The sequence below is a fragment of the Psammomys obesus genome, unplaced genomic scaffold (assembly GCF_907164565.1).
Source record: "Psammomys obesus unplaced genomic scaffold, mPsaObe1.curated_primary_1811, whole genome shotgun sequence".
In the NCBI taxonomy this organism is placed as follows: domain Eukaryota; kingdom Metazoa; phylum Chordata; class Mammalia; order Rodentia; family Muridae; genus Psammomys; species Psammomys obesus.
This window is the reverse complement of record NW_026596256.1, coordinates 8,336,692-8,408,780: the sequence shown is the minus strand read 5'-3', so window position 1 is coordinate 8,408,780 and position 72,089 is coordinate 8,336,692. Positions and strand designations below refer to the sequence as shown.

Below are 72,089 nucleotides of genomic sequence, written 5' to 3'. Positions count from 1 at the left end.
CCACCGTCTTGCAATTGCCACGTGGCGTGGCGTAGGGAAAAAAATCAGTACCTCTTATTTGTAATGAATTGTTTATCATCCTATCTCCTTTTAGACTAAGAAGACAAGTCTTATTTTTCATTTGTATTGATTTTAGATATGAAGTTGTTAAAATCTGGTTTTGACTTCTAAAATTATGGTTATGCTTTGTGACTTTTTAGGACTTTCACTCCTAAAAAGAGTACTTTATTTTGATAGTGAAAAAAAACAGATTTCTTCTTTTAAAAATATGTTTAAAGTTATGAAACATTTTAAAGTTTATCAGGTATTTTATAATAATGTCTTTATGGAATATATATATTTCAAGGTTGTATTTTTGTGGCATTCTGTATGTGTGATTCAACCCTGGTTTGTGAACATCTATTCAGATTAATAGGCTGATTTGAAGTGCACCTGGCTGCCTGTGTTTCTGCCAGTTCATGAAAAAACAACAACAACAAAAAACAAACAGATTAATGCTGTTTCTTTCTGACCGACAGGTTTAGTATGGACAGAATAGTTCGAGTACGGTTTTAAAATTGTTCTATACTGTTCTATTATGTGGTTGATTCTAAAACTTATCTGATTACAATGATAGAACTTGGTTATGGGAAACTGTAACTGCTCCACAGTGCTGTACCATGGGAAGCGGCAACACCATCAGCGACATCTGATGGATGTGTTTTAGATTGCCGGCCACAGCCTGTAACAACATGTGGCTGGCCACCACGATGATTCAGAGATAAAGAGGGTGGAGCCGTGGTTTTACCATCATCTTTATTGAGGGCTGCCAGCTGTGTTTAGTTCCCTGTTTAGTGCTAAGTGGTTCTTCTGTCCTCTAAGCTTTTTGCTGTTCAGTTTTAATGTAATATGGTAGGATCAGCAAGATTTGCCAGGCCCTCTATGAACTGTATCTGATTGAAAGCTTTGCTTTGATTTTTAGAAATATAAAGTTCAGAAATATAAAGTTATGCTCATGACTACAGTTGGTTATAAGTTTGAGCTTTACCTAGTCTCTTATTTATTTATATTTTCAATGTTAAGCCTAGGATGGGTGACTACAAAGTTTGCTGATGTAGCTCTACTTGAAATACATATGGTCCTAAAATACTTATCTAAGGAATATGCCAGAATTAGAGATTATAACATTCTGTTTTACAGGATGCAGTTTAGAGCAGATGACTAAAGATAAACAAAGAGTAACTCAGATACGCTGGCTATCAAGCTTATCAGAGATCTGATGAATGTGGCATCTAATGTATGTAGGTTTTATTATGACAGAGAGTCCCAAAATCCTGGCAGTAGCTCCCCAAGGTCTCCAAGACGATTTGGGCACAATGACAGAAGGCTTCAAGTCTGGATTGTGGTATGCTGACCACTGGAGAAGGCTTCCCCAACTGGTCCACCTCTAGTGCCCATCCTAAACTGTGGGTAAAACTATGGACACCTGGAGAGTCATTGTTTTATGCTGCTGAAGATAAGGTGAAGCCAGTGTCTTACGTTCTTTTTTACACAGAAACAGTCTCTCGTCTTCTGTGCCTGATGGCTAGACTGCCTCTGCTCATGGTGCCATGAAACCACAGGGGCCAAGGACAACTGCCTAGATGGTAGACTGTCTACTCATTTCTGTTATTTTGATTGGTACATAGATTCATTTAGTTTATAATTTATCCTCAGGTCTCTGATCACATTGATGGATAAGCTAACCTAATGGTAGCTTTGAAGCTAAAGAGCAGACATTTAGATTCACTGTTAGTTCATTAGTCAATTCTTTAGCTAGTTAAAACTACTGGATACTGGATCTTTTATTTAGAAAGGCAAACAGGTTTGCCTTACTCACAGGCTTCATGTTAACTACCTATGTCTTATGATGAATAACTGGATAGAAAGATATAAAGTTTATATAAGGCCTGTGGAAATAAAAGTTGAGGATATAAAGAAATTGTTTGAGGGTCTAGGAAGATATTTCAAAGTTGGTAAATGAAAGTTACAAAGGAAAGCCTCTCTAAAAAGGTGTTTCAAAGTTGGTAAATGCAAGGAAGATTGGAGGGTCTAAATAGGTATTTTAAGGTGGTAAATGCAAGTTGTAAAGTCTTGGGATTCTTTACTTTCTCCAATTACTAGACAATTTTTAACTTCTGTCTCTAGTCTGAATTTGTCTCAGCAGATTTTCACCTGGCTGACAGACTCCATCCAGGGATCAGCTATGTATTGTGAGTTGATATCTGGAGTTTCTGAATGCTGAAGTAAACCAGTCCAGCCAATATGATGGCTCCCTGTCTCTTCAAGTGAATCGCTAATTAGATGGTGCCCTGTTGCCTAGCTTTTGACTAGCCTTTCAGCCTTCCTGGATCCCCAATGTCTCCACCCCAATCTCAGTTTGAAGAAGCTACAGAAGAAGAGAAACATGTCAGCCTTTATCCTACCTAACAGGCTAAAATTCTAAGTCAAAAGGGGCTCCCTGGCCTAAGGAATAGGTTCCTATATTGTCAATTGACATACCAGAATATTGATCCTTAGTTCTGTTTCTTCTAGTCATGCTTTGTACCCCTTGAATGACTTTTGCCTAGAAAAAAAAAAAAAGTCTCAATACCAGTCCTTGGACCCATCTCAAAGATTTGAGATTGTATCCTATTCGAGGGGGGAAATGAAAGGACCTGGCCTGACCCCCTCTCCCCAAAAGTCATCCTTCCCAGGAATTAGGCCATAGGTCACCAGTTCCAGGATAAGAAAACTATAAAATTCCCTGCCCAAGGAATAACCTGGAGGTAACCACAGAAGGGGAAGGTATCTTATCTCAGCATGGGGCATCTGTGCTGGGCAGCCCACCAACCTAACATTCCTGAGGTCTATAGATAGCTCACACAATGTTAGTTATGTTAGTTTGCCAATCACTTTGGAAAAAGCTTGCCTTTCCTGAATAGCATTCAGTCATGTAACTGCTAAGCTGGGAATTCCAGGTTCTTACTCAAACCCCAAATAAAAATCCTGCCATGTAGCTGCTCAGGGCTCTCCTCTCTGATCCACTTCATTGGTGACAATGGAGAGACCAAGCTTAAGCCTGAATAAAGCTCTTAGCTCTTGTATACATGGTTCGGCTCCTGGTGGACTCTAGGGACCTTAAGATCTGGGCACAACAATAATAGATGGTCAAAACGAGGTACTCACAATAGGTAGTCATCACAAGGCAGTTGGAGGTTATTATAACCTTTTGAAAGAAAGGTAGGGTTGCAGGATGGTTATAAACAACTTTTAGAAATGAAGACAAGATTGCCATTTCTGGAACAGGCAGTATAGAATCATTTGTAGTTAAGGTTTCAGGTTGGGCATAGCCCAATCCTTTAAAAACAGAGGTTTAATCATATACCTAGTTTGGCTTTACTGTAAGATAGTGTTCAAGCCTAAGATGAAGGCAGGCTGATTCAGCAGTTGGTGTCCAGAGGAAACTGTGGACTAGAAATTGCTTCCATGTGGCCTGATTGTATAAACTGAGGACATGATATAATAGCCAAAAGTTAACTTGTAAGCCCCACTTGCCCAAGGACAAGATAACTTCCTGGAATGCGAGGAGCTATAGTTCTTGGAAATAATAAGCCAAATGTTTTCACTTCTTTAAACAGTTTTGTTTGAACCAACTGCCCCAGATGTACTTGATCATGTGTAGGCAGAAAATACATTGGGATGTATGCTTGCTCCAGATTGTACCTGATAGGATATGTGGTTGAATTACAGGTTTTGCCCTTTTTATCCTCTGCAAAACATGACTTGGGGCCATTCCCTGGAAACCCAGGGTTGGACCTTGCCAGAGTCCATCTTCCTGACCAGTATGTAATTAAAATTTTCTTCAAATTTGGCTTAAATTGGTGGAACTGGTATTTCTCTTGAAAATCTCAATGGCCATTATTAACAATGGCCATTCCAAGGTATGGTTGAGGGGGAAGATATGAGAGAGAGAGAGAGAGAGAGAGAGAGAGAGAGAGAGAGAGAGAACAGCCAGGGGCATCTGGAAAAGTCCAGAGCAAGAAGAAAGCAGATTGAATGTGGCAGGAAACTGGACTTGACCATGAGAGGAGGAGGTGGCTGCAGAGTGAGATATGGAGACAAAGAGAATATGGGCAGAGACCAAAAGAGAGAGGCAAAGGAGAGGGGGCTAAGAGAGGAAAACAGAAAGACAGATGGATGGACAGATGGACAGATGGATGGACAGACAGACAGATAGAACCAAAATAGTACAGTTATATGGAAATGAGAAGCTGGGAGAGCAAAGTGCATGAGCTGAAGTTTAGGGTTGGCTATAGAACTGAGAAAAGCCACAGCTAATTTTGATACTGAGAGATCCTGGAGGCCATCATGCTCTTTGGTACGCTCAGAGGCACCACAAATAGCCATTTGTGCCTTCTGACAGTGATGAGGAAATGGCTCCTTTGGTAGAGGAGAACTGGCACTAGAATTTGGGGGAATGGAGTTTCCTTTGGACCTGACACTGATAAAGAGTTTAAAAAGATGGATTATCTCAAAGTGAGGGAAAGTTTCAGAAAGTCACAAAGGTCAAGGATGATAGGGCATAGGAAAAGATAGGAAAAGAAGGGAGACACAGAACAGAAGGTAGACACAGCTCTTGCCCTGTGGCTTCTGCAGGAAGGAAGAAGAGCAAGGGCTCCTTTAAAAAGAGGAGGTGGAAAGAGACTGGGATCCTACACTCAGGGCAAGCCTGCAGCACTTACAAGCCTCAAAATGAATTGCACCACTTGGTGAGACATTGATTGTCCACTGTCAGCAGTGGAGAAGAATCCCATTGCCTTGCACTGTTTGAGTTGGTTGGCAGCACCCAGGAAGCATATTGAGAGAGAACTTCTTGTTTACTTCTTGTTTCTGATAGCTGAGCAAGTAAAGTTCAAACCACAATAAAGAATAAAGAACACTAAGGAAATGATTGGGAATGATTCATCAAGAAGATAGAGATGTTTTAAGCATGCACACCAAGTTTGGTTTCCAAATCATAAAGTAAACTCTACTAGACATAAAAGGCCTGATGGCTCCTGACACAACAGCAGCAGGTCTTTTAGTTCCCTGCTCCTGTCTTGAGATATGCTATCCAAGCTAACTCAACAAACTTCAGAGTCAGCCAGGTATGATAGCGTATGCTTGTAATCCTAGCACTTGTAGGGTAAAGGCAGGTAGACCAGAACTTCAAGGCCATCTCAACCACATAGTGATATGTGGGCAATATGAAACCCTTTTTCAACAACACTCCTTATTCCCACCCATCTGAGAAAGACAGAGAGGAGGGAAGAGGAGGAGAAGAGAGGAAAAGAAAAGAAAGGGGAAGAGGGAAGAGGGAAAGAAGGTAGGAAGTTAGTTTAGAATTATGCCACAGATCAAATGGACCTAAAAGACATTTACAGGGTATCTCATCAAGCAGAAACATAATATTATTCTTTTCAGTATCCCATTGAACCTTCCCTAAATCAAACCACATTATAGGCCATAAAGCAAGTTTTAGAAAATACAAAAGAATTGAAATAACTTCTTATCATATGATAGTGAAATGAAACTAAACAGCCAAGAGAAACTGAACAACTATCTGGAGATTGAACTTTATGCTCTTGAATGGCCAGGAAGTCATTAAAGAAGTTGTGGAGGAAATTTTTAAGTTCCTAGAATTAAACAAAAATGAAAACATGCCCTTGAGATACAGATCAGACAGTTCCAAGAAGAAACTTTTAAAAAATAAGCTCTCCAATAACCTCACAAAGCAGGTGAGGATTTTGAAAAGGAAAAAAAAAGAAAGAAAAAAAACAAAACAAAAAAAACAGCCAAAGTCTAAAACATAGGAAGCAAAAAGAATAAAGCTTGAGGCAGAAATGAATGAAGGAATGAAGTAGTCACTAAAACATCAATATATTGATTCATCCAAACAAACACAGATAAATAAAATGATCAAACTCTTATCCAAAATAACAACAAGAAAGAGAGAAAATCCTCATTAATAAAATTAAATGCAAGAGGCGAGGTCATAGCAGATTCTACAGAAATCATTATGGAATAGATAGATAACTTATATACCAAAATACTGGAAACTCTATGGGTAATGGATGAATTTCTAGACACATAAGTAAGATCACCCACCACTATTAAATGAAAAGGGGATAAGTAACTTAAACAGATTTGGAGCAAGCAATGAGAGTGAAGCAATAATAAATGAAAAGTCCAGGGCTGGATGAACTCACTGCTGAACTGTACCAAATTATTTACAAAGACCTAACACCACTGCTCCTCATACTGTTCCTCAAAATGGGAAGGGAAGGCATATTACAAGGTTTGTTCCACAGATCCAGGAGTATCCTGATACCAAAACTAGCAATAAAACAAGAAAGCCAACTATAGACCAATCTCCACAATGAACAAAGCTGAAAAAAAAAATCTTAAAATGTTAGCAAATTTATTCAACAAAACATCAAGAAGTACACGCATCATATTCAAGCTGGTCATCTCAGAGATGCGAAATTAGTCCAACATAGTCAAGTCAATAAATACAATACAACACATAATAAATTTAGGTAAAGAAATCATACAATTTTTTCAATAGATGTAAAAAAGACTATTGATGAAGTTCAACATTCCTTCCTGATAAAAAGCCCTAAAGAAACTAAATAAAGAAAAAAATGGTTTCAACATCATAAAGGTGACATACAACAAACCAATAGTCAACATTACACTAAGGGAAAAAAGGAAGGCATTTCCTATAAAATTAGGAATAAGAAAGGGGGCCCACTCTCACCACTCTTATTCAACATAGTGCTTGAAGTGTTAGAGTAGTAACTCAAGGGAATGAAAGAAACAGGAGTCAAAGGAATAAGGGAAGCAACCAGACCATCTGTTTGCAGAAGCATTATGCCCATATTTCTAATAACCCCATCAGGAAACTGTAAGTCTGGAAAACATTTTCAGCAAGGGAGACAATATCAAATATATATATGCAAAAAAAAGTAGCTTTTTATGTATCAGCAATGAACTTGATGATAAAGAAATCATGATGGGGAAATTTCATTCATAATAGCTTCATGAGAAATAAAGAAAAAAAAAAACTAGGAATAATCAAAACCAAGGAGGTGAAATAAAGAAACCATAGAAGACACTAGAGGGTAAGACCCCTCTCAGGCTCATGGTTGACAGTATTATAAAAATGATTGTATTGCTAAAAAAGATTTAATATAAACCTCATAAAATTCTAATTACATTCTTCTTTCTCTCTCTCTCTTTCTCTCTCTCTCTCATACACACACACAAATCCTGAAATTCATACAGAAGCACAAAAGACCCAGAAGACCCAAAGCAGAGGAATGCTGGGAGTATTACAATACCTCATATCAGAGTATACTCTGGGGCCATAGTAACGAAAACAGCATAATGCTGACACAAAAACAGACATTTAGTCCAATGGAATAAAAATAAAAGACCCAAAATAAGCTCACAAAGCTATGGTCATCTAGTTCTTGACAAAGGTGTCAAAACATACAAAGGGGAAAAGATAGTCCATTTGACAAGTGGAGCTGGAAAACTGATGTCTACCTGTAGGAGAATCAAAATAGATGTTTATCTCTCATCTAGTAAAAAAAAAAAAATCAATTAAGAATAGATCTAAGACACCAACCTTTGAACTCGCTAAGGAAAACACTTCAATATAGAGAGATAGATGAGGGCACTCTGAAAAAGATTCCAGTTGTATAGAGAGCGCCACCAAGAATTGATAGATGAGAACACAATATGGAAAAAAATGTTCACTAACTGTTCATCGGACAAGAGATTAATCTCTAGTGGAAAGGTCAAATATTGGAAAAACATATCATCTAATCAATAAATGGGCTGAGAAATGAAATACACATTTCTCCAAAGAAAAAAATGCAAATAGCCAATAACATTTGAAAACTTGTTCAACATCCTTTGACACCAGAGAAATGCAAATTAAGCCAATTTTGGGATTCTGTCTCATCCCAGTAAGAATGGCCACCATCAAGACAACCAATGACAGGAAATGCTGAAGAGGATAAAGGAAAAGGGACATTATTACACTGCTAGTAGGGGGTGCAGATGTTATAAAAGTTAGTGGGAGGTTCCTTGAAAAACATCAATAATAAATAAATAAATAAATAAATAAATAAATAAATAAATAAATAAATAAATAATGAACAAGCGCCATATGACCCAACCATACCATTCCTATGTATATAGCCAGGAGTCAACATGCCCCAAAGACACATCCTTGAACATCCTGTTTTGTTGCTGGGGACAAATTATTCAAAAAAGTTAAGAAATGAAATCAGTTTAGATATCCATCAACAGGTGTAGGTGTAGGTGTAGGTGTATGTGTGTGTGTGTGTGTGTGTGTGTGTGTGTGTGTGTGTGTGTGTATGTGCAATATGAATGCAGAATGGAGAAAATGAGAGGAGAAAAGAATGTGAAATAAGGTGAAGAAGAAAGAGCAATATAATAGATATGACATGAATGCAGAAGAAAGGTGTGCTGGGAGTTTTCTCAACACTATTTTTTGTCAACTCTTTGTTCATTTGTTGTTTTGTTGTTTTGTTTTTGTCAACTCTGGCAAAAGCAAGAGTCATTTTAGAAAGGGGAACTTTAAAAGAGAAAAATCCTCTCCCCCCCCCCCCCAGTTGGCCTAGGGTAAGACTTTGATGCATATTCTTGATTGTGACCAGTATGGGAAAGCCCAGCTCACTGTGGGCAGTGCCATCCCCAGACTAGTTGTCCTGATTCCGTGAAAAAAAAAAAAAAAAAAAAAAAACTGAGCAAGCACTAAGCAGCACTCCTCCGCAGCTTTTGCATCGGCTGCTGCTCTAAGATCCAGCCCTGTTTGAGTTCCTGTCCTAACTTCCTCCTATGACATAGTATGGAAGTACAAGACGAAATAAACCCTTTTCCAGGTTGCTTTTAGTCATGGTGCTTTAGCACGGCAATAGAAAAGTAACTAAGACAGGAGGACTCTCTAGAGAGGGTTACAGGAAGTGAGAGGGTACTGGGGAATGGGGATAAATATAAACAAAATACAATTTCATTCATGTATAAAATGTCATATAAGGCCTATTATTTTGTATTAAAAACAGAAGGAATGGGTGTCAGAAATCTGCTCCATGGATGGAACCTTTACAGACCTCAGGGCTTCTGTGCAAAGTACCGGCAGCCCACACCCACACAGCAATGTTGTTGTTGTGCATGTACTTAGGCACAACATACTGAGCATTTACGAAGTACTTTGCATACTTGACCCTTTTTAAGAGGGTCATAACAGTTGTATAAAGTGCTTTTATCCCTAGTGTAATGATGGAGAGGCTTAAGGAGTAAGGGATTAAACTTACCTGATCACCCAAACTACAGTGTTTCCTCAGACTAGTCCACTTCCTTTTGTATGCCATTAAGATGCAAAGGCTTGCCGCCAGTCAAACTGCATTGCCCTCAAAGTCAGATATTTGCTGTGAAAGGATGGGAGTCTCAGATTCTGAAGGGCAGCGGCGCATAGTGGAAGTTCTGTGGCTTCCATAAACTGGTGTTCCCATCGCCATTCTCAAATTTCTTTCATAGAAAAATTCTGTGCCATGTAAAGGAAGCATAGTTCTCTCCATTTCAGCTGAGGAGAAGAGATCAGAGAGGAAAGCCATTTGCCCAAAGCCACACACCTAGCATGCATGCATAACAAAAGCCCTCGGCTCTTGGCTCAATGCAGAATTTTCTGTATTATGAGAGCTGTCTCAGCAAGGGTGAGTAGGACATCTCTATCACACACACCAATAACTTCACAGTGCTGACCTCTGGTTCTGAGTACAATGCTGCCCTGTTCAATTTAACTTACGCGACACTTACAGAACACTTACTGCGGGTTTACAAAGGAGACCCAGTTGTTTTAACTTTATAGGGAAATCCTCAAACATTTAGACAATTGAGGAACAAGGCAGGGAGACCTCATTTCCATTTCCACTCAGGGTGCCAATGTTAACCTCTGGTGTGTTTGTGTTTATAAACTAAGAGAGCATGATCGGCAGAAGTGAGAACATTTCAGCTTAAAGATTTCAACCCCTCTTCTAATCACACAGACAGTCATCTATAGACTCATCATACCTGTGCCTGCCAGCTCAGCTGCAGCTCTTAATTATCCGGATGATGCTGTGTAGGCCAGTTACATGTCTTTGAAGGCCACCGTCAGTCTAATTTCGGTTAAAGCCATCTTGGTCTATGTAGTGAGTTATTATATAGCCAGCCAGAGCTACATACTGAGACCTTGATTTTTTGGGTTTTTGTTTTTGTTTTTTAAAAAGGTTGCTTTTTATCAAACAAAAATAATAGATTCTTTATTATTTTTTCCTTTATTTTTATCAAATTCCTAGAAAGCTATTGTTCATAAATGCAAGCATTCTTCTTATTTATAAAACCTAACTTGCAAGCAGCCATATTTTGTCAGTCCTTGAACATACCAAGGGAAGGTAGATGGAGTCTCCATGACCATATGCTCTTCTCTGAGCAAACCAACGTCCTTGTCTCAGTTGGCTGACTGCAGCCGAGGCCTGGAGCTAATACTCCATGTCTAATAAGAAGTTAGTATGATATGGAAAGGATAGGAGCTCTACAAGGACCAAACATATCTGGGCATAGGGTCTTTTCTGAGACTGACACTCAACCAAGGACCATCTATGGATATAACCTAGAACTTCTGCTCGGATGTGGCCCGTGGTAGCTCAGTAACCAAGTAGTTTTCCAAAGTAAGGGGAACACGGACTATTTCTAACAGGATCTCAAGGGCAGGCTGTTTGACCCCCCCCGCCCCCCGGGGAGGAGCAGTCTGTTAGGCCACAGAGGAGGACTTTGCAGCCAGCCCTGAAGATACCTGATAAAACAGGGTCAGATAAAAGGGGAGGAGGTCCTCCCCTATCAGTGGACTTGGAAAGGGGCAGGGAGGAGACCAGGGAGGGAGTGTGGGGTTGGGGAGGGAATGAGGGAGCGGGATACAGCTGGGACACAGAGTTAACAAAATGTAACTAAAAAGAAAAAAATAATAAAAAAAATAATAAAAAGAAAAAAAGAAACGGCCCAACGCCCAGATACACTATCATGCAGGCCCTGGGACTGGCCACAGAGGCAACAATGGTGCCAGATGTAAGTAAGCCCTCGGCGATTTTCTTGCCCAGTGAGCTAGTTGGCTGCACTAGTTTCTACCTTTTGTTTCCTTATGACCTGAGTTCTCACCTGTGACTACGAATATCTTCCAAATACCTCCAACTCCACGGAAGTGATGGTAGAGGTCTTGATGTAGACAGAAACTCCAGGGTGTGACGTGCATTCATACTATTTATAATCAATATTCACTATTCGGGGTTAGGAAGAAATTACTGAGTTTCTTAAATTATCAGATCAAAGTTTTGGTTGGTGCTCTCAGTCTATCGGTGCTACTGTAAGAAAACCCCTGCTGGGAGTGATAGCACACACCTTTAAGCCCAGCACTCAGGAAGCAGAGGCAGATGGATCTCTATGAGTTCAAGTCCAGCCTGGTCTACACAGCAGCTTCCTTTGGTGGCCTTTTTATCAATATGAAATACAACCTGAAGAGGGTAAGGATGGCTACTGGTGCAATAGAGCAAATGAGGCCTGTCACTATGCACCTCTCCATCAGTCATGGCTGCCTGGAGCATGGAGTGAGCATTGCAAGAAAACAGGTAACTTGGTCAAAAAAAAAAAAAAAAAAAAAAAAAAAAAAAAAAAAAAAAGAGTGCCACGTTTAATCTGTAACCCTGTCCAGGGGTTTGGGAGTGGGAAGAGAACTAGGCGTGTGGCATGTTGCTGAACCCAGGCCTAGAAATGAGCTCCAGATATAGTCAACCTCAAAGGTCATAAGTGGAAAGGCTTGCAGGCCTCAAGAAGGTACAGTAACAGATGTAGCCCATGGCAGCTCAGCATCCAAGTGGGTGCCCTTTCTAGGGGAACAGAGACTGTCTCTGACACGAACTCAGTGGCTGGCTCTTTGATCACCTTCCCCTGAGGATGGGTAGGCAGCCTTACCAGTCCACAGAAGAAGACAATGCAGGCAGTCCTGATGAGACCTGGTTAGGCTAGGGTCAGATGGAAGGGGAGGAGGACCTCCCCTAGCAGAGGACTTGGGGAGGGGCATGGGAGAAGAAGAGGGAGGGGGGAGGGCAGGATTGGGAGGGGACAAAGGAGGGAGCTACAGCTGGAATACAAAGTGAATCAACTGTAATAAATTTTTTTTAAAAAGAAGGTGCAGTGAACAATCAGAGCAGGCATTTATGTGGTTACCAGAGGCCATGGATAGGGGCTTATTTTGGCATCAAGTAATAAAAAACCCAAGTGAACTGGTTTAGATAATATGGGAATGTGTCATTTTACCTTAAAAATCTTTGAGGGACAGAGTGGGCCGTATGTGTAACAGTAAAGGCTCTAGCTCTATTCCTCAGCCCTCTCTTGGATTCCTTTCCTCCCTGTGGATGGCAGATCACAGCCATCTTCACTTCCTGGAAACATTTGCCTTAAGAACCCAGCTTAAATCACCATCTAGGTTTTCCAGGACTGGTCCAGAGATGAGCATACCATCTCTGAGTAGTAGATACTCATCTCAATGAGTAGTCCAATTTAGCCTACTCAGACTTCAAAGAATGCTTTTTTTCATGGTTGAAGGAAAGTTTCCTCCCCTTCTGCCTGTAATCAAGGAAGCTACCTTCTCCCAGGCACTGCTGATAGCATCTTGGACAGGAAGGAAGCACAGGGAGAGAAAAGTGGTGAGCAGAGCCACACCCACAAGTAGAACCAGCACTTCTGGTTCGATGACTTTGAAAGTCCAGCACAGGTCTCACAGCACTGTGATCAAGAGGTGGACAGGGCTGAGTTTCTTCTGGAGGCTCCCCTTTCCTTCCCTCTCCTCTACTCCCCTCCCTTCCCTTCCATTCCCTTCCCTTTCCTGGGTTCTGAAGTAGCCCATAGCCTTTTCCTCTCAGTTCAAAGCTGGCAACGTCTCACCATTACTCATAGCTCCTTCTACACTTAGAAAAGGGTCTCTGCTTTCCAAGACCTGTGTAAGGAGAGTGGGCCCACCCCAGGAGTGAGTGGTTTACCTCAAATCTTTTCATGGATCATACCTGCAGTTTGCTTCTGTTGCATGGTAAGGTACTCCCAGGTTTCTGTGATTAGGATTTAGCCTGGGAGAGTTTATTATTCAGCCTGCTATACAGCTCAAACACTTGTTCAGGCCCAGACAAGAAGACTTTGTGCTTCTATATTTCCAAACAGTTGACAGAAGCCAAAAAAAAAAAAAGTCAAGAAAAAATAATCCCCAGAATAAAAAAAAAAATAAATTAAGTGGGTTCAGCATTGCATTCCATTTGATGGATAGTGCACAATGAGCTATTCAAAAGACTCCACAGGTTGACTTCAGCCCAGTGAAGGCATAGAAAATCCCATAACTGTGCAAGTTCTGTGAAGACACTGGAAAGCCTGCAGTGTGACAAGAAGGTCACAGGTGATACTATCTTTTTATAACCCCAACCACGGGAATGAACTTATTTAGCAAAAGAAAACTGCCTGGGGATGAACACAGGATTTGGCTTTTCTCACTTAGCTTGGCTATTCAAGGGAGAGAGAAAGGCAAGGTGAGGCCATCAAATGCAATGAGCAGAAATGAGGTTTGCCAGTGACATTTTTCTAGCCAGCAATGCAGGAGTAGGGAAAATGAACACAAGTATTCAGCAGACCTGGGTAACAGCCCCTACTTGGATATCAACCATTGTTAAAACCTCAGTCAAAGGCAATAGGTCTAGGTTAGGAACCATCTTTCTCCCTTCTTTCCTTCCTTCCTTTTTTCCTTTCTTTTTTATGGATGTCGATACATCTCTGTGTAGCCTTGGCTGTCCTAGAACTTGCTGTGTAGACTAGGCTGTCCTTGAACTCACAGAGATCCACCTGCCTCTGCCTCACCAGTGCTGGGATTAAAGACGTGCACCAATGCAACTGGGAAGGAACCATGTTTCTTAATCTGTTTTTGTGAGATTCTAAATGTATTCACTTGCTCTTTATGTTTAAAATGCTTTCAAGAAAAAGTTACTAACGCTCCTACCCATGCCAACACAGGCATGGTAGACCTCTTACCACACTCCCAAGAGACAAAGGTCTGGTGAGCATTGTATCCTTTTTTCTTCACCTTGCTGTGCACAAGCATTTGTTCCTATAGAAAGAGCTAGAATACTGCATTCTTACAGAAACTTGCCTATATTGCACTCAACACTACAACTTACTGTTTGTTCCATGAAAATAATTATAGCTATCTTCTAGAACAATTCATATAGATCTAATTTACCTTAGCTGAAATTAAATTTATAATTATGGCAAATTATGCTTACATCAAAATAAATACTACTGATGGATATTCAATCATGTGTCAGTTTCATTTTGCCTCTACAAAGTCATGAGGACTCAACCCTACACAAAGAATTACAGGCAACTAAGGAATGTTGAGAGTGAGAAAATAGTCTTCCCCATGAAAGGACACACTATACCAATAGTTATCCAAAACCAATGGTCAGCCCTGAAGACATATCCATACAAGTAACATCATACAAACTTATTAGGTTATATTTATGTGTTTAGGAACACATACACGAATATATATAACAATAGTTAAAGGAAAAAGAGGTCATGGATTTGAAAGACAGCAATGGGGTACAAGGGAGGGTTTGGAAGGTGGAAAGGGAAGGGAGGAAATCATTACACACTTCCTTCACTACAACACATCCTGCTGTGCTCTGAGTCCCAAAAAACATCAATAACTGAATCTGAGCTACAATGTCTGAGGGGGCTTTTTTTTTTTTAACCGAACTGCGTGGGTTGGGTATGTTGTTAGTCCAACTTTTCCACTCAAGGAAAGCATTATTTAATTTTGCATTTCTAAATGTTAGTAAGGTCATTTATCTAACTTGTTAATGAATCTCGATTGGTATCTAAGGAATGGGACAAATCCTATCTTCATGAAAGAAAAAAAAAAAATGGAGGAGTTGAAATGACCAGCAAAACCTCTGTAGCTGGTACCAGCGTCTGAGAAAAGATCATACTTTGGCCATTAAATAATTACACCTTAGCTGTACATTAAGAAAGAACATTCAGAGCCTTCCAGGGATTGCTAAATTACAAATAATTAACACTACCACAGAAGCAGGAGAGATGCCTATCTCATGCAGCATGAGGATGATTGACATCTAGGCATTCCTCATCTGAAACAGTGACAAATGATGGTGACCATTGAAGTCTGGGTTAAGGGGCACTGTAGCTGATGATGGCTCAAGAGGAAAGAGAGATACTGACTAGTATCTTATGTCATGGGCACAAGAGCACAGAGGAACCATATCCCAGATATAATCTGACATTTCTCCCAAACTCGAAGTAGAAAAGTTTGAGGCGAGGCCCTAAGGTGTTGGGAAAATTTGATATGAGTAGGGGAAGTCCCTTCATATTTCTCAGGAAGGGACAAAGGGCCTTCTTTCTCTTCCTCCTTCCATTCCTCTCCAGTCCTCCCTTCTTTGACTCTGTTTCATCTTATCCAAGAGTCAACTGAATGAAATCAGTGTGGGGAAGAGGGAGAAGACAGAGGCCTCTTTCTACATCCTCTTTCCACTAGGAAAGGCCAGACTACACAGCTGAAAAGTGAGATGTTAGTGAAAGCTCAAGTTAGCAAAAAGAGAATTTTAGCAAAAAAGACAGGCCAACGGACTCTGATTCAGTTTGGCCAATTAGCGTTTAAGCCAGAAAAATAAAAATAAATACAGGAAGCTTAGGAGGCCTGCATCGGTGCTCCAGCCAGGAATGGCATCCATCTCTGCCCCTCTTTTCTCCAGTAACAGTCCCTCCTTTATCAGGACATGGCCTGACCCCTAGTGGTAGCACTGCCTTAGGTGGTACCAGATGAGACGTCTTCGATGTAATGGTTTGTCAGAACATTTGGTGACTGATGTGTGTGTGTACACTATTACAGCAAAGAATGTGTCTCTACTTTCAGGTCAGCTCTAGAAATATCAACTTCAGAGAAAAGTAAACACAAAGGACATAAGCAAGCCTTTGTCATGTGACAGGACAGCAAGGCTTTTTCCCGGAATCAGCATTCTCCTCTGACCATAAACTCAGGTTCCAAAGCCTTGACCTCTGTATAAAAAAAGGAGATGATGATTTAAGAGATGGCTTAGCAGTTAAGAGAGCTTCCTGCTCTTTCAGGAGATTAGAGTTCAGTTCCCAGCACCCACATTGGGTGGCTCCAAACTGCCTGTAACTCCAGCTTCAAGTGATCCAGCACCCTCTTCTGACCTCCTTGGGTTCACACACACATTGTATGCACACAGAAAGGCATACAAGTGTGCACATAAATAAAAAAAGTCAAGCAATTCAGTCAATATAGTGTCACTGCATTCAAGGAAGTATCTACACACTCACAATTCAAAGCCCTCATTGCTCCAGTTTTCAGAACATGGGATAAACTTTGAAACCAGAATGTGTTCACACAGAGCTGTAAGATTTGTGAGTTTGTGGCTGGGGTCATGTAAATAAGCCAGGCAGTTAGAAAACACGGCTGTCAATATTTTGGTCCTTACCTTATTTCACAAAGCATTACACAAGAGATGGGAAGGCATTGAAAGCAAATGGTTCTGACTGAGCCACACCTAAGTCTACTCCAGAGTCTCGATATTCCACCCTACCCAGTCAGAGGTGACTCAGGAACTGGGTGGACAGAGCTCCTGAGGAAGGACAACTGAAATGAGCCAGCACTGGGATTTCCAGCTTCCCCATTCCATACACATGCCCAAAACTGACCCTAAGACCCAGATTGATTTCAAAAGCAGGGTGACTCCTAGCTTTTAAAAGGGGACAATATGAACAAAGATCTAATCAAAGGAAACATGCAGGTGGAAATCATCCATTTTTAAGGATGTATGTCAGAAATGCAGATATAGGGATCAGAGTGGCTATAAAGGGTTAAATAGACTGCAGGAGAATTACAAGGAGGCCTAAATGTGCAAGCAGAAACCTCTTAGAAACCCAAAGGACATCTCTGCAGGAGCTGGATAATGAACCTGTTAGAGATCTACTACAAGCGCATTGAAGACTCTGAGTTAACTGTAGAGCTGTGGTGTGAAGGGCCAGGCTAGGTCTGGCAGATGGTTGTTGGTAGGTAACGAGGCAGCAATTCCAGTTGGCCACATCAAGCAAAGCGATGCCGCCAAACTGAAACCCTTGAGACAGTTGGGAGTTCTCTGTCTGTTGGTACCTTACTGTACATACTGGGTCAAGAGATGGCCAGTGTTGGGTGTCTTTAATGGGTTCAGTTGGAGCCATGGTACCCTTTCTTCAGTCTGATGTATTCAATAAGTTCAAGGACGTTGTTTTTCTTATATGGCTTTAATACACTGGTGTGCTTATATTGTCCCGATTCACTTTGATTAAGTATACAGGGTGGCACCTTTTTTTTTTTTTTTTTTTTTTTTTTTTTTACTTTTAGGAAGAAATCTCTTCAGTGTTTGGCATGTGGGAGGTGCTGAGCAGATGACATTGCTTATGTGCCCAACAAGATACAGAGTCATCCCGCCTCTGTGTTTGCACTCAAAATAGAGTCAAAAACTGCTTGTAAAATGGAATCTTTCAGGTCAAGTCAAAGCCTGAAAAAACTCTTTCATACATTGTGTGTGTGTGTAAAGATCTTATACATAATTTGTCACAGGGAATTGTGGCCCAATAAAATAATAAAGCAATATTTTACATTGACTCCAATAAAACAGTAAACATGCATGAGTCCATATGGATATAAATAAATAATTGAATAAATGACTCAGAGTTAAGACGACAGACTAGGGACTTTCTCCATGTGACCCAATTGAGGAAAAAAAAATGGTGTAAGAAAGAACAGATTTTATTCCAAAGAGAGGAAGTGTTGGGCTTTGAAATTTCACAAAAATACTGAAAGAACACCTGAAAAAAATAACAAGAAAAGAATGGCAACACATTGAAAGGAAGCAAGCTGAGCACAGCTCCAGCCACTATCTCCTGGGCAAAGCCTCGTGTACAATGAAGGCAGGTGACCCTGCTATAAACAGCCTGGCAGTCCTAACCTCCAGATGAGCCCAGGGCCCTCCCAAGCCTCAGAGCCAAATGCAGGTTTCGATGACACAGTGATCCTTTGCTGAATAGGGCCAACAGTAGAGAGAAACTACATTGTCACTCCATATTACTCGAGGCCAGCAGCTGAGCAGCATCTTGAGAGGGAAGCTATAATTTAAAACTGAGCTCCTCTGGCTCTTGCGTAAAGTGACCATGAGTCTGGGAGCCTGATATAACCCCAAGGTGAAAGATATTCCTAGGAGGCAGTTATGGAGACCAGGGAGGCTGGGTGCAAGTTACAAGGAGGTTCAACTCCATCATTGAAGTACACAGAGAAGTACACAGGAAAGGCAGTCCTACCTTCGGTGCCTGGGAACAGATGCATTCGGTGAGAATAACTCTAGGATCTGATCTGGATGCCTTGACAGGAGACCAGTGTTCGGGTCAACCTCTGGAGCCCTTCACTGCTGTAGAGTCTAAGAACTGTGAAGCTGCACTGGGCATCACAGCTATCTCCCTCCAGCAGAGTGATTAAGACTAAAAGTACAGCACCAGTCCTCCAGCTTTCCAGACGTCAGCGCTGCCGTTGTGTCCTATATCCCTGCATACCTGTCCCCGATAGAGGATGCCATCTGGAGATTCTCTGCACAGCCCACACATCACAATGCTAAGTGTGGCCATCAGAAGACCCTGTATACAGATGAAAGCTTGTAGGGTGAAGACAGCTCAGGTGGTAGCGAACACTTGCCAGAAACAGTCCAGGGTGGAGAACAAGCAACTGGAAGGACCAGAGTCCCGGGATCAAATAACCCTCCCCCACCCCCTGGCAGTCTCCAGTTCTTGAAGTCCCAGAAGGAAACTGCTCCAAAACTTCATCCTTTTTCTTGTTTCCCTTTTCCCCTGTTTTAGTATCTTCTCATTTTACTATCCCTTTGTAATGCTTTTATTATGTTTTAAAATCACCCATTTATTTCTATTTTTAGTTCATCCCCATTCATACATTCACCTAATTTTGCTAACATATTTTCAGTATTTCCCATGATAAAAGCCCTGAGGTTTGGCAAGTCATGAGTCATTCCTAGAAGTACAATTATGGAGGCTTTGATGGATCCTTAGAGAGTGAGGCGTTGCACAATGTTAGCGGTGACTCGCTCACATTCATAAAACAAGCTAGGCCTATCATCTGATACCCCATGGGAAACTAAGACACAGTATGACGGTACCTGACTTGGGGGGTGATTCAGCCAGACAGCTGCTCAGGACACTCACCTATGAAGCTAAACTGTCACAGAGGCACTAAAACTTCCAAGGAGAAGTTTTACAGAGAGTGGGGTGGGACAAACAGAACTTTCTATAGACTTCCTTAGGACTGTAAAGTTTCTGGATGGGCTGCAAATGCTACTCACCTCCGAATATTTCTGAAACACAGAAAAGTACAGCTCAGATGTAAACCACCCCTGTGGCAGTGTGGATAGGGCTTTCCCATGAGTGTCTGGTTGGACTTATACATAAACGGTTCTGAAGCTTCCTTTTAAGTAAGGAAGGCGTGGGGCTACCCCTCCCAACCCACCCTCAGACTGGGGGTTGCAGAGGTGATCCTGCACATGCTTCTTAGGAAGGAGGGGTCATGACCCTCAGGCCTCTTGCTGTACTGCAGTGACTGAAGATGTGGGACTAAGGAAACCTTTTTCTCTTTCCCTTCCATACTGAGCTCAACCCCTTCTCCAAACAAACCAAAACTAAACTTTAAAACCTATAGGTCTGAAGGATGGACAGATTATTAACATGCCTAAGGCACACTAGCTCAACCCAGTTCCAAGAGGGCAGTGTGCTGGGGTCAACCGGTTAAGGCTTTCTAAGGATTCTAGACTTAAATCTTGCCTGGGGCACTTCTAAGTTTTGTAGCTTTGTACTGAATCTTGACAGCTTCATAGTCCCCAGATTCCTCTGCTGTATAAATAAGACCATTTTAATCATCAGATTTTTTAGCTGTCAATGACCTGGCCTGTGGCGGGGTCTGCATTCCTTCCATAGCATACAGTATTTGAGGAGACAGACTTCACTCCTCAAATCTGCAGTACGACGTCCCTCCCACAGCTCCACTTTCTGTGAAGAGGAAGAGATGCCAGAGTGTTCTCTATTAAATTCTCTCCAAGATGCGTTCTCATGCTGTCAGTCATGAGTATGTTGTGTTGAAACATAGATTAACATGTTTGTATCTTTCTACAACATTAGCATTTATTGATTAATGATAAATTCACAAGGTACACAGGGTGTTTCACTGGTAGCAGTCATACCTCTGACAAAGGCAAATGCAGAGCCTTTTATTTTGGTCTTACTTGCTAACATCAACTTAGTCTCCTAGAAGAACTGCTGCTGCAAATCAGCTGCAGGTCAGAGTTGAGCTGCAGGAGCAAGGAAACTGTGGTGGAGCCCACAGAAGCCAAGGGCAGGACTGTGTAGGAACTTAATACAGAGCACAGGCTCATCTCAACAATCATAAAAAAGACCCCTCCCCCTGAGACAGGTCCTGGCCCCACCGTCCCACTGCCCACCTCCCTCAATGTAGACTTGTCTTGGCTCAGCCTCCTCTTGAACAAGGGTCAATGACATACCAGTGCCAAGGACATACCCCAGTACTGAGGACATACCCCAGTACTGAGAACATACCCCAGTACTGAGAATATACCCCAGTACTGAGAACATACCTCCTTGTTCACTTTCAAGTCTGGACTCTACATTTATTCCCTCACTTGAACAGTGAGTCTGTATCTAATCTAGAATATAGCTGAGGCTTGCTCAAGGGTCTCAGTTTTTAAGATAGACAATTGGATGGATGGCTAGACAGTCAGACAGATTTCCCCTTCTACCTCACTCCAGGTTTTCCTCACATCTACCCCAGCTGCTCTGGCTTCTCCCATCCCATTTCTCCACCTGACATTTGGCTCCCACCCACAACACCCCTAGGAGTGTGTTCCAAAATCAAGCCACACAACCCCTCCAATCCCAGGCCACTGGAAAGCTCCAGTCCCCCAAGAAACAGTGTATATACCCTGCTTTCTTCTCAGTTCTTGCTGCTTCTCACCCCAGCAGAGGCAGCCATCCGTCTGGAATTTTCCCTCCCAACAAATCTCTTGTGTTGAGTTTGTTGTGCAGTGTGACCTTGTAGTATTCCTTGGCTCTGGATTACCAGGATACCTTCCCCAGGAGAGCTGTGACACTTGCTTTGGGGAAGCCTTTCCCTAGAGTGGAGTTGTTACCATTGTACTGGGAAAAACTCCCACCTGCTGGAGCAGAGCTGTGACACTTACAAACCCCCCTCCCAGCCCAAATAGAATATGCCTAAAAGGCTGTCAAATTCTCTCTACCCCACAAGACAGAGCTGAGACGACAGATGTGGGCTCCCAATGTCCTGCAGAGTGTTTATATGGCTGGTAAAGGAAAACTCACCAATTAGCCAGTGTTGAATGGAGAGAACAGGCACTGCATGGTCTAGAAACTGTAAAAACTGGGTTGGGGGTCCTGTAGACCAATATAAGTCACAAAACCAGTGACGACCTCAGTGTCAGCACAAGACACACTGGGACACCAAGCACTCAGCACAAAGAAGATTTATTACCTCAGAGGAACAAGCAGGCTGCCTCTGGACAGGGAAGAGACATTAGTGGCTAGTGTGGGCAATACCATTTTGTGGATCCAAAGATGGGAAGCAGGATCTACATAGCAGGATTCAATTGACCAGGAGAGTTTCCTCAGCTGGTGCACTTTGGGAAAGGAGAGTTCAGATGCATCCTAGGAAGAAGAAAAGCCTATTCAGGTGCATTTTGGGAAAAAGATGGGTCTAAGCAGGTGCATTCTAAAAAGGCAAGAAGGCATACTCAGGTGCTTTTTATGAAGGCAGGACGATGTACTCAGGTTCATTCTAGAAAGGAGGAACAGCATGCCATCATTTTAGTGGCCTGGCACTGTTTAAGGACAGGGAAGAATAGGCCCAGGACCAATATTGGGTGTCTGACTTTGAACTATTGCTTAAATGGCATCTCTTCCACTATGCCTGTTCCTAAGAACAGGCTTTGTGTCTGTTCTTCACCGAGTGACTTGCAATGTGTCTAACAATAAACACTGACAGAAAGAAAGAAAGAAAGAAAGAAAGAAAGAAAGAAAGAAAGAAAGACACAATTATAAAACACTGGACAGCAATGCACTTTTGTGAGATGCTCTCATCTCTGCCTCTACATCACAGCATCTCTAGGGCAAGATGAAAGTAAGATGGAGCTGGGTCCAATCTTTTCATTCTATACACTATAGCTCTTCATCTTTGATCCCACATAGGCCTTTCTGTGCTTGCACATTGAAGAGAGAGCCCTCCTCCTGCTATTGATTCAGACAGAATGCCAATAGACTGATGAAGATGGAAGAGACCCAGGAAAGGCCAGTAGAAGACAAGTAATCAAAGAATACTTGCTGACACTATAAAGTCTTCTAAGTCAAGATGATTATGTAAATCATTCTTGGCAAAAGTCAAGAGAAAGCCAAGACTGAACGCAGCAACTCTTAGCCTCCCGCTCAGCCGGTTTCTCTTTCTCCATCTGTTGCCTCTCTACTCAAACTGAGAGATCCATAATTCTTTTTGAAAAATGAAAAGCTGTGTCTTCATGTGTGTTCTTCAATGTCAGTCTACCTCTGTGTGTGTTCATATGGCGTGTCTCTCCCACGATGCTGCAAGGACTGTATAAGTTAGTCCACGTGAAAGGACCATACACTTGAGCACTGATAAGGTAGAATCAGGTGAAAGAAAATAAGAAATACAAGCAGAAGGCACTTGTTTTCTGTCACACTGATGCCATCATTAGACTCCCAAGCTGAAATCAACCTTCCCTTCTTCTCTCAAAAGTCCAGTAGACCTTTGTAAGCATCACTATTTGTAACGTTAACCTGGTATCTCTGGCATGCAGAGGCCAAAGCTGTGACTGTTTGCTCAGCATTCACAAGACTCTGAGTTCCACACTCAACACTCCAAACATAACATTTTAACAAAACATAAAACAAAAATAAATTTTAAAATAAATAAAAATGAAGTAAATAACCAAAAGCTGTGTTTCTTCCAAAATTTAAAAAGTGACCCCAGATGGACCTGCCACTCCTTAGACCTTGACCCTAGGGGAGGAGGCTGTGATATCTCCCAGGTCCCATCACGTCCAGCACACAGGGTGCATGCCGTGAACAGTTGCTAAATCCAGCAGAGTTGCATTATTTAACAGCACATAAACCTGATGTGTTCAGCACGTTACAAACAACGTGTTCCTGTCACCGGGAGTTTCACTACTCCAAAGACAAGAATTATTTTCACAGCTAATAAGATGCATATGCCCAGAATAGGAACAGTGCCCTGACACAGAGAGATGCTGTGATGTACAAATGATCAGTGCTCAAACAAAGGGTCCCTGTTCCTGACTCCCAAGCTAGTAGTCAATGTAACTCTTTCATTTTGGGGACGATACTGGTGCCCCTATGATAAACCTGAAAGGCTGGACAAGATTAGCCTTAAATAACATCGCACTTTCAAGTAATGTAAATGTACTTTTCTTTTTCTTGGGCTGTTGGGGAGACATGAAAGCCATGACTTGGGTCAGCCTTCCAACATACACAACCAACCAATGTTGAGAGGTATAAGGCAGACAAAACCCATGACTACTTCCCATTATTTATCCCCCTAATAATCTCCTAATCACTATGCTGGTTCAGATATATAAGTGGCTCAGAAAGAACTAGCCTTGACGTAATGGCCTCTTTTGACCACCTGCGAGCAGTAGACCCTTATGGTCTCATTAGATTCTCACAATGGTATCAAATGAAAACTGACAAATGACTTATGTAGACAAGAAAAAAGACCTAACTAGATGCTGCTAGCACTGACTCTAAGGCTCCCTTGACCACCCTGTTGTCTGTCTTTGAGTTACAAGATGGGAGTTCTAGACTCAGACATCACAGTCACATTTAAAGGAAGGATGTGCATAGGAGACATGCCGCTGTGTGTTTCCCTATCGCCTCCTGTTCTAACTGGACAGCATGCAGAGAGTGACAGGTTTGGAGCACTTAGCCCTAGGTGGCCTGTCTTTACTGAATTCCTCCTCTCCAGGTTCAAGAAGGGAAGGCAGAGAGTGTTTGAAAGCCAGAAGTTACAGGTTGCTCCAAGGAAACAGCATCTTCTAGACACAACAGGACTGACACACACATGAACTGGCACACTCTGGCAACATACACAGGACCTACACAGGTTTAAGCCAGAGCAGGTCCCAGCACTGAGTGGAGGAAGGTAGACTTAAGCTCCCATCCCTAACCAAGAACCTATTTGCAATTGATACCTGCTAGAAAAAGGAAAGTCAGTTTTCTCCAGTGGAGTGACACTGGAAATACTAACCACACTCAAGGGCTGGTCACATGACCAGGAGTGGTTGGCCAACACAAAATGGACTCTGGTTTTCCTGTGTGCTTTTTGTTTTGTTTTGGTATTACTTGTCTTATTGATTTTCTTTCTTTTCTTTTTTTTTTTTGTCTGTTTGTTTATTTATTCTATTTGTTTGATTTTTGCTTTTTGTTTGGGGTGGGAGTTTTTTGAAGACAGAAAACAAACATGAAGTTGGGTGGGCAGGGAGGTTGGGAGGATCTGGGAAGAGTTGGAAAGGGAAAAGAGTGATCAAGATATATTGTATAAAACAATTTAAATAAAGTTTGTGAGCCAGCATGTTGGTTATGTTGGTGTTAGGAACCAAATCTGGAAGCTCTACAAGAATGGCAAGCACCGTTAACCTTCGCTCTGTAGCATAGGCTGGCCTCAAATTGGAGATCTTCCTGCCTCAACTTCCTCAGTTTTTAGATAACGAGAGTGTGCCCCATATCTGGCTTCTCACCACCCTGTATTCACAGAAGGGGAGATGCTTCCCAATGAGGACACTCTTGTATAAGTGATTTGTTCACAGCTGGCAAACACACAGGTTCAGCTGTCCTTTCTCCTCAGCTTGACCCATAAGGCCAATTTCTCCTGTGGCCAGGGATTTCCAGTCAGTCGTTGTCTCTAGGGCACCCTGGAGCTGGCATAGCTCATCAATCATTTCGAAGCAGGGAAGTTCCCTTTGACTCATGTCAAGCCACAGAGGCTGGGAGAGGACCCTCTCCTGGGCAGGTGAGCTGTCTGACACTGTATCACAACGATTCCTCCTACATACATGTCCACAATGAAAATGTTTAGTTTTCCAACCCTTCCAGTAGGATGTGAATATCTCCTACTGTCACTGAGTGATATCTTCCAGAGCAGATCCTAAGATAAGCTTGTTTGCTATGGAGAAAAACCTATTTTCCTCATTTGTCAAGTTTTCTGTTTATATTAAAGAATTTTGCTAGATAGCAATTATCAATTTTTTTGGTGGCAGAAGTCCTTTAAACTCTTAAAAATTATTGAGGTTCCTGTAGGGCATGGTGAGACATACTTGGAATCCCAGTTTTCCAGGAGTCTGAAGTAGGAAGATTATAAGTTTGGTACTAATCTGGGCTATATGGTAGGTTTGGGGCCAGCCAGTGCTGTATCATGAAACCCTGTCTCAAAAATAAAATTGAAGGCTCCAAAGGTGTTTTCTTTATCTGAATTATGTTGATGGCTGTTTGTCAGAGACTGATTCATTTTCTGATACTTATGTACTGATTCACTTAAAAAAATAACAATAAGTCATTAGTTATTAATATAAGTGATATAGCTATCAAATTATAAACTATATTCTCCAAATGTTTGAAAGGGTATGGCGTGTATATATATATATATATATATATATATATATATATATATATATATATACCTATCTGGTTTAATCAGTTAATTTTATGGCATGTTATTTTGGTTGAAGTAGATGAAGGAAACAGCCTCAGAAACACAAACTGGAGAGTAGTGTTTTAATACTGACAGGTCATTGGCTAGTTTACTCACATACTACACCCAGACTCAACTATTGATAGTTTCTTAAGTGCTACTTGAACTATATTGGTGAATTTTTAATACTTTGTCACATTAAAATCCTCTGCCTTTCAGCATGAATGGCTATCCATAACAACATGCAATAAATTATCTAGGTTGGAATTTAAACCAAACCAGCTTAAGCAGACCTTCCAAATATTAGCACACTTCCTTATGGAGTTACCCTGCAACTACATTCTTTAATTGCATCACCAATATAGTCAGGAAAGTATGTATTGGAAAGCTGTCCAGCCTATAAGGTGGATATAAGCTTGCCAAAATTCTACCTTTTGCTCGTTAGTATAAATGTTGTCATTAGTAAAAAATGTCAGTTGGTTCCCCTGATGTGACAATCATTTCATTAAATAAAACATCTACCAGTTGCTTACATCTGAATAGCCATAGTTTCCCAGTCATTATGTAGTAAAATGGTGTTCTGAAGGGTAAGTCACTTTCAGCTCAAGACTGAAGCAAGCTGGGCTCTCGTCCCCTGAACCACTGCTGTGCTGTGGAAAGCAGAACGAACCAGCCTGGCAAGGATGCTCATGACACATCTGGTCTTTGCTCTTTCCTGGCTACCTGGTTGTACAGAGCATGTGAGGACAATGCAGGTTGGTGTCTGCTTTGCTTCATGTTGGGCTCAGCTAGTTTTTAAGTAACAACAATAAAAAAAAAAAAAGGCAAAAGACATTTCAGAATTATTGTGGAAATTGCTTTGATCTTGCTGACCCCTGAAAGAGCTCCGGGACCTCCAGTTGGAGACTGCACAGACCCTTTTTAGCACCCTGTCTGCCAATTGGTTTTTAAAGAGCAAGTGGGGACTAGAGGATGCACATGCGCCATCCTCCTGACCTCAAGAAGAAGAATTTCTTGTTCCTTCTTCTAATAGTGCAGGTTGGGAGTCACTCCTGGTCACTAGAAGTACTTCAAATCCACTCAGTTCTAACCATTTACAAAATCTTGCTCAAAGCTTTTAAAATACCACTAAAAAGGGCAGGCCCTGGAATAAGATGAAACTTTACAGGCTGATCTCTGCCCCCTCCCTTCTCTCCTCCCAGTCTCACCCTTACACCCCTGTTCCCCACAACCATCCTCCCCTTCTTCTCAGAGAAGAGGAGGGCCCCATGGGTACCAACCCACCCAGGCACATCAAGTCACAGCAGGGATAAGCTCATCCTCTTCCACTGAGGACAGACAAGGCAGCCCAGCTAGGGGAAAGGAACCCAAAGGCAACAGGGTCAGAGACAGCCCCCACTGTAATTGTTAGGGGACCCACATGCTGACTAAGCTCCACATCTGCTACATATGTGTAGGGGGTTATAGGTCCAGCCCGTGCATGTTCTTTGGTTGGTGGTTCAGGCTCTGTGAGCCCTTATGGGCTCCCATTAGTTTACTCTGTAGGTCTTTCTTGGCTAACACTATAAATGATACTCTGCTGTGCTTGCAGTCAGGAGCCCGGTATAACTGTCTTATGTAAGGCTTCATCCAGCAGCTCTGGGGGTTTTATGGAAGAATGTGAGGAAGGACTAAGGGAGCCAGAGGGGTCACCTGCCCAATCTTAAGCACACACTTTTCCCTAGCAGTCTGACATCGCTGGTTGAAGCCTGTTACCAAAACAGTAGATAGTTGCCATAGAGATGGTTAATGACAGGTGACAGAAACAACGCTTCTGGAGTAGTGGAAAGGTCTGCCCCAAAGCAGACATGACAGTGTCCTCCACCTACGTGTCAGAAGTTACTTTTGACTGCCATGGCAGGCAGTCACAGAAAACTGTAAATCAAAATGCATTCCCCTCCTTAGAATTCTAAAGGCAAATCGCATTTTCAATTCTAAGATACATAAGCCGCCTATAATTCTCTAGACAGGAGTCTCCCAGGCTTGAGGAGTTCAAGGTCCACCAAATATTCATTATATTTTTATGAAACCCATGATCTGGTGTTTGTGCATAATTTCATGGCTATTTAATTTCCTCACTACTTACCAAAAAGTCACAGTAAAAAGTCTTCCTATCGCTATTTCTTGAGGAAATATCTTTGGGCCAAGACACAGTCCTTCCATTACTACTTGACAGAGTAAACATTGTTTGCTGGATTTTTGTACCACAATTGTAGGCCAGGGTGCAAGTGGAAAAGCAAGAATTAGAAACTGGTGCAAGAACACGGGGGACAAGCACGACCAGCAGGTTATTTTGGTATCGTGAAAAGCACCAGCCAGAGTGAGGCGTCACACTGCCCGGTTGTCTGGCCGCACTCCTTCTGGAATCCATACTCAGCATTCCCAAGTTCCCAGCCCGGAACAGAGTCTGATACACAGAGACTGGAAACACAGCACATGGCATCCAGGCGCAACTGAATTTCCTGCATCCTGCCCTCATTCATGTAGATGGCCCAGGGGTCAGGCAGAAGGCAAGGCTGAAATAGCAGACTGGTAAGACAGGGGATCAGCTGAGCAGCTCGGGACCACAGCTCAAGGATGAATGCTGACACTCTAGACAAAAGCTGACATAAAGGGGATTTGTGGGCTGGATTTGACATGTGGAGATCCAGTTTATCGCCAGTGGTTCAAAGGCTTTCTGGAAACAATACACATAAGAACTACACTTATTTAATTAAATGCCAGATATATTTACGCACCTTGTAAAACACTTTTTTCTCACTTGACATGGTACTCATATTTAATGGATGAAAGTATCCTCATCTTTTCATTTATAAGAGAAATAAGATCCAAAAAAAAATCTTAAATACCTATCCAATATTACATTCCTGCAAGTGGTACTTGCTAAATGAAGCAAGAACTCTTGGGAGTGATCTCCATTGTTAACAATGCTTCGAGGTGTCCTGTCCTTTAGGTTCATCAAAACCTTTCCGGGAAAAAGATGACCATGTCCATCAAGTATCCTGCTGCCGTCTTTCTAAATCACGCTAAGCATGCTTAGAGGTATTTTTTGTTCACCATTTTAACCTTTTAAACATATGCTATGTTGTGCGACTATGCCTGGGGAGACATGAACAAATGCCTATTCACACTGGACAGGTGAATGACAACAGACCAATGAAATAATATCACTCAAGTTTAGCTTTAGTGAACCAGTGAGTTTTAGAGTTACTTACACAAGTATGGGTGAGGGGTCACTTATAAGAACAGGGATGACTCAGGCAGCTGCCTCATCACAACCTACCCCAGCATGGAAGATGACTCACCAAAGCTGCCTCCCTGGAACGGCCTCGGGCCTCCTGCGTTGCTTGCAGGTGGTTCCACAGGTCTGAGAGCATCCCTTTCCAAGCAGTTATTAATGGTTGCATAGCACTGGGGAGGAGCCCTGTGACTATTGTCTCAGCTTCCTGAGTCTTTTACATGTCATTTACTTTCTAAGTCTTACAAGTGTTCTTTCTCCTTCTAAGAGGAAGTATTTCCATCTGCAGGAAATCAACACACACAATGCACTCTAATACCTTCAACTAATCATCTCCAGAAATGTGTCTGCCATCTTTGTTCTTAAAGCTATTAACAAGACCTTACTGAGCATTCTCTGTAATGGACACCTTAAATTGAGCATACTTGAGGATCTACCTAGCCCCAAATGAATACAGTGCATATATACAGTATGAATCTGTATAGCCTTCTCAAATTAAATCTCTGCTTGCTTTGGCTGGCAGTTTGGGGTGGGAGGGTATAATATTTTTAGAATGACTTTAAAGGACTCCTTACATGCTATGGACAATAAACCTTCCTCCACTCACTATCTTCTAGTTGTGCTAATGGTACTGTACTCACTAGCAGAAGACCCCTCTGTGTTTGGTTTTGTTCTCAGATATGCCTAATGTCCTTGTTTTATTAATACTATTATTATCATTATTATTATTATTATTATTATTATTATTATTATTATCCATGCCCACACTAAACAGATTGATTTGGTCATCTTACAACAAAAGTTCTAATAAATCACAAACTCACACTCAGTATGAGTTGACACATGATCCTGGATATCCAGCTTTGGAAGAAAACAAACTATTCAGTTGACTGAATGTCTGCTATTGGCCCAGTTCACAGGTAAAGACTGCTGTCTCTGATGGCTGCAGGCTCTCCTTCTCATGCCCTGCGGACGCAAATCAATGGCTTCGCTGGCTGACCTCACTTGCTTAGCACTTAGGGACATTTAAGTTGGTTTCACACCTCTTCTTTTCCAGCATGCACTGTCATTCCAGACAAAGGAAAGTGTCTACTAGAAAATCCAGAGACTCTCATGAAGCATGTACTGTCAAATGAAGCACAGAAAATTCACCTCTGGGCTTCATCCAAATAGTATTTCAGGCCGTGTTCAGGGTTTGAACGCTGCTTCAACCAAAGTGTCTTGATTTTGCTTTTATTGCTGCTGGGATAAAACGTCCTGACAAAAGCAACTGAAGGGACAAGGGCTTGTGTTAGGTCCCAGCTCAGGATGCAGAGTCCATCATGGAGAGGGAGACATAGCAGAAGGCAGGAGGGGCCTGGGGACGAGCAGAAGGCTGGCTAGTCCCATGCACCCACACCCAGGAAGCTGGGCACAAACAGGGAGTCGGAGTGCCCTAGTAACCCTCAAAGCCCACCGTAATGCCCACTTCCTGAAGCAATGCTTCACCTCCTAAAGGTTCCACAATCTTCCGGAAGAGCTCCACCAGGTGGGGACTAGTGTTCAAATGTATGAGCCCAGGGGGACATTTCACATCCAAACCACAGCACCCACCATTTGGAAGCATGTGCTCTTCTCTTTGCCTTCTAAACATAACACAATGTGAGGGACAAAGCTATGCTGATAGGACACTTGAACTTGAAGCCAACAGGCAGATCTACGTTGTAATACTTGTCAACCTCAAACAAGCAAAACAAATATCCTCCTCCTCACCAACCAAAGATTCTAAACAACAATAAAATCACCAAAAATAATGTCTAAATCCCCGAAAGACACAGAAAGAGAGAAAAAAACAGACGGGGGGGGGAGAGAGAGAGAGAGAGAGAGAATCAGATGAAATAATTCACTGATGACTCATTTTTGCCTAACCTCAGAGTGTCAGCCCAGTTTCACCCTCAGACCACTTCTTTATGCAATCAGGTATTGGTTTGAATTATTTTATTTGATATATTAAAACTAGGTCTTGGAATTGAATTCTGTAAGCGATGGAAAGAGCTTAAAGGAGCATTTAACCAAGAACTCTATTTTATAGAGACCAAAACTGGAAGCCAGAGAACATAAATGATTTGTCCAAGGTCACGAAATGGCAGATAAAACAAACAAACAAACAAACAAACAAAAAACACCGTTACCCTTTATATTCTGATATGCATGTAGTTACTACATACAAATTCTTCATGCAGACCATGGTCTAAGAGAACTACAGTAAGTTAATCTCAGCTACAGACACCATTCGGAAGATGAAGAACGACTTCCAAAAGATAGAAGACAAGATGGACCTGCTGGCCATCAACATGGTACTTATCACCAACTTCAGCGCCGCACTATAGGACTGACAAGAACGCATCACCAAGCTCGCAGGCGTGTGCGCACTGCTGCGGAAACTGCACTTCGTTTTTGAGCTGCCCTCACCAAGTGTGTGGAGCTGGGTGCCTATGGGCAAATACCAGGGTCGTGCCAGCGCCGTGCTACAACACCGCCAGCACCTGCCCACCTTCCACACCATCCAGGATGACTTCCAGATCATCACAGCTCACGTGGCCCCTCGGCTGCGGCAGCACTTCAGGGAAGGCTCCTCGGGTACCCCGAGCGCGGGGAGCTGCTGCTGGCCCTGGGTGAGCCGGCCAAGGATCTGTGCGAGGAGTTCCCGGGAAATGGTAGAGGAGGCTTAGGGTTGGCTAGAGGAAGAACTGAGCAGCCTGGAGACTGAGCTGGCATTCTCCTCTCCCGCGCCAGACCTGTTAGAGTTCACTGTCCTCGGAGGCGATGGCTTTAGGGGTCGCCTCTGCCAGGTGGAGCTGTTGGCCGCTCCGGGCCCTGCCGGTGCAGAGAAGCATTCACGCAGAAGTTGGGCGGTCGCTGTTTTGCACTGGTGGAGATAGTGGCCCTGGAGCAGCCGAGCCAGCATCTCAGGGTCTGCAGACAGCCTTCCAGAGCTGCCTGACAGATGTTCGTCAGGCCCTGGCCACACCTCGCCTGGCTAGGGAGGAGGGCCCCAGCTTCTCTGAGTTGCTGGCAAACGTGGCCAGCTCCATCCTAAGCCACATTAAGACCTCTCAGTGGTCATTTCACAGCCAAGGAGGTGTCCTTCTCCAATAAGCCATACTTCAGGGGCGAGTTCTGCAGCCAGGGGTCCGTGAGGGCCTCACTGTGGGGTTCATCTGCTCCATGTACCAGACAGCCCAGAGCTTCCCAGAGAAAATGAAGGTGCCACACTACCTGCCCTGCTCCTGCTGCTCTCTTGCCTCTGCCTGGATCCTCACACTCACTGATGGACAGTTTCCGTGCAGGATCAGTCTCCACTTACACCTGCGAGTACACTGTCTGCAGAAGCCAGAGAGACAGCAAGGCGGCTGCTGACTCACTCTGTGAAGGTAGAGGGCCTAGTCATATCCCGCAGATGCTACGCAAGAGTGTGGAGACACCGGACTGGCTCAGTGCTCTGGAGCGCCGGAATGTGCGTGCTGTCATGAAGCGTGTTGTGGAGAGCACAACTACTGATGTACAGTGGACCTCCTATATGCAGAGGGTGTCTAAAAGGCCCAGCAGCTGGAGCAGCGACTCCAGCAAAAGGACCTTCTCTGTATACAGCAGCTCCCGGCCGCAGGACTGCTATCCAACTAGCCACACTCCCAGAGCTCCAATGGACACCAACTTCTTGAGCAATATTCAGAAGCTGTTCTCCAAACCAAGTCCTGCGGAATTCAGTAAGTTGTCGGTGCCGGTTAGTGTCATTAAGATCGGCCTGAAGACGCTCCTGGAGTGTGTGTGGCTGCGCTTTGGGCTACCCCGGGTGAAGGTGGCCTGCCACTTCCGCAGCTCTAACTGTGGGCTCTGTGGCTGACGAGGAGCTAGCGCACCTGCTACTAGATGAAGTAGGTTTATGGACTCTTCTAATAAGCTTGTGTGGCCTTCTCAAAAAAAAAAAAAAAAAAAAAAAAAAAAGATAAAATACGTAAATATGTATAGAAAGATCATTAGGAAGTATCACTTGTCTCTGAGAATGATGGCCACTGACATGAACCACAAAGATTCTAATGGTTATAAATTAGGAGCTGAATTGTGTCCCCATGTAGTCATTTGTTGAAGCCTTAACAACCAGTATTTCAGAATATAGGATTTGAATATAGGTATTTACAGAGGTAACCTAGTTTTGATGAGGCCATTCAGAAGGGTTTCAATCCGATATGACTGGTGTCATATAAAAGGGGAAACAGAGAGAAAGCAGATGCCAGATGGGAATAAAGGAGTTAGTGGAAACCAAGAGGCAGACCTCAAGCTAACTAACTATCAGAAGCTGGTGGACAGGTGCTCAGCAGGACACAACTCTTCTAACTTTTGTTAGAAGATGGCTTCTCCCATCTAGAACCATGGGACATTAAGAGATTACTGTTTAAACCTCCCATTCTATAGTCTATTTCTTACTTTGGAACACACTTTGAAAACTGTTACAACAACTAGTGGGCTTAGGTCTGTTGCAAAGAGGCTTCAGTAACTGTTTGAACTACATATCCAGTTTTATAAGGGTCAGAGATGGCTACTGACCTACGTAATTCTCCGTCTAATTACACTGAATTATATCCCTACTTTAAAATCTTAATAGACATTATAATGAGAGAGGAAAACACAATCGATCTGAGCCTCTGCTCCTCCTCCAGGAAGACACCTGTAATCAGGGTGGTGTTCCTGTTGCACTGGGAAAGGGACAGCATTCAACGAAAGAGTCCCTGGGGCATTAAAAGGGTTAATTCATTTAAGGCTTGGGCTGTAGTTCAGGGAAAGGGAGCTGTGCTTAAGTGGATACCATCAGAAAATGAAGGATTCTATCATCGGATGTTTTACCTACTTACCTCATTAGTAAGGTGTTTGTTATTGTTGTTGAGGTTTGGGGGAGAGGCTTGTTTTCTTTTGTTTTTGAAACCGGGTCTCTCTATGTAACTCTGGCTGTCCTTGAACTCAGAGATCTGCCTGGCTCTGCCTCCCAAGTGCTGGGATTAAGTGTGTGCACCTCAAGGGGATTTCTAATTGTCACCCGGAAAGCAGAAGGGAGGGGATGGGACTACGGCTGTAGGGTGTGGAGAAGCAGCAGCCACCACAGAGACCACAATAGGGATTTACAGTTGGAACAATGGTTTCAGGGTGTGCTCAGCATTACTTTGTGTCTTGCTCCATCCCACACAGAGCGTAACCTTGAGTGCTGGTGGATGTCCTTTGAAGACGCTGCTACTCAGAAGAGAAATATCAATATTTTGGCTGGAGCTGCTGGGCCAGTGCCCAGAAGGCCCGGCCTTTCTCATCCTCATGTGTATCACCGTAATCAGAAGGCACCAGGGCACTCACTATACACCCCAGATAGGATGCGAGAACCCACACCACCCCAGAGGAAACCCAGTGGACAGCAGCACAGAGGAAGGGACTTTAACACAAGTCACATATGTAATTGTGGCTTTATCAGTGGCCACGTCACCAAAGCAAAACTGAAGAAGCAAATTTAATTTTAAAATATATCCCTTGGCTAGTATGTCTGAGATATCCTTTCATATATAAGCAGTACTTATAATAGTAGCAAAATGTTCTACATTCTTTTCCATAATATAGTATGTGGCATACATTTTTTTTTTTTTTTACCTTTAGCACATTTTAGTTGAGACCATGTTGGTGGACTCACATGGCTAGCAGCTCCCATGCAGAGAGCACTGTTGATGACTTGACCCCTGATTTTGTGGAAATATTAGAAATAAAGAACTGCCTGCCTCCATCAGCTAGGATTTGTGGGATTCTACAAAGAGGATTCAGTGTCTTCAACAGATAAGTAGTAAGAGGGCAGGGTAGGGATGGGAATGGTGACATAGGAGACTAAAATAAAATGAAGTCATTCTGGGTAACACAGATACATTTCATTTAAAATAATGATTAATTAAAAGGGGTGGAGATATATCTTACAGGTAAAATGAAAGCTTAGTGGGCTCAAAGCCCTGGGTTCAACCCCCAGTACCACAGGAGGAAATGGTACTGAGGTAAGGAAGAGTTAAAGGGGGGAAATGTTAATAAATTAAAATATTCTTTTTTTAAGATCTATTGAGTGTATGTAAGTGACATGCATACATCTGGTGCCCTCAGAAGCCAGAAGAGGGTACAGGATTCCAGAAACTGGAATTATGAATGATTGTGAGCCACCATATGGATGCTGGGAGCCAAACCCAAGTCCTCTGCAATAGCAGCAAGTGCTCTGACCAACAGCTCTCCAGCAGCTGATTAAAAGATTAAGAGATTTATCAGTATCTGTTAAAGACATAGGCTGAAGTATTTACATGTAAAGCAATGTCATATACAGAATCTACTTTAAAATATTCCAGGGAAATTAAAATGTAGGAAAGTGGTAGGCGAAAGAAAAACGGCTGAGTGTTGACGTGGTGGTGGAGGGTCTCCACCCCTCCTATTGTGTTTGCTTGAACAGTCCCATTATGAAAGGTTAAAGATGCCAGGTGCATCGGCACACAGCTTTAATCCCAGCACCCAGGAAACAGACACAGATGTCTCTCAGTGTGATATGATCCTGATCTAATAAGACCCTGACTCAAAAAAAAAAAAAAAAAAAAAGCTAAAAACCTGTGATTAAATTGCAACTAGTTTATCGTCTCAATTGTGTCACCGGTGTAAAAATTACCCAATTGTACACTTTAAATGTGACTTTTACCAATTTTATGTCAATTAAACCTCAATGCAGCTATTTAATAAAACAGTCCGTTAGGGGGCCAAATGCACTTGAGAACCTAGCATGGAGGCTTTTCACATGCACCATCTCAGAGATCATTTGTTAGAATGTGTCTGTTGTAAGAAAGAAAAAAAAAAAAACAAACCCTCAATTCTTCACTTCCTAAGAAACAAAAATGAGTGCTAGAGAGTTGGCTCCTCAGTTAAAAGCACATGTTGTTCTTGCAGAGGACCTCTGTTCCAACCAAAGAAGTGGCACACAAACCACTCAGACACCGGTCTCGGCTAGATATTGATGGTTTATTAGAAAGTCTTTTCAGGGCCACGGTGAGGACTCAGGAGCCTAATTGTGACCTCTACAAGTCACAGTAGGGTTTTCATAGAAAGAACCAAACAAAAAAGACATGCGGAGGGCAGTAACACATTTGGCTAACCATACAAAGCAATATTGTGTTTTTGGCTAACTAGACAAAATATTATTAGCTAATCTTTAAGCTGATTGATTCTAGGTGATGTAAGTGAGGGTCTTCCAAAGCACAGCCCGAGTGCAACTGAGTGCAACCAGCTGTATAGATAACAAGGGTGCAGCCAGAGTGTAGCCTAGTGTGTAGATAACAAAGTAGGAATTACGACACTATTGGATCAAAGTATCAAAGTATCAGGTCGGCTCCACCCTCTGGCAGGGTCTGTGTGTGTAAGTAACTTGCCTCCTTGGCAGGGTTTGTTGCTGTCAGCTATAAACAACTACTTCTAGAAAGCAAGGTTAGAAGTTTAAAACTTTGAACTTAATTTCACCTTAGAAACAAAATGGAAGCTGAAATGGCTGTGGTTATGGCTCAACACAGACTCCAACGGTCAACAAGCCCATTGCATTTCCCAGCACCCACAGGGTGTCTCAGAGCCCTCCATAACTCTCATTCCAGAGATCTGACTCCCAACTCTAATTTTCAAAGGCAGCGGCATATGTGGGCAAAGCACGCAAAATAAATCTTAAAACAAAAACAAAACAGAAGTAGGTAAAGAGTTGCCAGTTCTGGTGTTACACCATGCTTACAAGCTAAGGAGGGAGTCAAACTACTTTAATGGTGCTGATAAGATACAGATCAATTACCAGTGACTTTGCTACTCATGACGTAAAGCAGCAGAGCGTCAGCACACTTTCATGTGAGGCCACCTGAGTCCTGCAGGATGAAACATGGCCCACACGGATATGTTCATACAGTAGTCTTCATTGCAGCTGCGGCGTACTTAGCTTATAAAACCCATCTCATTTCACATGTGTAGCAAGCAATAAAAAGTTACATGGGGAAGATCTGGAAGGAGATAAGAGATATGAAGTCATGATCAAATATGTTATATTATGTAGGCAAAAGTTTATTGTGTAGTCAAATGTTGATTTCTATACTCTCCATATCTGGTGGCAATCCTTGTTCTGAGAATCTCCTGTCTTCATGTTATGTAAACACTGCTTCCTGATATGCCAGTAAAGCAGCTCCCAACCAATCACTGAGCAGGGTAAAGAACAGGGATGGACTTCCTGCCAGTCACGGCGGAAGGAGCTAGAAGAGGAAGTAAGAGATTCAGCCAAGGGAGATGTCTAGGAGGGACAGGGAGAAAGAGCTGAAACAGGAAAGCTACAAAGTGCAAGTATCCCTGGGATGTGTACTGGGAAGAAACCAAATTAGCTTAGAGGGTTATAGAGTAATAACTGCTCAGTTATTATGTTGTGAAGCTTATTATTTGAAAGGATCAGACTAACTTTGTAACCTATATGTCTTCTAAAGCCTATACTTTTGAGTTTTAGGCCCAGGTTAAGCTCAAGCCTCGTAGTACCTTTCCAGAGAATGAAGGAATGTGACCCTGGCCATCTGTGAGGACAGATATGAAAAAGCGAGCAAGCAATGACCTTCACTCAGCAAAAAGAATGACCAGACCCTTGTCTTCGAGATAATGGTTCTTAGCAACCAACCCAGATGGCCTCAGTCCTTCTTCTGAGTGGCCCCTGACCTCCAGCCAAAAGCCTGCAGCCCTGATCTTCAAGGATGAGCTAACCACCCCCACCTTCAATTGCAGCCACATCCACACTTGGCAGGACTGGCCAAGCTTGAGCACCTAATACTAACCAATTATCTTACTTTATAGCTTCCTCATCCAATCCTGAATTGCCAAGACTGCAACCCCTAAAAATTCCCGCGCCTTATCCTTTAAAAACTCAAGGCCTTTGTCTCCCAATGCCACTCTTTGCTGACTGACAGGAGTGACCCCATTGCAAAATGGTTAAAATAAACCTCTTGCAATTTCGCATCGATGAGATCCGTCTCCTGAGTTCTCTTCATCCCTTCTGGATATTAGGCTCATGCTGGGCCTAACATAGTAAACAAATATAAAAGAGTCTCAATTATTTGTGTGGTAGCAGGGTTAAGAGAGAAACTGAGAAACACAGTTTTATAAAAATAATCATAACATTTTGGCATATCAAGTGGAGCCCGAACTTACATAGAAAGTAAAACTAATGAGCAGTGTCTTGGTTCTGTTCATCAAGAGAGCAACCACAGTTTCTAAGGCAGGAGCTCGTAGCATCCTAATAACTTCCTTCCCCATGTATATATCCTCTTTATGAGCGATCAGAATAAGACAGACTTAGAGAAAGAAGAAACTAAGAAAATCACAGTTTTATAAAAATAATCCTAACAGTATTAAAATAACTTATTTTCAATAAAAAAATAAAAATGTGTAAATCTGTATTTCAAAACAAAAAAAAAGTTTGCTTTTTTCTTTTGGAGGAAGGCACCATCATACTCCTCACAATTGCTTGCCAGGTGAAATGCCTCAAGTAGACAGTACTGAGGGGCCTGTGTTCTTGTCCTACTCAACAACATGAATAAGAGCAAGAGGAAGCCATAGAAAACTATCTCAACAATGTTTGATTACATGATTGATAAAAGCCCAGGGGTAATTCTATAGCTTCGGGTATGATTGGATCTAGGGCCCCACAAACTTCATGAGTTGGTTTTCTTCCTCTTAGCTCTTTTTCCCTCAGTGTCAACACTACTCTGAGACAAACCTTTTGTGTGGTGTGATTATATCTCATTTATCTGGTGGAGGAATTTTAATACCTCTTATCTGTGGCTAGGTAGATTGCTCTACCTGATTGGGCAGTTTGGGTAGTACACAAACCATCATGAGCAAAGAAGCCTCCACTCGTACTGTATGTGTCATAGATTTGTATATGAACTGCAACAGTTTTAAACAGATGGAGATGTCTTCATGCAGGTAGGTGTTGTGTGGGTAGCCTTGGTTTGGGTGATGTGTCTAATCTCCTGCTAGGAAGTCTGTCTTACTGAAACCAGACTGGTTCTCTAAAGTGATACTTGGGAGCATTTAGCAAATGTGAGGTCAATGTTGGATACACACACACACACACATGCATGCATGTACAACAGCAGCAGCAGCAACAACCACAGAAGTCCACCATACAACAGTTCTATTACTAGCAATTCCCAAATGATAGTCTTAAGCCAAAGATCAAACCCAAAGCTACATGACTCCAGAACACACCCAGTTTCTGCTTTAATTTCCTGCCTTTAGTGGATCAAATCTAAACTTGTGTATTTTTGTGTTTACTTCCTTTCAGTTGAAAGTTCATCCTTCCTTGTGTCATGATTACTCTTGATTATCAGATGAGATTTTTGAATCACCACAAAAATAAATCTCTGAGCATTCCTGTGAAGAGTTATCTAGAATAGGTCACGTGAGGTGAGAAGATCTACTCTAAGTGTGAGCATCAGTCTTTCTTCGGGCGCAGGACAAGAAGAGCTAGAGCTAAACACAAGCACTCACTGCAGTGTGCTTCCCAACTGAGGACGCAAGGTGACCCTCCATTTCCTGCTGCTGCTGCCACACCATTCCCATCGCAATGGGCTCTCATAAAACCCTGAGCCAAAACAAACCTTCCCTTCCTTCAGCTCCTTTGTCAGGCATTTTGACACAACAACAGGACAAGTAACCTACATAAATACCTAATCTCAGTCACTCAAATTGTATGTACCCTGGGTAGTCTCAACTGCCTTTACTCATTCTTTTTAAGAACCTCTGTATTCTTTTTTTTTTTTTTTTTTCACTTTAAATCCTTGCTGTGGCTCTATCCCTCCTCTCCTCCAAGTTCCTCCCTCCTCAGAAAAGGGGAATTCCCTTTCCCCTCCACCCCAGCTCATCAAGTTGCATCAGGACTGAGAATGTCCTCTTCCCCTATGGCATGTCAAGGCAGTCCTGCTGGGGCAGTTGATCAAAAAGCTGGCAAGTGGGCCCATGTGTGATGTGGTCCCCACTTCCCTTACTAGAGGACCCACATGAAGAAGCCTAGGCTGCCCATCTGCTACATCTTTGTGGTGGGCCTAAAGAATCTTTGTATTCTCATTTGAAGTACATATGCTTCCCAAAACTCATACCTGTATGTTTCTTTAAAGCCAAGATCAATATGTCTATGTTAAATTACAAAATTACTCCCACAATAAAAACAAATATATTTATTTGTACTAATCACAACTCACTACTTAATTTTCTCAGGGATGAGGAGCTTTTCTTAAAAGGTCTTTTCTTAAAATACATACGACAGCTTTTGGAACATCAGACCAGACCAGCCTCTCCCTCGTTAGATTTTTTTTTAAGCTACCAACATGGAACCAATATTTGCACAAAGAGGCTGTCTGCCCAGCCTTTGCTGACTGTACTAGGAATAGTCACCTGGCCTAGGCTGGCCAAGCAAAAGATCTCTCCTGAGACTTGAACCTGAACCTAAGATCTAAAATGCCTTGTCCTTCCAAAGCTGTAGAAAGCTCTAACTCAAAATCTGAAGACTACCAGCTTTTGACCTTGTGTTGTGGGAAGTGGAAAGAACCAGTTTTGCAGAAAGAATCCAGTAAATTATTCATGAGGAAGAATTGGAAAGCATTAGATGCCTGCTTATTGAAGCCTCCAGGCACCTGATTCTAGGTTCATAGGCCTGCTGGCACTGCGTTCCCAAGTTTTCCAGGCAAGACATCCCAAAATCTGCCTAAAACAGGTTCCATACTGTGCAAACAATAGAAGATACAGCTGACCTGACCCAAGACCAGCACAAAGAAAACATTTACTTTTTCACACAGTGAACGTTCTAAATGCTTGTGTCTCACTTACTACTCCAGGTTGCAGAGTTAATGATGTGTGACTATAGTAGAATACAGTCAGCCTTCTGCTCTCACAGGTCCTAGATCTGTGGTTCAACTAACTGTGAATTGGGAGTATTTGAGGGGGAAAGAATCTATACTGAACATGCATAGGCCTTTTCATTGGTGGTCATTAATCCCTGTGCAATACAGCATAACAACCACACTGTCAGAACAGCACAGCATTTGCACTGTGTTAGGCAACATGGTAATCGACAGATTACTAAAATTACACGGAGGTGTGTGGGTTATATGAAAACACTGCTCAAGTTTACATTCAAGACTTGAACACGGATTTGGTTATGGGGTTGGAGCGGAATCTTGAAACCCATTTCCTATAGATGCCAAAGGATGATTGCTCCTGAGATTAGGTTATTTAAAAGGCTGAGAGTTGATTTTGGCTCCTAGGTCTGGAAACCAGGGGCTCTAAGAACCTGGTGTGAGAATCTGCTCAGTGTCTGCGGAGGGTTCATGTACAGAAAGACAGAAAGGCGGCAGACTGCGGAAGAGGAGCACACGAGGGGCAGACTTGACAGAAACTGCCTTCGGGTCCTAAAGAATATCAGTCCCTCTCAGTGACCCAGGCACCTCCCAAAGTGCCCCCACCACTAACATGGCTGCAGTGACAATAGATCTTCAGCGTTTCAGAAGGGGCAAACTGCATTCCAGCCAGAACACATGGCACCCATTACTCATTTGCTGGGGTTATGTGGTGTGTTCTGGAATCGGTGAAGAAGCTAGTGAAGGTGGCAGGAAGCAAAGCACGGGTCACTTGTGCAGGAAGAGCCTGGTAAAGGCAGACGCATCAGGATGGTGGGCAGTGCCACATATTCAGGACCATACAGAGGCAGGGCCAAGAGAGAGAAAGGAAACTCCAGAGTCCCGGCAGGAACATAGGGGCAGTAATTGGGCCATCCACTAAATCCAAGAATACGGAGAAACACAGTGCATTTGTGGGAACCTGCAAACTCTGGGAGAAAGATACAGACACAAGCTTCTCTACCTTCTATGAATTTCTCTAATAAGAACAGCCAGATGAACCAATGTTAAAAACCATCTAGTACGGAGTCAGAGACTCCCTTTTAGTATCATCTTTCCTTCTGACTCAATGATGGCCTGTAACTGGGTTGTTAATGTGATGAAACTGATACCAAAGGAAAAGAATGTGTTATTGGAGACCTCAAGGTCATGTCAATTGTTGCTAGTTCTCAGTGATCCAACATGAAGGAGCCTGCCGGGGAACCCTGCATCAAACACAGGCCTGCAGTGCTGAGGACTCTCTCTGCCTTCCTTCACTTTTCAGACTATCTGAGGATAGAATCTAAGACCAGTCCTGATCCAGGGGCCTGACATGCAACAACCTCAAGAGTTTTTGGGGAGTCAGTAAGAGCATTTGCTGTACAAGGATGAGAACCTGTGTTTGGATCCCCAGCTCCTATGTAAGAAGCCAGGCATGGCTGAGAGTGTATGCAGCTCCAACACTGGGTGGGGGTGTGGAAACGGATCTCAGGAGCTCACTGACCATTTAACCAAAACAGTTCAGTGTGAGACTGTCTCAAAGGAGTATGGCAGACAGCAATAGAAGGTACCTGCAGTCCTCCTCCGGCCTACACATGTGCATACATGGGCGTGATCCATGAGGGCACACACACTTATCCAACACACACAACAGAGATGACACAGACTAACACGAGTCTCCAAACAGGTCGGCTTTAGAAGCCGCATGACGAAGTGGCGTACCTTCTTGGCACTGCGCCCCTACCCTATTCTTCGCTCATCACATTTCTATTCCTGCTACGTTCCTCATGCTTATCCAAAAAGTGCTCTTTCAGCCTCCTGACTTCCCTAACTCTTAAGAGGGCTTTTGTTACACCGTATTAGATTTTCCAAAGCGGTCCTGGCGAGAGAGCTGAATACCTGAAGTACAGACTGGCATTAATCCAGCCTACAGCCAGTCAGGACTCTGCCCTTTCCCAGCTGCGTGGCTGCTATCAAGTACTAAACTCTTGATCCTTGCTTCAGTTAATTGTAAAATGGAATAACAGCACCAACAGTTCCCAGAAGAGTTAAATGTAATATGCATTGGTGAATGAACTCTGAGTTAGCTATTCTTAATATTGTTGCCTCTCTAAGCAATTATCTCCCTAGGAAAGCAAGCTTTGACACTGACTGAATGTCTTTGCATTTATTCATCTGACCAATGACCACAACTTGGCTCATACCTCTACTCTCACCTCTGCCTGGGACTGAATTTCTGCCTTTCTTGGGCCACAAGCCCTTTATCTTAGTGCTCTCCCTCTCTCTTTCTTCCCCAGCCCTCCCCCCTCCAGTGTTCCAAGTTTTATTGTCATTCTGTCTTTGGATTTTAACTTTGATGGCAGTGGCAGCATCAGTGGTGACGGTGTGTGTGTGTGTGTTATGTTGTGTGCACAGGTGAGCCTAACCTTGACAACTTCAGTGGACTTCCACCTTTAAGTGGGTTCTAGGTACTGAGCTCTGGTTTTCACTCTTTTCATCAAGTGTTTTTACCTACTGAGCCAGCTTACTGTCCCTGAATGACTCTTGTCAAAGCACCAAGTTCAGGTACTGGAGCACTTGCTGCTCTTCTAGAGGAGCCTAGTTCACGTCACACCATCCACATTAGGCAGCACACTGTCGAATGGAACACTAGTTCCAGGGTATCTGGTGTCCTTTCCAGATCCCTGTGACTATCTATACACATGTGGCACATGCATACATCTACATATGAGCCCACACCCACACACACGCACACACAAATAAAATCTAGCAATTTTAGCAAGTCACTTCCCATACGCAAAAACCACAAAAGTGCAAGGTCCCACCTCTTCTGGCTGGCTGATGTTGCTTCACCATTTTTGTATCAGCCCCACAGCTAAATGAATCCTACACTAAATGATTCCAGAAAGCAAGGTCATCTTCTTGTAGGAACATAAAAACCATGCAGAAAATTCTCATGGCACAATGAGAGAAAATATGGGACCATAGAGACAGAAAGTAAAAGTCCCTCTGTGTTCATTCACTCTCTGTGTCATCCTTTACTGTCTTTAAGACCTTTCCATGTTTTCATGATGAGACAGTACTTTGGTTTTGTGTGGTTCCTTTTACATAATTGGGAACATACGGGGTCTGGGGACTCATCTTCATGCAACGATTAGTTTTAGAAACCTTTATAAATTGCACAACATTTTGAAGGATGGCTTTCTGTTGGTCTCTAGAGTTCATTTTTCTGTTGCTAGACATTGAAACTGTTTCCAATCTAAATAATGACTGCATTCAATCACATCTTTAACCACATTTAATTGCCATTTAAAAATATGAATTTTAGGAGCTAGAGAGATGGCTCAGTGGTTAAGAATACTAGTTGCTCTTGCAGAGGACCTGGGTTGAGTTTCTAGCACCCATATGGTGGCTAACAACACCCTAACTATAGTTCCAGGAAATCTGATGTCCTCTTCAAGACTCTCCAGGCAGCAGGCACACAAGTAGTGCACATAATTTAAATCATTCATGCACCTAAAAGAAAAATAAATCTCTAAAAGTTATACTTTAATTAAGTTATTCTAGTATTGTTGATAGCCAGTTTCTGTGTTTATAACTATGTATAATATTCATCAAATTGTAATCATAGATTTGCATAATTACATACATAATAAAAATCATTCATAGGGACAGAGTAGAAGCTTTGCATTTTGGATTTATTTTTACATATACATTCTGTGAATTTGGACAGGTGTTACTACACACTTAGTTGTAACAATTTATCTGGGAACTGTGGCTGAAAATGGCAAACAGGCTTTTCCTCACTTTCTGAGGTTCGGCTCAGCTGGGCTCTCTAGTATCACAAGTGCAATCAATTGTCAGTAAGGGCTGCAGTAACCACAAGGCTCAGCTTGTGACTCCACTCCCAAGCTCACTCACTGTTCACAGGGATGCTCAATCGCTGGTAACCAGAGGCATCAGCTCCTGGTCCTGAAGCTCTTTGGGTAGTAATGTTCAAGATCATAGCTGGTTGCACTGACAAAGGAGGCTCAAAGAATAGTGGGGACCTAACTTTTGCATACCCCCAAAAGCACACTGAAACTCTACCCTCTAATATGAAGGCATATTCCCATTAGATGATGTCATAGCAGAGATTAATTAATGAAAGTGCCCGGAGAGCATGCTTCCTGTCTCACAGCATAAAGACAGTAGGGGAAACTACCAGACCCTATTGAACCCTTAACCTGCATGCCTTGATCTGGGACTTCCCAGTCCTACACAACTGTGAGAGATAACTGCTTTTTATTTTATGTCACCAAATTTACAGTATTTTGAAATAGCAGTGGAGCTGAGTTTGAGAGCCATGGACAGAAAAAAAGAAATTGTGGTCCTTTTTGTAACATCATCTCAGAAGTGACATTTTATTGCTACTCTAGTTTGCTACTCTAGCAACATTTGTCCTAACTAAAGGGAAAATATTACACAGGGACAATCCCAGGAGTGGCTACTAGGAACCAATGGGAATCATCTCCTATAAGCAAACTGGCTTCTCTGTGCCTCATTATAAACCTCTGATTTATTTTTTAAAAATCATAAGGAACCAAAGAGTTAAAATATGTGAAGTCCTTGGAACAGTACTAGAGAAACATGAGCTAACTCTGGAGATAAAACAATACAGACGGAGCAAGACTTGGTGCCTGTAGAATAAAAGGTTCAAGCTCACTTCCAGGTTTGAAAACCCATCATCCCTGAGTACAAAAACCCACCCAATCCTGATCATGAAATCCCACCAATCCCTGGGCTTGCCCCAAGCTCAGGACTTGAAATCTCACCAATTCCCACCCTGGAAAACTCCACCACCTCGAAACCCTATGTAGAGCTACCTCCAGCTCAGCTCTTTGCTGCTTCTCACCCAAGCTAAGGCAGCCGCTCTCTTAGGACTCTCCCAACAAATCTCTGGGTGAGGTTTGCTGTGTGACATGACTTTGTGTTATTGCTTAGCTCCTGACTGCCAGGATTTCTTTCCCCTCAGAGCTGTAACACGTCCAGTGGGGAAACTTTCCCCTCAGAGCTGTAACGTAGTGCTCACACCTGTATTCCAATTCTTGAGACAGTGCGAAAGATGGCCAAATCCAGGGAAGTCTGTGCTACCTAGCTAAGCCCAGGCAAACTAAGCAAGTGTACACTAATTTGTCCAGTTCAAAGAAGTCTGCAACTGCTTGTTCAAGACAAATTCTAGATGACCCAGGGTCCTTCAGAAGAAGTTGAAGCATTTTAAGAATGTAGAAATTACCCACTTTACAGTAACTTTACAAAGGCAACACTGTGACGGGGAAGCCTCATAAGGCATCACCAAATTTCCCACAAACTTTCCCCTGATCAGAAAATGTCAAGCTCTAAAACAAACCGTCATTTCTAGACCTGAACAGGAAAAGACCTCCCAGGTTCTGCTCGGCAGATGCAAACTATTTGCCTAACTGCTGAATCTGCCCACTTTGCAAAAAACCACACCATTTGTAAGCCGCAGAAATAAGGGCCCGCTTGTCTTCCTACTATAGCATTTCTCACTGCGCTTGGCAGACAAGGTAAGATTAGGGGCTCACCCAGGAAGGTACTGAGTTTTTGTTCTTTTCAAAGACGATTTGTTACCAGTTATTGGTGTCAAGGCCTGTGCTCTAGCCTTCCTAACCAGCCAGACACTTACCCACTTATCCTCAGCAAGCCGATTAAAAAGACAAACCGTGAAAAGCAGAAGAGAGAGGTTTACTCGGTGTCACATTACAGAAGAACGCCAGAAAGACCCAGAAACCTCACCACCTCCAAGCATAGTTGCAGGCCAGGTGTGGTCCTGCCTAACCCTGACCCATGAGTGTCTCAGCTCCTGGCTCTCCTGAAGGGTGATCTCAAAGCTGCCATAAGTGTGTGAAAGCTTGGGTCTCCAGGCTTCAGCCTTCTTTTTACAACATGAGATTCCCAGGAAAAAATCTAATTTCTTGGAGGCCACAGTCAATGATAGCCAACAGGAGAGACACAAATGCAAATATCCTTATTCCTACCAGGCCAGTTATGGTCTTGCTCTGAGAGTTTAAGGCAAGAATCAGTCAGTACATACCCAGCATGAGGACTGGGGAGTTGGCTCAATGATTAAGAGCACTGGCTGCTCTTGCAGGGAACCTGGGTTTAGTTTCCAGCACCCACATGGCTACACACAAGCCTCTGTAACCCGAGTTTTAGGGTTTATACCCTCCTCTTCTAGCACCAGGCACACACAAATATACAGGCAAAATACCTATCAACATAAAACATGTTGGTTTTAATCATTATTTAAAAAAAAAAAAAAAAAAAAGCACAGAGCAGCAGATGAGTGAAGAGAGGTGTCCTGCTTGACAGGCTATCTAAAATTCAGTGGGTGGGAGGAGGTTAACCTTTCATCCAGATGTAGAATATGAGTCATGAATCAAGAGATTAAAGAAGGGCTCATGCCGTCACCCTGAAACTGAGGAACACCAATGTTCCCCAGGGCAAAGAAATCTCAAAACAAGTCAATTCCGCACAGAGCACACGCTGAACACTCACAAAGTGGAAGCTCTGAGCTACAAGTTCCTGGCATGCGAGGGGAGCTCAGGCTCACACCGTGGAAAGCCTGCCTCTCTTGCTCAAGCCCCTCAGGAAAGAGCAATGAGGCTGGAAAGTCCAGTCTAGCAGCATGGAAGGTTATTGATGGGCCACTCACTATGCCTGTCCGCCTTTCCACCAACAGCAGCTGCACAGAGATGTCTCATTAGCTTTTGCTTTTGTTTTTAACTACCCTGGTCCATTTAATCAGCAGTGCCGCCTTTCAGAAGAAAACGATTCTCTGTACCAGGTGATTTATCTGCAGGGTAAGGGCCGATAGGTCAGCTGTAGTTCACAAACCAAATTCTTTCAGCAGAGTTGTTTTTTTGTTTGTTTTTCCACCCTCTGAAACCATACTTTCTTTTGAATTATCAGGGCCTGGTAGAACTTGTCTGTACAGCCACAGCAAAGTCCCCACTTCTGCAAGTGAACATTCGCACACTTGAAATGGGGAGCCTCTGACAGAGGACAGAGACAGGGGAATGCAGTCTGTCATAAATTCCAGCTGCTCAGGTGCTAACCTGAGTGGAAAGCGAAGGTGAGTCTGTGGGCACTTTTATTTCCTACCACTGCTTTTGCATTCTTTGTGCTCAGCAGAGGTGAAAACTAAATACTATGGCGCACTGCCTCTTCTTTCCAGACCAGCTGAAAATCAGTGACAATGGCCCACACAAGGCAGCACTTCTCATGGTCTCTCGGGCTGCTTTCTGACTCACGCTGAGCTAATCACATCATCTTAGCAAAGCAGGAGTCAGATAAAGACGTGGGCTCTGGAGCAGGTTCCAGGCTCCTCAGCTGTGTGACCCCGAGCAAACTAAACTGCCTGTGTCCCTGTTTCCTCAGCTGTAACCACAATATCCATCCTATAAGGTGCCTGCGGAGTCTAAAGAGCCATCTTTGCCCACATGGTGGGTGCTTAATAAATATTAGTTACCTCATCGTGTTCACTGCACCAATGTACAAGTTCAGGTTCGGTACATTGCAGAGCTTTAAAACAACAACAACAAACAAACAAAAACCACGGTGATTCCAGGCAAACACCTTACTTCATCTAGTTGCTGTTCATATGCTAGCCTCCTGAACCGACATTCCCACTACATGTACCCGGTTCCAGTCCACCTGTAATACATCCTCTCTGTGCATTCATGTCTCACAGTCTCTTTCCAACTCCATAACCACTCTGCATATTTTTTTTTCCTTTTTGCATTACTAGAAATTGAACCTAAGGCCTAGCTAGCATAAGCCAGACAAGCACCCTGTCCCTAAGCTACATCCCTAGACTTTCTTTTCAGTTGAGGACAGTATTGCTAAGCTGTTCATGCTGGCCTTAAAGTCACTCTGTTACTCGAGTAGGCCTTGAACGTGGCATTCTTCTCACTTAGCCTCCCAGGAGGCTGAGACAGATTATAGTCCTGAACCACCATGCCTGGGTAGCCCTAAACTTCCTTTCCCCTGCGTGGTGTGCTGGCCCTGCTTCCTTCCTACAGTGTAAACTAAGAGCTGTTCTTAGAGCCGGGACAACACAGGCACACATAAACGCTAGCGAATATCTGCTGGGCAACTAAATCACGTTTATACCTAGTAAGTTTCTCTACAGCTTTAGATAACCTATTCTTCCACTAATACTAATAATAGTCAACGTAGCCGGGTGGTCAGTGGCACACGGTTTTAATCTCAGCACTCAGGGAAGCAGAGGCAGGTGGGCCTCTGTGAGTTCCAGGCCAGCCTGGTCTACAGAGTTTAAGGATAACCAAGGCCGCACACACAAAAAACCCGATCTCGAAAAAAATAAACATAAATATTCGGTGTATTTTAAACTGCAGCTAACATTTACAAGGTGCTTACGACAGATGAGATTCTACAAGGATAACAAACTCCTTCAAACCTCAGTTAAATTGTCTGAACTCCCTTTTACTGAGGAGGAGCCAGGAAGGCAGCTCAGCAGGGTGGTGGTGCCTACCATCAAGCCTGACAACGCGGGAAAGCTGACTCTCACAAACCCGTCCTCTGACCTCCGCACGTGCACAGACAGCCACATGCAAACTAAGTCAGGATATTAAAAGAACGTGCTCAACGTCACAGGGGCACTATTTCCACCATGCCCTGACTAATCTGTTTCCCCTACAAAAGAATACTCCACTGGCTTTACCAATTCCGGTGCCATCCGCTCCAGCATAAAGCTTTTGCCCAAGCAATTATGAGCAGGGTGTCTCTACTATATTAATATACAGTTCACTCCAGGCTCTCAGGCTCTAACTTCCGTGGGTCCCGCATGGCGAGTTCCCGGAAACAAGTTTTGAGGCTATAGGAACCCTGTAGAGTTAGTTCTCTTATTAGTACGGGGAGAAGGCGAACTGTAGCTGTCCCCTGCCCGTGGCCCCGCTCCCCTCCCCTCCCCGCCCCGCGCTTGAAGTTTATCTTCATTTATGGCCGTGTGTGTGCACATATGTATGTGCCAGACGGCATCAGATGCCCTGGAGCTGGGGCTACAAGCAGCTGTAGGTGCTGGAAATCAAAGTCTAGTCCTCTAAGAGCAGCGAGTTGAGTCCTCTCCAGACCCCTTAAGCATCCTTTATTCGACACCTCTGAGACCTTCCACGTGTCGGGATATACAGGTGATCTAGAGAAAGGACCAGGGAGGAATCCAGCACCAATACTGCCAAACTGAGGGTTGGGGCAGGTGCACTGAGCTCACCCTTCCTCCTCAAGCCCCGGGTAAGCTTCAAAGCCTAAGGTTTGGTCCAGAACTAGACGTTAAGGACTCCGGTACTAGAGGGTCCCCTGTCATCCTGGGCTTCACAAACAAACCCCCCGTTTCTGGCATCCCTTGAAGGTTTTAAGTCTCCATCCGGCCAGAGATGTCCAAGGTGTCTCCAAATCGGAGGCGGTCAGTTCCAAGAAGCGTCCGCCAGTGGGCTTTTCAACGGAGAACCGAGATCACCTCCTAGGCCGCCGGGGCAGGACCACTGCAAAACCCACCGGTGTCCCAAACTACCGGGCCCCGCCACAGGCCTTGGCCCGGCTCCCACCCGCCTCGGGGTCCCGCCCCCGCGCGGCAGGCTACCCGCCAAGCAGCTGGTCGGCAAGCTTCTCCCGCGCGTCAGTGACTCGATAGAACCGCGGGTATTCCGAGCCCCGGCGTCCCCGCCCCCGGCGTCCCCGCCCCCGGCGCACTCGCGCTCCGTCCACGCCCCCGCCCGAGCAGCAGTTGCCCTCCCGGCCGGGGTCGGGTGCGCGTGTGGCGTAGGTCCCGCGGGAAGGGTCGGGGGCGGAATTCGGCAAACGTCCTCTCCCCGGGCTGCCGGCTTCCGCAACCGCCGAGGAAGCGACCCCGCGCGGCGGCGGCGGCGGCGGCGGCGGCGGCGGCGACCGACCGACTCGGCAGCCCAGCAGGAAACGGCTCCCGAGCTGCCAGCGGCGCCGGGCGGAGCCGCGCGGGCCGCGAGGTGGCTCTGCCAGTCCCAGCGCGCCGGGTCGGCCGTCCACGTGTCTCGGCGTCACGTCCGCGCGCGCCCCCGGGGCTTGCGTCAGCGGCCGCTCCCGAAGCGGGTGGACCAGGGCTCTCTGCGCCCCGGAACGCCGCCGGAGGAGGGCACCGCACGGCCGCGAGCCCGGAGAGCGTCGACCGCTCCGGGAGCCGCCGAGAGGATCGGCGCGGTCCGGTCCCCGCCCCTCCCGGTGGCCGGTCGGGTCCGCGCCGGGTCTCCGGGCTGGGCGCCGTGGCGTTGCCCCGGAGCCGGCCACCCGCGGGGCGCGCACCGCCTTAACCCGGGCGGCCCCGCGGCAGGCAGACGCCCGCAGGTCCATGGTGGGTTCGGAGCGCGATGAGCCGCCCGTCCTCCACCGGCCCCAGCGCTAACAAACCCTGCAGTAAGCAGCCGCCGCCGCCGCAGACCCAGCACGCTCCGTCCCCGGCTGCGCCCCCTGCCGCCGCCACCATCTCGGCTGCGGGCCCCGGCTCGTCCGCGGTGCCCGCCGCGGCAGCGGTGATCTCAGGCCCCGGCGCCGGCGGCGGGGCCGGCCCGGTGTCCCCGCAGCACCACGAGCTGACCTCGCTCTTCGAGTGCCCGGTCTGCTTCGACTATGTCCTGCCCCCCATTCTGCAGTGCCAGGCCGGGCACCTGGTGTGTAACCAATGCCGCCAGAAGTTGAGCTGCTGCCCGACGTGCAGGGGCGCCCTGACGCCCAGCATCAGGAACCTGGCTATGGAGAAGGTGGCCTCGGCAGTTCTGTTTCCCTGTAAGGTAAGTCCGGCGACCACCGGCAGAGCTGCCACGCGACCTTACAGGGTTCTGGTGTCCTCCAGCGCACTCGGAGGCCCTAAGAGGCGAACAGCACGTCACTGCTTCCATCTGTGTGTGTCTGTCTGTCTATCTCTCTGTCTCCCCCTTTCCCTCTCTCCCTTTGAGTGCGCGCGCGTGTGCGTGTGTACCTTGTCCATTGTCTCCGTGCCCACCTGTCCATTTTGGGAACTAGCTCAGGGTTGATGTTTGCCAGAGCACCGACTCTAAGTTGTCACTTGCTGACGCTTAGAAGCACCCCAGCTCTCCCAACCCAGTGCCGCCGCGTCCTTTGCAGCATGTGCTCGGTAGGGATGGACAGCTTAAACGAAAACGTGGACAGGGAAGCTGGCCACGGACATTGTGGAGGAAGGAAACAGCACGGTTTCCAGCGCTAAGCTTGACAGGAAGGGTCCTGGATTCCTCCTGGACCCAGCACCTAAAACCGGAGAGCTCTTGGGAGTGCAGCTACAAGGGGAGGGGGAGGGGAGTGGCGGGGAGGGGGATTGAGATTCTGCCAGCTTCACTGGAGTACAGAGAAAACCCTGCCAGCCACGCCTTCTCTCATCTTCCCAGGGTTGGGAAGGACTCAGAAGTTGTGGCTGCTGTTTTGTTTTTTTTACTAAGTGCAATGAACTCGAATCCACCAGGACTTAACGTAGACACTCAAGAGCTTTATTAGTTTTCTTCAGTGCCAGCATATTATTTCAAGAGTTACCTGTGTCCTGGGGGGGGGGGGGGGGTGCCGCAAGGGAAAGTCCAAGCTCGTGGACTTTGTCTTCCTGTCTACACCGGCTTGTGTTTAGAACCTGTGTTTATATCCTCACAGCTAAATATAGAATCATTTTAATGTCTGTCTCTGAAAGCTGTGAAAAACCCGCACAGAGATGATGCTTTTTCTCTAGCAACCAGCTCTTCAAATCCTCAGCTGCTTCATGCCTGACACTTGACCTCCGTGTCTTAAAGGACTACGTTGTGTGGTTATACTGCAACATCCTGTTGCCTACACCGAATCCCTATATTTAAAAAACCCTCACACTCTCATTTGTATACCGCTTCATATTCTAGACCTCCGCTGAGGAGTTCTTTTTCTGAACTTACAGGTGGAGATAATGCTAATACTTCTGAGATTTTTTTTTTATGAAAATAATTGTTCTACCTGCAACTGTTTTAAGTTGTCTTGCATATCTTTGCATAATGTTGGTTAGTTTTGAGGGCAAGAGCTGTTTTAAATTAAAAATAATTCACTGGAGAGTTTAATTTTAGGCTTCAGAGTCAAGTCAGTAAAATGAGTGACTTAATTTTTTCTTCTGCCCAGCTACTAATCCAGTTAAAATAGCTTGTTCAGATAAGGGTTTGGATGAGGGTTTAGGCTGTGAGGTTTCTAGCCTTCAGCCACCCCCCACCCCCAGCGCTTACTCACTCACCCAGCACAGGTGCAGTTCGGATAAAATATTTCCATGGCTTTTTCCCTCTTTTATTGAAAATAGGTGTTTTGTTGTTGGTTTTTTTTTCCCCCTCCTATAATACATTCTGGTTACAGTTTCCCTTCCTCTGCTCCTCAGTCTCTTCCCACCTCCCCTTCCATCTGGATCCGTTTTCTTTCTGTCTCTCATTAGAAAAGAACATGCTTCTAAGGGAAGACAGTATTAAGATAAAAAAGCTAACTCCTCAGACATGGGCAGAAAAAACAAACAGAAGTAAAAGGGCCCAAGAGAAGGCACAAGAGCCAGAGACCCACTTGTTCTCACACTCAGGAATCCCATAAAAGCACTAAACTGGAAGCTGTGATATTTACACAGAAGACCCTTTGCAGAGCCCTATAGTCCTGTTTGATGTTCTGTGTCTGTGAGTCACTCAGGGTGTTGTGTGTGTTTGTTTGTTTTTTTTTTTTTCTAGTTTCATTTACCTTCAGATTTCTTTCTTCTTGATGACTAAGTAATACTCCATTGTGTAAATATACCACATTTTCTTTATCCATTCTTCTGTTGGGAGACATCTAGGTTGATTCCAATTTCTGGCTGTTATGAATAGAGAAGCAGTGAACATGTTTGAACAAGCGTCTTTGTGGTAGGAGGAAGCATCAGTTCCCATCTTCCTGAGGAACCACTACACTGATTTCCACAGTGGCTGTACAGATTTACATTACCACCAGCAGAGGATGGGTGTTACTTTTATTCCATACCCTCACCAGCATGCACTGTCACTTGTGTTATTGAACTTAGCCATTCTGGCAGGAGTAAGGGGAAATCTCAAAGTCATTTTGATTTACATTTCCCTGATGGCCAAGGATGCTGAACATTTCTTTAAATGTTTCTCAGCCATTTGAGTTTCCTTCCTCTGTTGAGAATTCTCTGTTTAGATCTGTACCCCATTTTTTTAAATTGGATTATTTAGTTTGTTAATGTCTAGCTTCTTGAGTTCTTTATATATTTTGGATATTTGCCCTCTGTCTGATGTGGAGTAGATGAAAATCTTTTCCCATCCTGTAGGCTGCTGCTTTGTCCGAATGACAGTCTCCTTGGGTGCAGAAGCTTGTCAGTTTCCTGAGATCCCATTTATTGATTGTTGATCTTAGTGTCTGTGCTAACGGTGTTTGAGTTCAGAAATTATTTTCCTGTGCCAATGAGGTCAAGGCTATTCCACACGTCTTCTATCGAATTGAGTGTATCTGGTCTCATGTTGTCATGTTGTGGTCTTTGATCCACCTGCAGTTGAGTTGTGTGCAGGGTGATAAATAGGAACTATTTGCATACTTCTACATACAGATATCCAGTGGGACAAACACCATTTGTTGAAGGTGCCATCTTTCCAGTGTGTTATTTCTGGTCTCTTTATCAAAAATTAAGTGTCAGTAGATTTGTGGATTTGTGTCTGAATCTTCAATTCCATTTTGTTGATTAACGTCTCTGTTTTTGTGCCGCTGCCATGTTGTTTTTTATGAGATAGCTCTGCAGTACAACTTGAAATTGGGAATGGTAATACTTCGGGCGTTTCTTTCCTTATTCAGGATTGCTTTAGCTATCATGTTTTTTTTTTTTTTGTTTGTTTGTTTTTGTTATTGGTTTTTTTGTTTTGTTTTTTTGTTTGTGTGTGTTTCCAGATAAAGCTGATAATTGTCCTTTTAAAATCTGTAAAGAATGTTGGAATTTTGATGGGGATTGCATTGAATCTGTAGATTGCTTTTAATAAGATGCCATTTGAACTATGTCGATTCTACCAAGCGATGAGCATGGGAGATCTTTTCCATCTTCTGGTATCTTCTTCAGTATCTTCCTTCATCGCCTTAAAGTTTTTATCATACAACTCTTTCACTTGGTTGGTTAGAGTTACCCCAAAATATTTGATGGGGAGGACTACTGATTTCTGAGAGTTAATTTTGTGTCCAGCTACTTTGTTGAAACTGTTTATTAGCTGTAGGAGTTTCCTAGTGGAATTTTTTAGGTCACTTAATGTATACTATCATCTGCAAATGAAAGTACACATGTGACTACTTTTCTCAGTCTATTCCGTAAGAATGCAGCTGGGTCAAGCTATCATGCAGACCAGAAACCAAGCTTATGAGAGGTGTTAGGGTTACTTTTGTGTGTGCATATTTAAGATGTGTATAAACCTGGAGTGTACATTTCTTTCACCTGATTAAGCAGGGCAGCTCAGCCACTTGGTGTGGGTAAGCCAAATTTGGATGTGTACTTGCTGCAGCACCCAAAACCATTCATTGGAGTTGAGAAATATTAAGGAATAAGTCCTGTGTCAGATTGAAAACAAGGAGGGTCTGTGTACCTAGCTTTTTTAGCCTGTCACCTGAGGCTCCTGGAACCCCTGGGGACTGCCTGTCACTGTCTCCTCTTGGTCTTTCTGTGAGCTAAATGCTGCAAGGATAGTGCTGAGTATTCAATGCCCAGAGTCTCAGGAGTGGGGCAGAGGAAGCTTTGAGTCCTCGTCTCTGAATGAAGGGCCCGGCTGCCTGACTTCTAAGGAAATTAGTTTTCAATCCGTGAAAAACAGGGAGGCCGTGTGGAATGTTTTACGTTCCTTCTTTGTACCAACTAACTTGCCAGGAGGCAGCGTTTATTAGTCTGCCTCGTCTTCAGGTGAGGACCCTCATGTCTGTAGGCTTGTTAAGTGTTAATTACCTTGTCTTTGGCGCACTCCTTACTGCATGGGAATGTTGAATCAGAACTTAGATTCCAAGCTTCCAAGTTAAAATTCAAGGCTGAAAATAGTAACCAAGTCATCGTACTGTAGAAGGTAATCACGTGACACCGTCCAATGTTTAGCTTTGAACTGTTGGAATTTAAAGAATGGATGTGTTGACAAATAGGTGCCTTATGTAAAGTGTGAGGCCACATAATTAAATGTTAAATGCTTTTGATATAGGAGACTACATAAGTTGACTCAGATTTCCTCTTTAAGGCTCGTATCAAAACATTGCTCACTTAGGGTGTTTTCCATCCTTTCTTCATCGATAGCTGAGAACTTTTGACAGTCTGTTCTGTATCTCAGTGGAGAGTGGGTATAGGGAGCAATGTGAAGGTTGACATGTCAGCACATTTCACCACTCAATAGTATATTTCAATGTATTTTTATTTGTTATGTGTGTGGGCACACTTTGAGGTGGGGCTTATAGGACAGCCTGTGAGACTCAGTTCTCTCCTTCCATCACCCAGGTCAGGCTTGGTGGTAGGGGATCAAACTCAGGCCAAACTCAGCTTGGTGGGCAGGTGCGTTTTTACCTGCTGGGTGACATCAGTCAGCTATTTCACTGTCGTCTCATTAGTGTTTTGGTATCACCCAGGAGTTTCTCTACTCCATGCTGGAAATACTAAACCTCTCTAGTCTACTTATATCATCGTATGGCATGTTTCCCATTTTTATTTGTCTTCTGTGAAATTCCTCTAATACGCCTGCATATCATCACTGAATCTGAAAACCTCAGTCTTTTCTGAGGTTAGATTGCAACAGTGTTGCTTCTTGAAAAAGACACAGTGAGACAACCTAGCGTACTCTTTAAAGGAATAGTGCTGAGCATTCTAGTTGATACAGACTTTCCCAATACTCCCAGGGACTAGGAGTCCAAGGGAGAGAAAAGTAACAGACACAAATAGCCTCCAGGGCTGGGGAAAACTGTAGAGTGGCAGTTCTCACCATTCCTAACTCTCAGACCTGACCCCCTGTGACCTTTTAATCCATGTCATGGCCCCTAACCATAAAATTATTTAGTTTCTACTTTATAACTGTTCTTTTCCTCCTGTTACAAATCATAAGGTAAATATCTGTGTTTTCCAGTGGTGTGAGGGGATCCCTGAGAAAAGGTTGCTTTGCACCCAGGCTGAGAACTGCTGTTGTAGAAGTAGAGAGGCTGGGGAGCTCAGGCCCTGCAAAGAGGGCAGTGCAAACTGAGTGGGATCACCTGAGCACAGAGTCCAGCTGGATCACGATAGTTAGAGTCTGTGTCACAAAAACAAACCAGAGGACAGCCTTTACTCTTGCCTAAGATTAGCTGGGAATGTGGAGGCCAGGCATTCGTAGGAGAAGATAAGGGGGGGGGGGGACTAGAAATTGGACTTTGATATCAAATCTCAACCCCTGATCACTCTCTCTTTCAACTTTGGCCAAATTCAAACATAGAGCCAGCACTAATAGCCACACTATCTATATCTACGGGCCAGATTCCTACTGCTTAGGGACAGGCAGCCTTTCATTGATTCTGTTTTAGGCAGTGTTGACAGAGCCTAGACTCTTACTTCATTCTCTGCATACCTAATTTGGAACTCTGACAGCCCCAGCAGTGATTTTGTAGCTTTTTTTTTTTTCATCTTTATCTGCTCACCTATAGTCTGTAACTGTTGTCCCAATGATTAGATAATTGACCTTTGCAAAGTGGTTTATTCTTTGCACTTGTGGATCTTTAGAAGCAGGGGGTAGCACTAAATGATTACACCAGAGATTTTTCCCACCGTAAAATCCTAGAACCTGGTAATTGGTGAAGGGAACAAACTCACTAGACAGAAGGCAGAAGATCTGAGTTCTCAGAAGTCCTGGCAGTGGTCTAACCATGGAGTTCCCTGAGCCAGTAAGTTCATCTGTTAAGATGAAAATATATCCGTGGTGAGGACCTTGACATCAGATTAAGCAGGCCATACAGGGTCCTTCTCACCACTGCAAATAGAAGCCAGGTGATACTGGGCCGGGCTGGGAAGCACGTCAGTAAAAAGACTTTTAAAGATTTCTTCTTAATCGGAATTTCTCCCAGGAGTCATTTTCTTTGGAAACTGTCTTTACAGCTGCCTGAAATTGACCAGGTTGACCCAGAGACTTAGATAGAAAGTACACAAAGACTCAGAACTCACACCCAGTTCAGTACTTTGGTAGTAGTGCTGAAGTTTAATGTTGATTCTAACATAATTAACCAAACAATTTCCCGGGGTCACCATGATCTGAAACTGGAGTAAACGGTCACTAAAGCTTATCCTTGCCCCAACCAGACTAGAGGCCAACGAAAAGGTATGACAAGTGTGGCCTATAAAGTCCCAGCTTGAGCTTCGATTGGAGTCTCTGATTGTCCCTTACAGCTCTTTCTTGTAAGCCCCATACAAAGTGCCGAGTTGACGAGACTATGAAGGCCAGGCTAAGTAACACTTCTTACTTAAACATATAAGGCCTGCACTTACGAAAGGCACAAGATGGCTATACATTTGCTCACCTGAATGCCAGCACCCACCACCACCAAGTACTGCTGGTGATAGGTGATCATACCTGGGAGATTAGAATGAAGTTCCATTCTGCACATCCGGAAAAGGAACCTAAAGATGTTTTCCTGGTTAAATGTGTCGTCATACTTCAGGTACATTCAGGTCTTATTGGAGCTCCTGAAAATTATCTAGTGGTACTTAATTTTGCATCAAACACCTTTTTCTTTTGGTTCCTTAATAATTAGCCAACTTATTCACGTCCAGTTTGGTAAAGATCTTATGGAATGACTTTTAAGATATGTGAAACTGTGGAATAAAAAGTTACCATAGGGATAGAATGGACAGTATTTCTGTGGTGAACATGTGAGTTTGTGCCCTGTCTTAAAACTTGGAGGGAGCAAAGCTTCTGTCTTCGGTCCCTCCTGCCACCAGGCTCCCTGGCTATGATAGTTTAAAGAGCAGGCCCTAGTCAAACCTTCTAGTTTACATCTTCACTCCGTTCCCACTGTAGCTGGCTGGTAACTCTGCTAAGCTCTAGTAGCCCTTTTGTGAAATATGCTGATGTTGGGTTTAGTGGTAATAATTCATGCAAAATGCCCAGCACTGCCATGGCACTAAATACATGCACAGTTAGAAGCTCACAGGAAGCAAATGATGGGTATGTGTCACTACAGGCAGGCATAAAAGTGAGAGAGAAAATAATCACTCTTATTTCCTCCCACAGATTCTCTCACTGGGCTTCAAGTCCTATGGTTTAAGCCCATCGTAGGGTTTTCTAGAGCTGGGTGACACGGCCCTGACATTAGTGCATTGGTGTTTCGGGATGAGAATTTTTTTCATTCTTCCAATTTCTGTAATCTATTTTTCTTTCTCTCCTCTCCTTTCTTGCTTCCTTTCTTTCTTGCTTCCTTCCTTCTACCTTTCCTTCCTTCCTTCCTCCCTCCCTCCCTCCCTTCCTTCCTTCCTTCCTTCCTTCCTTCCTTCTTTCCTTCCTTCCTTCCTTCCTTCCTTCCTTCCTTCCTTCCTTTTTTAATTGAGAAAGACAAGCCTTGTTATTTATCCCAGGCTGGTCTCAAAGCCACGCTCTTCTTGCCTCACAGGGAGAAGGGAGCGTGTGCCACTGTGTACAGGGTCTGTAATCTTTTAATGCATGGTTTTCGAGGCATCACATTTAAGCATATACATTTTGTTTTATATATCTTATTTTAAACATTTTAAGTTATAACTCTTATTTACATTTTATTCTGGGGGAAACACAGTACTCATTCCTTTCAAATATATAACTGAACAGAAAACGATATAAAAATCAAAATGCCCCATAATCCTTCCCCCACACACACACACACCTAAAAATAACCATGATACCATTCTGTAAACTTCTGTGAAAACCTACCTGTAACATAATGGTTTATTTCACTCATACATTCCCCACCAAGCAAAAGCAAGGGAAATGAGCAGCGCAATTTTTCATGCTGTTTCTTGGCTTTTCAGATCTTGCACATCGTGGCTGCTTTTCTGTTGTGGTAAGTATTCTTTGAGGTCGTATTCAACAGCTGCATCGTGCTGCATGCAGTTCCCAACAGCACACAGCTATCCAGTCGGGTTCCTGTTGGTAGTCATTTTTTATTTTGTTTCCTTGCTGTGATTTTTTTTTTTAAGTACTACTAACCTGAACCCTTGTCTATAAGATGACCATTTTCTAAGGATGCTGTTTCTAAGGTTTCTGGAGTACATGAGAAAGGGACAAGTGTGTGTTGGTAAAGCCAAAGTAGTTTAGACCTTGAAACTTATTTGCAGCTCCATTTCTTGCCATCATCCCCATCACTGGGTGTTGTCCTTTATGGCCTTAGTGTTGCTAAGGACTGAGTGCTCCCTGGAGTAAACTCAGACCTGAGCTGGTTGCTGCTCATGACCCACTGAATTCTAACCACCTCACTCTTACCTGACAGCTGCCTACAGCCCCAGGTCCGTTCCTTTCAGTGACCCACCTACCTGCCTCATGCGCCACTGTTCCCCGTTCATCTCCCTTGCGTCTAACAGTAGAGACAGATGGGCTAGCCAAGCAGAAATGGTCTCCTGAAACAGAAGGCAAAGAAAAATCTTGGGGGGGAGGGGTGGCTGGACTTTGCGCCTGTGGACCCCGGGAGGCCAGCTGGAGAGAATACTTCCTTTAAGGTGCCTGACAGGTGTGTTGTTTCCCCTTATCCTCCTATCCTCCTCCTGAAGGAGATAAGATGCAAGTAGTATGCCTCCTGGGAAATGCACACTCTCAGATGTGTCAGTTTGGACAACACAGACTCCAGTCTGAAGCACCGACTTTCTTAGAACCACCTGTTTCTTCTTCCATTCATTCTACTTGGCTGATAAACTGTGGTCGCCTTCCACTGCAGACTCAAGCACTGGCTTTCCGAGGGATGGCTGTGCTATCGGAGGGGTCTTCTTCTAAAGTTGCCAGATGGAATTCAAAATGCCTAGTTAGATTTGAACTTCAGTTAAGTAACAGATAACTTTGGAAGGACATATATATATGTATGTATGTATGTATGTATATATGTATGTATGTATGTATGTATGTATTAATGCCTGGGAGATACACTGGGTACTTTGTATTTGATTTCTTTAACAACCCTACAAATTCTTTTGATGAATCTGGCTGTGTTAGACAATAAAAGACTGATAAGGAATTACTATTTCAGTCTTGTCAGTGTTGTCACCATGACTGTGCAGGTGGGAACCTGGCATTAAAGAGTGAGAGCATATTGAAAAGGGTCAGGCCGGTTGCGAGTATGACGGCAGAAAGCCTTTGCTTCTGGTAGCTTGTTCAAGTGCCTTTGTCTGCACCAAAAGGCTCTCACAAAACTGTTCGCAGTGACAGTGTGTACTTGCTCGCTCACTCTGCCTGTGGACAAGATGAGAAACACATGGTCAAAAGTCAACTGTCTCTCAAAGTTTCTAGGATTAAAAATGGACTGTTGCTAGCTCCAATAGTTTACAAGGCCACATGGCCCCTGTCTCCAACACAGAATGTTCTCAGATCTCTGAAATAATAATCGTCCCCAAAGTCTTCCACCAATACACCATTCGATAGGAAACTTCGCTAGTATGTGATCTATTTTGTCTTAGGAACAAAGGGTAGTTTTGTGAACTCAAGAGTTTCATTAGAATGGCCTTCTTCTAAACAAACTGTGTAAGGTTAACACTGTATCAGTCTCGCAGTGTTTTATGGCACTGTGTGGTGGTTCTGGGGCCAACTAATGCTTTCTTGTCATTTATTATCTGAGAAACCGTTGCTGCCCTGCTGGTTGATAGTCCAGTCTTTGCCTGCCTCAGGAGTGGAGGTGAGGAATGTACCGCTGGAGTTACAGGAAGGTATGCTGGGATGTTTAGAGGAAGAGCTAGGCAGATACAGGCTGGACAGCTTAATTTTATCCTGCTGTTCAAGAGTTAACTTGACAGAAACACACTCCTTCATTATTAATTGTGTAAACAGGCTCGGGGTCAAACAGGGCACAAGTAACGGCATTCTAAACACAGATACTCCACCGCTGGTTGTGATCTATTTCAAGAGAGGCACACAGCCATCAGAAGAACGGCAGTGCTGTTGTTTTACTCTGTGGGACATTTCAGAAGAGTCATGAACGCCCCCACTCTAGTCGTTTATATAGATAAGATATGTGAACCATCTTTGCCAAAAAAGATTAAATAAACATATAATTCTGATATTTAAAAATATGAACATTTTTCGCATGATCCGAAACTACTGAATTCCTCTTTTACCTACAGTAAGATTTCCAGTTGAAGTAAAATCGCATAGTGGGAGACCGTCCATCATCCGCAAATAAACCTACTATTTATTCATTTGTCAGTAAGTACCAGGTAGGCCAGGAGCAGGTAATAGAACCAGCAAATTGGAGCTTAAACAAAATTATTAGGCCTATAAAAAGATGAGCAATAATCTATGTGGTATTTAGAGGGCAGATAAACATTTTAATCACAAAAACTCTAGTTTGAGTTGCTAGAAGGCTGTCTTTTTGTTTTTAAGGACTAAAAAAATTTTCATGATTTATTTTTATGTTATGTGCATTTGGTGTTTTACCTGCATATATGTCTGTGTGAGGTACCAGATCCCCTAAAATTGGAGTTACAGACAGGTGTGAGCTGCCATGTGGACGCTAGAAATTGAACCTGGGTCCTCTGGAAGAGCAACCAAGGCTTTGAAGCACTGAATCATCCCCCTAGCCCCTATTAGCCCGCATTTTTAAAAAATGGTTATTTTAAGGTTGGGCATGTAGTTCAAGGGTGTGTCATTTACCTCATATGCACAAGGCCCCTAGGTCTGGTGCCCAGCACTGATTACTAGTTAGTCTTGATAAACCTAACTCTTGCCATACTGAGTTTACCGTACTACAGTAGGTTCACCTGAAATTCCCACTGGAGCAATCTGAGAAGTGCTGAGAAGATAGTCTAAGTAGCTGCCTGGGTATCTGCTGATCTCATTCATGATAAACTACAGATCCCTTCTGCTGAGCTCACACATTCCACTCCGTTCCTGGAGCCTATGTGAGAAAATGGTGGATTGGGCTAATTCCATTCCTGGAACTCACCTTTTAGATGGGGGTCCTACAATGGATCAGACCTGTCTAAGTGTCGATAATGCCACCAAAGAGGACAGAAATGGCAAAGCAAGCCATAGACCAACAGTGACTTCCAACCTTGGAAGGATCAGTGAATGTTCTGTCTTCTATGAGGACCAAAGAAGCAGTGCTGTTTTTTGTTTATTTGTTTGTTTTTATAACAGCATATCTCTTCATTGCAAAACTATGTTGCTTCACTAAAATGAGCCCCTCAGACCATTAAGAAAAAGGAAAATGAATAATCTTGGTTTGTTTCCATGTAGGTGTTGTATGCTAGGAAAATAGTAGGAAAAAGTTCAGTTCATTCAACCAACTCCTCATAAGAAACTTTATCCTTTAAAATGTAAACATGTTAACATCTCTCCTGGATTCCTTCCTACATGTTTATCTTTTCCATGATATAAGCATAGACAACAATTGCAATATTAGTGTAAAAAAGAAAAATCCCAAATGGCCTTTATCCAGAATCTCTAGTTCCTTCTTCCATTTGTGTTTTCAATTCACTTTTCAACTCAGATATATATTGTTAAACATTTAAATGTAAGCTGCAGGCACCCTGCCTGGCCCCAAAATCTCTCCTTGTGTCTCTCTTAAAAACCAGGACATCTTCTACTGTAATCAGGAAACAAGACCCAGCACAGACTCTGCTCTAATCTGCAGAGCACATGCAGAGCTCAGTGGTTGTCCTAGAAACGCCCTTTGCAGAGTCAGGGTTCCCAGGCCAGAGCCACCAATTGTATTTAGCCATCACTGTGCATTTTATGAGCATTACAGCTTACTTAGATTAGAGCAAAGTGCTTTTTGCTTGTGCGTACTCTGGAAAAGGTCAGTTCTTGAATTTGATTCACATACAACAGTAGATTATTGGTTATGGTTTATTATCTTTTTTTTTTTCTTAACTTTCTCATTTGAGACACTGGTGTCTATCCTGCTAATGAGGTTGAGCTGTTTCCTTGGAGGTAAACAGATGGAGGCAGGGCCGTTTCCTCACAGAGCCCCAGAGGAGCCTACTTCTGCCATGGAGCTCTTGGCACCTCCGTTGTACTTGATGACCAATTGTTGGTGTTCAGCTTGTCATTCTGCGATTACACAAAATCAAATTTAATGAAACATATTAAATGACTGGGTCTAAACCTACAGCACACAGCCTTCATTAGCAGTCTGGCTGAGAGAAGAGTATTGAGCTTATAGCTTCATTTTATAAACAAATAGTGTTACTGTTTATTAGGTAAATGAATGATGTCTAGTGTTCAGTACTCCGTGGTGTCTCATTATATGTATTTGTGTGTGAAGAGGTCCTGTATTTCTTTATGAAAGGGTTTCTGTGCCAAAAATGAAAACCCTATCTAAATTCCACCTTAAACACAGCCTTTAAACCTCTTTGCCCAGGAAAGAATGGGAACTATTTACTGCTTTCTGCAAAGACTTAAACACAAAGCCTCAGATTCACACAGTATTTCAGTGACAGAACATGTTTGCACAAGATTTTTGCATGGCAGCACCAGACAGAATGCTACAAAGATGTCCTAGGTGTCATATCCACATGTTTCTCCTTCTGTCCTTCCCACATTGATTAGCTTTGAGCTTGGCCTCCCTCGTCTCTTTTTTTCTTTTTTCCTCTATGCTTCTTTTTCCTCTTCTTTAGAGAGGTTTATTTAAAAATAACCCCACCCTTTGGGGGAAATGAGCACATCTTTCCCAAAGGAGAAATCTCATTTATAGCTGTGGGTGTGTCCCAGGACACAGAAACCTCTCTGCAAAGGAGCCCAGGGGCCCCTCTCGACTGCACTTGGGCATAGGAAAGAACCAGGCCTGTAAACAGAAGCCCTCTCACCCCAGATGTCAGGAAGAGAATCATTTGCTTCAGCTGGTCCTAGATCATTGACTGTGTCAGGTGGGTAACACACACAGCATAGGTAAGCCAGACAATGGAGTGTGACAGGAGTTAAACAGGCACCACAAAAACAAAAAAGGTTTGAACACTCTCTTCTTGGAGATCATCTTTAATTCTTTTACCACAGAAATGGCCTCAGTGGTCCTAGACTACTGCAGGGGTGAAATGAGAGAAATAGGTTGATCTTGAAGTTCAGCTGGGTTAGAAGAAACAGAGTAAAACATCCAAGGCTTTTAAAACATGTTTAAGTTGGTAGAGCCAGTAGCAAGTTCTTTTCAGGAAGCCATTGTCCACACATGTACAAAGAAATGCCTATTCTCCCTATAGCTTGCGGAGTGACCCTGAAGAAGAGTTGCATGTGTGAAAACCAAGTAACAGCACATAAATGTTTCTGCCAGAACAGGGCAAGTTCCCAAGCGAAGCTGGTGACAGAAACACTTGCTGTAGACGCTGGCTCTGGGAGGCGCAGTGGTCTGGGGCTGTGGGGGTCTCAAAAGGTGCTCTGGATGCCTTTGCCAGACTTTGCTTCATTCTTGGCATTCATCCTGAAAGCTAAGGTCAACAGCCCATTCTAAGCCATTTTCCCATGCAGACACTGAGCCAGGCTCTAAGAATGTCTTGCTATTTTTTGTTGTGTTTATGTGTGCTTTAAAAACTCTGGACTGAAGGGCCTCACCCACCGTCCACGGGAGACCACCAGGAGGTTCCATGTCCTTCCCACACCCCAGATCTAAAACAGTTCATAGGGACTTCTTTATAAAGCTTTGAAAAATTGAGAGCACCGAATGTAAATAGAAATGCGCAAATCTATTTCTCTTTCTGACCAAGACCTTCTTTTTACCTGAACTTTTAAAGTTAGTCGATGGTTCCGACCTGTGAACAAGCAATTCCTGTCAGCAAACCAGAAACATAGAAATAATTCAGCCAAGGTGCTGGAGGCATGAGCTACTTTTTTGCTTTTTTGTTTGTTTGTTTTATTTTTGTTTTGAGATTTTATTGTTGTTGTTGTTGTTGTTGTTATTTTGTTTTTTGAAAGAGTTCTGTATTTCAGGGAGAGCCTGAAACACACAGTTCTTCTGTCTCAGCCTCCAGATCTCTGGCATACAGACATACCTTCATACCTTCCCCCATGCTCTGCATTTCTTCCAGTGTCTTTCTTTGAGTTCCCTGTAGAGAGAAGCTATTGTTGTCTTGGCTTCTGTATTCTCTTGCAGACCCCAGCTCTGGTGGCCTGCAAGACCCCCTGGTTGCTAGAAAGACATTCTGTAAGGTGTAGAACTCAACCTGTGGTGATAAGGGGCTTGTAAGTCAGGGTACGGAGAAGCAAAAACAGCTGTGAGTTCGATGGTTGCTTTGCTTTTTTTTTTTTTTTTTTTTTTTTTTTTTTTTTTTTCTCTTAGTATCTTAGGAAGACAGCCTAGTGCAGTCCCTTCTTTGGTACCTGCATGCTTAAATGGAGGACTGGAGAGTAAGTACAGTAACCTAGACAGTCTCTCTGCCTTCCTGTGCTTCAAAGATCAGAGGCTAACTCCTCCCTTTACCTATAAAGAGTGGTTGCCATTTCTTAATTCTGTGACCACAGTCAGAGCACTGGATAGGCATCTGTTGTGGACTGACCCTCCCTCCCTCTGGCAACTGGCATTACCATTGTCATTCTTATGAAAGTTGGGAGCTGAAATGCTCCAGTTTCTTTTAGTGTGGCCTTCTTTCATGACGGACATGATGGATATACTGAGAATAGGAAGGGAAAGATTTTGTTTCTCTGTAATAGTAAGGAAGTATCTGAATGACAGACTGTGTTTAGAAGTTCATTCAGCTCCCCCCTTTCCCAGCCTGGAATGAGGACCTCACCAACCTCATCAGGAAGAGATGTGTGCTTGACCACAGGGAACTAATTTTAGGAAGATTTGGTGGTCTTTAAGGAGAGGGCGGGTCCACTTCACCTTAGCCTCTACAAGAAGCCAGTCTCGAATGTGATTTCTTTACAAACAAAACAAAAACTCGTGGCACAACACTTGCAGGGCAGAGGGTACAAAGGAGACAGCAAGTCTGTTCCATCCTCCCAGACTCTTCCACTCATGCTTGGCCACACTAGCAGGCCAGAACAGGGAACCTTCTCCACTGACAAGTTGACCTGCCATCAGTCTAAGTCAAGGAGTAGAACAAGACTGTGCCATTTTCAAGTCATCTATTCATAGGAAAAGCCTGCAGGTGGTCCAGTATTCCTTGCCCACCCCACTTCCAAGCAGTTAAATTCTTAAAAGGAGTCAGGGGTTATCAAAAATGAGAAAGGGGCCCTGTTATCTCAGTAGTTTTGCTCATTTGACATACTTAAAAGAACGGTAGTTCTCATCCTTGACCATTGTCGGGCTGGGGGTCTAGAAACCAGTGCCCTGACTTTATGCACAATGCTATTGACAATGAGTAGAAATTGAGACTTGTCTGAAATATTTGACACTCCTTAAACAAAGGTAGTTTAGATTAAGAATCTGAGCCCAGGAACCTGGGTGTGGGTAGGTATGCGTAGATGTTGGCACCGAGGTTTTGAGGCAATGCCATGATGCAGTATGTTGTTTTCTGTTTCTGCAGTATGCTACCACGGGCTGTTCCCTGACTCTACACCATACAGAGAAACCAGAGCATGAAGACATCTGTGAATACCGTCCCTATTCCTGCCCCTGCCCTGGAGCCTCCTGCAAGTGGCAGGGGTCCCTGGAAGCCGTGATGTCTCATCTCATGCATGCCCACAAGAGCATCACTACCCTTCAGGGAGAGGACATAGTCTTTCTAGCAACAGACATTAACCTGCCAGGGGCTGTGGACTGGGTGATGATGCAGTCCTGTTTTGGGCACCACTTCATGCTGGTACTTGAAAAGCAAGAGAAGTACGAAGGTCACCAACAGTTCTTTGCCATTGTCCTCCTCATCGGCACCCGTAAGCAAGCTGAGAACTTTGCCTACAGACTGGAGTTGAATGGGAACCGGCGGAGGCTGACCTGGGAGGCCACACCCCGGTCCATTCATGACGGTGTGGCTGCAGCCATCATGAACAGTGACTGCCTTGTTTTTGACACAGCCATAGCACACCTCTTTGCAGATAATGGGAACCTTGGAATCAATGTCACAATATCTACATGCTGTCAGTAAGGCTCCAGGAGGCTTTTGTAACCCTGGGAAGTTATTTGGGCATAGTGCTCTATGTTTAATAAAGTTTTTTTAATAGATGTTTTATTCATATGTCTTCCCAAGTCAGGAACCACAACTGTCCTCTATTCTGTTTAAATGGCAGCTTCCTGTCTGGCCCTGATGAAAGAAAGTTCACTGAACTGTGATAAATGGGGTTGGCCTGTTAGTAATTCGGAGGTTGTTCTGTGATCTCAGATCAACTCTATGCTATTTACTTCCTGAACAGCTCTTGACAGATTGCTCAGGACTGCCTCCCACCTGCCTCATCCTGAACTGACAAAAGCACAGTGGCTTTCATAAGAGTTCTTTTATATTTAGGAGGTTGGAATTGCTTTAATATCTTCAGGCTGGGTAGCTGACTAGTTTATACAGAATCACCTGTTGCACTCATCTCCAACACAGCTAGAAAATCCATAGTTGAACAACCTCGTCTTTTCAGAGTTTGAAGATTGCTGCCTCGAACTGTAGAAGAGGGTCCAGGATCTAAAGGTGCTTTAAGGCCACCCTCTGCTGCCACCATTGGTCTCTACTGTTTGTTCCCACAACCTCTGCACACACGTTTAAAACCAGAACTCTAAATCCATGTGGACGCACTCCTGAGGTTTGGTCGCTCTCATGCCTTCAGTTGAGAGTTCTCACATAGCTAGCTCTTAACCATAGTACGGATGACCTGTTTACATATGGCTTCCCTTGGAAGCCCTTCTTGACTGTGACTGATATGAAAGACTAGATCAGTAGTTGGGAAGCCTTTATAACCAGTGTCACATGCTTGCTACTCTAAAAGCATGTGTCGGTTGTGTGGGTTTGGTTTTTCTTGGTTTTGTTTTTGTCCTTTCCCACCCCCAACACTCACTTTAATTTTTTAATAAAATTTTTTCAAAAAATAAATGTTCTGCTTCATTTTCCTGCTTGAGTCATCTACTGTGTACAGATGGCATAAAACTTTTAGCATGGTACATCCACCATACCTCTGTGAGCCAAGTCACCTTGTCCAAGGTGGGGGGCAAACTTTTTATCCAAACCCCTGTCTATTCTGTAGGTTGTCATTAGTGGCACAGGACTATTTACTGTCGGACCACCAGCTGTCACCTGGGAAAACACCTCTCCCATTTTCCAAAATCAGGCATGGTTAGAGGCCAGAGATCTTGAGGCCCTTCTTCCATGGTGCCACACTCTCCTTCCAAGCCCTAACTGACAAAAGAATTCAGATTGGCCCTGAACTTTGTTATAGAGTTCAGTGCCCCCTCAGTGAGATGATTGAGCTAATACCACAGCAGCTAGAAGTGATGGTTGTAGAGTTATCTTTGTTCTTTACAGGAGACGCGTGTTAAGCTTTTATGTAACAGTTCTGGCAGGTAAGGAAGTGCTGTGCTGGCTAGTTTTATGCCAACTTGACACAAGCTGGAGTCATTTTGAAAGAGGGAAACTCAATTGAGAAAATGCACCCTCCAGATTTGCCTGTGGGCAATTTTCTTTATTAATGATTGATGCGGGAGGGCCCAGCACCCTGTGGGCAATTCCACCCCTGGGCTAGTGGTCCTGGGTGTTAAAAGAAAGAAGGCTGATGAAGACAATAAGCCATGCTCCTCCATGGCCTCTTAATCAGCCCCTCCCCGTCTCCAGGTGTCTGCCATGCTTGAATTCCTGCCCTGACTTCCTTCAGTGATGGACTCTGGTGTGGAAAGCATAAGAGAAAGAGAAATAAATCCTTTACTCCTCAAGATGCCTTGGATATGTTTTATCAAAACAGTAGAAACCCTAACTAAAACATTGCTAAGGTAAATTCTAGGCCATTCTTCAAATGAAAATTAAAAAAAAAAAAAAGTCATGTACCAAAAGTAGGCACTCAAAATACATTTGCAAGTGAAGAAGAACCTCTGTTGGCACTAACTACATCACATCTAACACTGGTGGAGGTGAGCCAGCATCCAGGAGCAGGTGGGGATCCATCTGCTCCCATGATTCCCCAAGCAGTGTGAACTAGCCGAGCCTGTCAGCACTGCTTCCTGTCTAACCCTTCCTGGTACACCTGAAATCAGGACTGCCTGTGGCCAGCAACACAGGAAAAGAGAAAGTTAGAACTGGAAGGAGGACTTGGTAGAAGCATTTCAAAAGCACTGCCTCAGATTTGCAAAAGGGGTAAAGAGGGGTAACCAGTGTAGTGGTTAGTGACAGGAATGGCCTGGGGTTCAGGTTTGCTGAATCCCCAGGCCCCCTCCTGTAGGATTTAACAAAAGTCTGTGAACCTGCCGACAGCAAAACTGAGCTCTTCCAGTCAGAAGGTCCCATAATCTGGAGATCACCAATCATGACTTTACTCCCTGGCTTTCCTGAAATTTTGTTTTCTGACAGAAAAAAAAAAAAAAAAAAAAAAAGCTGAGAACACCCAGATTATAGAATTTCAAGAGGAACTAAAAACCATGAAAAAGATCTAAGTCAGAATTGGTTCTTACGTAATTCCAACTGCCATGCAGTTTTAACAGTATGATGATTAACTGTCAAAAAGTCATCGTGTGCTCTACTTGACACATCTTTTGAAAATGTAAGATATTTTTTTCCTTTACCCTGCCCTTGATTAAAACCTGGCTGATCGGAGAATGGTGGCTTCAGCCTGTGTTGTGTGGTATTACAATGCATTTATAGCAACTTTCTTAAAGGACTCTAGAAAATATTTCAGTCATTAAAAAAAAAAAAAAACACCCAAACCCAAGAACAGGAGTTCTCTATCAGCACCCTCATCATCACTGGAGAGGAATTGGTCTGTGTCTCTAAAATGTGGGTTTCTGACTTAAAAGCTAGATGCCCGGTAAGAATGACAGAAAACTTCAGAGAAGCTCCTGAGGCAACAGCTATCTCGGATTCTCAAATACAACCTCAGGCCCAACCAGAATGTCCAAGTGAGAACTGGCCACGGTGTGTGAGCAGCACACAACTCCCTTACAATTAACTGCATTCTCAGGAAAATCATCTCTATGCTAATGCTATTCAGGTTCTTGGAATGTGCCATGGGGCCAGCACTGTGACCCTAAATCAGCCCTAGGAACATGGTTGCCAACCAACAACATTAGAATAATTATTTTCTGCATGTATCACTAACTCCTGTGAGAGGATATTCAACTTCAGAGTTAAGGCAGACAGACCATGCAGGCAGCCTCTGCTGGTGGCAACTCTGGGAAACCTGGGATGTCTGTGACAGGTGAGTCATGTTTCAGCTCCCTCTTGACTCCTGTGAGTCAGGGCTGCAGATGGTGCCTGCACATAGAGAGCAGCTTTGCTTTGTAGTTCTTCACTCAAAGAGTCTGTGGCTTTGACCCCTACTTGAACCATGAAGCTATTCATTGACACGATCTTTAAACCAAAGAACCCGCTGCTGCTGCTGCTGCTGCTGCTGCTGCTGCCGCCACTTTGAATTTTATTTTCAGTGAATACTGTTCGTGTGCCTTAAAGTCTCCAAATGACAAAAAAAAGAAGTTGGAGTCCATGGACACTGATGCTATCACCATTACCACTTCAAGAGTGAATGAGCTA

The 72,089-nt window shown here is 43.7% G+C and overlaps 1 protein-coding gene and 1 pseudogene across 1 annotated transcript; both read left to right on the top strand.

Moving 5' to 3' along the window:
* Positions 1–31,516: 31,516 nt before the first annotated feature.
* LOC129668678 (vacuolar protein sorting-associated protein 51 homolog) lies at positions 31,517–34,820 on the top strand (annotated as a pseudogene).
* Positions 34,821–51,398: 16,578 nt separating this feature from the next.
* Positions 51,399–69,449, top strand: Siah2 (siah E3 ubiquitin protein ligase 2). Its single transcript, XM_055596895.1, has 2 exons — positions 51,399–52,116; positions 67,965–69,449. Exons 1-2 carry the CDS (start codon positions 51,697–51,699, stop codon positions 68,520–68,522), a joined length of 978 nt encoding a protein of 325 aa, XP_055452870.1. The 5' UTR covers positions 51,399–51,696; the 3' UTR covers positions 68,523–69,449.
* Positions 69,450–72,089: the final 2,640 nt, after the last annotated feature.

Excerpts from the sequence above, each read along its gene's own strand:
- Siah2 (XM_055596895.1), top strand. The coding sequence starts at position 51,697 with ATGAGCCGCCCGTCCTCCACCGGCCCCAGCGCTAACAAACCCTGCAGT. Across the intron at positions 52,117-67,964 it reads CAGTTCTGTTTCCCTGTAAG|TATGCTACCACGGGCTGTTC; the intron begins GTAAGTCCGGCG and ends CTGTTTCTGCAG.